The 55,485-nt window shown below is 37.4% G+C and overlaps 2 protein-coding genes and 1 long non-coding RNA gene across 3 annotated transcripts; 1 reads left to right on the forward strand and 2 right to left on the reverse strand.

Moving 5' to 3' along the window:
• Window positions 1-1,845: 1,845 nt before the first annotated feature.
• Window positions 1,846-25,232, reverse strand: LOC143862481 (dynamin-related protein 5A). Its single transcript, XM_077373531.1, has 16 exons — window positions 24,793-25,232; window positions 22,646-22,709; window positions 22,450-22,554; window positions 20,464-20,565; window positions 17,937-17,987; window positions 17,768-17,829; window positions 17,463-17,553; window positions 15,960-16,024; window positions 13,860-14,054; window positions 13,628-13,747; window positions 12,077-12,147; window positions 10,121-10,346; window positions 7,688-7,738; window positions 5,479-5,707; window positions 4,208-4,347; window positions 1,846-2,214 (listed from the first exon to the last, which is right to left on the reverse strand). Exons 1-16 carry the CDS (start codon window positions 24,919-24,921, stop codon window positions 2,086-2,088), a joined length of 1,830 nt encoding a protein of 609 aa, XP_077229646.1. The 5' UTR covers window positions 24,922-25,232; the 3' UTR covers window positions 1,846-2,085.
• A 1,715-nt stretch (window positions 25,233-26,947) lies between these two features.
• On the reverse strand, window positions 26,948-42,513 carry LOC143860724 (UDP-glucose 4-epimerase GEPI48-like). The gene is made up of 9 exons (XM_077371518.1): window positions 42,146-42,513; window positions 34,387-34,436; window positions 31,055-31,190; window positions 30,095-30,196; window positions 29,791-30,018; window positions 29,248-29,326; window positions 27,917-27,999; window positions 27,502-27,593; window positions 26,948-27,262 (listed from the first exon to the last, which is right to left on the reverse strand). The coding sequence occupies exons 1-9, from the start codon at window positions 42,326-42,328 to the stop codon at window positions 27,169-27,171; spliced, it is 1,047 nt and encodes a 348-aa protein (XP_077227633.1). The 5' UTR covers window positions 42,329-42,513; the 3' UTR covers window positions 26,948-27,168.
• Window positions 42,514-44,490: 1,977 nt separating this feature from the next.
• LOC143862304 (uncharacterized) lies at window positions 44,491-53,686 on the forward strand. Its single transcript, XR_013240255.1, has 2 exons — window positions 44,491-44,631; window positions 53,318-53,686. It is a non-coding gene; the product is annotated as an uncharacterized LOC143862304 (long non-coding RNA).
• Window positions 53,687-55,485: the final 1,799 nt, after the last annotated feature.

Consider the following 55,485-nt stretch of genomic DNA (forward strand, 5'->3'; position numbering starts at 1 on the left):
TTTCACCCAAAACTCTTCGAAGTTAATAAATAAATTGCATAAGAAACCAAGTGTTCGCACTCGGGCGAATTGGGGGTGCTCTTCGGATCTTCTCCATTCGTCATCAGGCACGGATCTTCTGTATCTCTGGTTATCTGTTGCAAGCAGAGCATTTGTTTTTTGTTCCATGGCGTATCCATGGATGGCGACTCTGAGTTATTTTTAGGTATATCTTGATTTCGAGCCTTCGCTCCGGATCAAGATGTATCTCATTCGTTATGTATCGCCACCCGCGCTATGCTGTGAGGGTGGCAATCGTTTCGAGAGTTCCTTGGTAGAGCTCTACTTCACGTTGTGGAGATCTTAGAGGATTGCAGGAGGGATCTCGCGTCCCTCGGCACGGGTCCTCTCAAGATCGGGGTCCACAGTGCCATGTGGCCTGGAGGAATTTGTTCGGTTCCACTCTTGTTTTCCATAGCAGCACTCTATATGGCTCTGTTCACTTGTTTTCTAGCTGCAGGAAAAGAATCTGACGTGGAAAATTGGAAAAGAAAGGAAAAGAATCTGTGAGAACATTCCTTTTGTGAGAAAATTTTGTTGTTCACTGGCCGAGAAAGGAAAAGAAAGTATGCAGGCAAAGTGGTTTTCTCAGGAAAGTGATTTTCTCACCCTTTTGGTGAGAAAATTTAGAGGGAAAGTGCAAGAAAGTTGGTTTTCCACGTCATTATTTATATTTTCCACCTGTGTAATTATGCTTTCCCGAGAAAACAAGTGAACATCGGAAAATGTCAAATCATGTCCAATCACGGGAAAATTTGGCTTGCTTTCTTCTCCTTTCCTTTCTCAAGAAGGCAAGTGATCAGAGCCTATGGTATTGAGGAGAATTTATAGGGTGAACAGTCATGCATGCACGTGCAGCCGAAAAATACAATAGGGCCCACATCGTTTGCGAGATCTAAACCATCCATTTGTTGGGCCCTGACATAGATAGGATGTGCCCAAAAAATCTTCTCCATATGATGTTTGTAGAGGTTTTATACTGCGTCGTCCATTTTAAACCACCAAGAACGTGTATTAAATATTCTTTCTTTTATGTGCTTGAAAATTGTGGGATGGAAGCAACTGGTATCAGAGTAATGGCTTATAGTGCATGTTTCAAGATAAGGTATGGAAAGTTCAACAAGATATGACCAACAATTTGCTGGCCAGTTCTTAAAAAATCTAATTTGTCCGAAAAAAAAACCTAATGTTGGATTTCATAGTTCTAATGAAGTTTAGAAGGCCATGGATAGGCACACACTAACGTCCAAAGATCAAACTTAACGATCAAATTCTGGGTCCCACATGGGGAAATGCATGTGAAATCTAAACCTATAGATCAAGCCATAAGGTCCTAACTCCTAAGTCCTAACAGACCCTCCCATTCGTAAGATATAGGACTACAAAATATCAGCACTTAGTTTTTTTCTCAACGTAGCAGGAGTTTTCTAGAAAAGTTAGGAAAGGAAAAATATTTCTAAAATTTCCAACTTGTTTTTACACAAAAAAAAAAAAAAACAAAAACTTGAACAGATCCTATTCAATTTTTAGGGATCTACAATTTAAGATAATATCCCTCTAAATTAACCATTATCATATCCTTTTCCTCTAAAATCATGGAAAGAAAAAAAAATCCACAAAAAAATTCAGTCAGAAATATTTTACTTGCTATCCAAACATGGCCTAAACGAGGACTACCATCCTCTCCACCATCATTTGAGTCGGCCAATATTTCAACAAGGCTATCAACTATTATCACTTCAACACTAAACTAATAACTTTGGCATCCCTTCTGAGGCGTTGATATGAGGAATTATATGGTGTACGTCTGTAAAAATTCGACTGATAGAAAATAAAAGCAATTAATACAAGCCAATATGAAATCTTTTCGTGTTAACGGTGGGCATGAGGAGATGAAAAATGGTGGGAAGTATCACTCTCCACATTTTCTCCTCTTCCCCTCACCTGTGTTCATATACATCCTATATAGTAATCTCCCTCAATGAGTAGACATGAATGAAAGAATCACACTTGAGTTCCCAGTAGAAAAAAGAAAGGCTGCTCACTCTACTTAGCCCATGCAACAGCGTCAATCTCTGCTTGGGCACTTCTGTACAGCTCTAGCCTCTTGGCAAGAGCACCCCTACGCTCCATCACAGCAGGATCCTCGTCCAACATTGAAGACAATTGCTTTGGCTGCAGAGAGACAGAGTTTCACAAAGGGTCAAACAACTTTTCTCAGATAAATCAGCTTTCAAAAACCCAAAACTTTTAAAGATTCCAAAATTGCATTTGCAACACACACGATTCCTTAAATACATATCTGTTCTCACTATCAATGTAAAATTAAGCAATGAGGAGGAAAAAGAAACATTGCCTCGTCGTAATTACACTTAATTGTTTCATTAATTTCCCGTGTCTAGAATAAGATTTAAAGGTGTATAGCGTGGGAAGTAATTCTCCAAATCTAGTATCTAGAATCAACCTTGTCTACCTTGCAAAAGTTCGAACTTTCAAGGCCCTACACCCTTTGAATATAACCATTGCCTACTCTAGTTCAGACACTGAAGATAAAAAAAGGTCAAATCAATGAGGTGACCAAAATTGTCCGTGACGTCCAGTTATTTTCCAAAAGGGATTTTGAACATTTTTAGAAAGATGAATACCGAGTACTCGATCCTTTGTCTTTAAGCCTCAGCCGTTCTAGAATAACAAAATAGCACGTCTTATGAGCTGATGTTGATTCAGAGCTACGATTGTCATTTTAACAAAGACACCAACCTGTTTGCCATTTAGACTCGGCGGCAGTATCCGTGTTTATCTTTCAAGTAAAGCAGGAAATAGATGATAACTTCCCATTATCAAAAGAATGGAATTGGGTATAATTATTGGCATTGAAAGACCAAAGAAGAGGAAATACGAAAAATATACTGTAGCAGCAAAGAGCTGGGCAATCTATGACATCAGAACTCTTAGGTCAAGAAAATACATCTTGGCTGACTCTTATACCATAACAAGAGGACCCTAGTTCCTTTGTACATATAGAAGATATGCGTCACTTTTTATATACAACCAACACATCACCATGCTGCCAAAATTATAATATAACAGACATACACAATATGCATATCACCAAAGCTTAGGAAAAATGTTTGGAAGTAACTTCTCAACACTTACTTCAAAACTCAAACATTGAGTCTCAGATCTATCACCCTAGTTTGCTTGGTTTGGACAAATAAGGTTTCATGTAATGCTACAAAAAAGGAGGTTTCCGATAATTAATCCCTAGGCAGTCCACTGTGTGGAGAGTAGCATATACACCATAGTAGGGTTTGAAGGATTCTAATTTGTGCACATGCCTTAAAAAAAAGATCTCATCCATCAAGCTCTGGAGCTGATTTTGAAATCCTGGGTATGTGTGATTTTAATCCAGACCTGGGAGCCTGGATCTGAATTTCATGTGGTTAACTTTCCACAGTGACCATTCCTAGAGCAGTTCCTCACTCCCTTTGTGAGAGTTGGTTGAGGAAACCCTAATATCATTAGGAAAATCAGCCACCTTTGTGGGCTCCTGATTCCTCACCGTGCAATGTAGGTTAAGGAAATCATAATTTTATTTCCCATATTCAGGTAGTTTTATTGAATTGCTTAGTACAATCAGATCTGATTTTGTGGACTGTTTCATCCTTTCCTTGCGAGATTTGATTAAGAAAACCCAAGGATCTGAAAATCAGCACTTCATGGGGTTTAGAATCTTGTTGGAGTGTTATTTGCCTTGTGCTAAAGTTTGAGTACGTATGGTTAGATTTCGATATGAATTTCTGCATAGTTGAAAGTGATTTATGTGACAGATTTATAAGTGAATTGTGACCCTATGAACAATCTCAGTTCTATGGCAAATGGAATCTTCTGAATGGGGCAAATCAAACACGTGTCGGATTCCGAAAATACATGGATTTAGTTTGACACTTCTAGATCTCTTTAAATAATCTATTTTATTTTATAAATACTACTAACACTAGCATACAAAAAATATGATTTCACGTTTATTATCACAAGGCAGTTTGCTCATTTACGAATTTCATAAGTAAGCATTGAAGCAAATTTGATCGTTAAAGTTCATTGCAATATGGATTATATTCATGTCAGCGGACTTCTTCTACGAAAGAGATAAGAGAGAAAAACTTACATCTCTTTTACCCAACTCCGCAAAGAAATGGTCAAGTAGGGAGCGTTTGGCTTCACGCACTTGACAATAAACAATAGACTTCGGAATGGAGTTCCTCAAGCTTCCACAAACCATATTGACATATGATAAAACAGTAGTTCCTGTTCATTTTTAATTAACAGAAAATAAAGTGTAAATAATGTCATACAGTAACCATTTCAAAAAAAAATGACAAACAGTAGATCAAATAGTGTTCACAAGAATAAATGTCACTTAGTAGATAATATATCATCGAAGATAGCTGGTAAGGCAAACTTCAAAACTGTGTGAGCAAGATACTTACTACAAGTAGAAAGACGTGTAAATGCAATAGCGAATAATTGAAAAACATTCAATAGCAAGTAAAACATCCAGATTCAAAACTGTGAATTGTATGGTCCATAAGTGCATTTGAAAATGTGAAACTGCCGGTTACTCACTCCCCCTCACATGTGGCCCCCTCTTTTTTAGGGCTGACCTACACGTGGCACATGTGGCCCTTCTTTTGGGTTTGGCCATTGGATGTGCATTTTTGCTATTAGGGAGGTTCGAATTCAAGACCTTTGGCTCTGATACCATGTGAAACTACCAGTTACTCCAGAAGCTTTTGGAGGTGTTATTAAATCTTTTATACTCTTAACAGAAAACAATGGGGCATATTCTCTAACTCCAAAAATTATTAACTCAGTTAGCCCCTCACAAGTAGCATCATGCATGCACATGCTTCATAGGTATAAATGGATAAAGAGTTGCCAAGGAGTAATTAGCGGCATGAATCATGTAGATGGATACCTATTACGGCCAGTTTCATGGTGAAGTCATGCAGAAATGGCCAGGTCCTCCAGTAATCATGCAAGTATTGTTTATATAAGATGCCTGACACTAGGGCAACAATTCGGCTTTCTTTAGAGCATATTTTTCAATCAGTGTGTATACACTAATAATAGTTGTAGCAGGGAAACTTAACTTTGACTCACAACCCGATAGAGATACACAGCATACATGTTGTATGATCATGACAATGTAATGCATACTTTCAATATTGCATTTACTATGGTCCACATGTTTTCCATTCCAACAAGATACTCTAATCTTTGAGGTTTTTTTTTAATGATATACTATAATCTTTCAGGTTTAACATCAAGATTTGGGGGATTTTGCCGAAAATATGGATTCAAATTGGTAATGCTCATCAAATGTTGCAGATATTCATTATTATCATACAAAGAAGAAACTCCAAAAACAAAATTTACCTATTCGCCTGAGGTATGAATCATTGTATCTATCAAAAATTGAATGTGTTGGATTTCCTCCCTTTTCAATATCTTGTGGAAGTTTCCTAAAGAAATCAACAGTCAGATAACTGGACTCCATATCTACTAGCTTAAGAGTTGCTTTCTTGCTTTCTTCCCGCATTCTGTCCAACGAGTCAACAGCTGCATTTCCAACCTCCACTCTCAGAGTGGGATATTGCTTTAGCTCCTATACAAAAAGCATACAAAAATATTTATTCTACAATTCACTCAGTCAAGATACATTAAAGAGAAAGGGGGAAATAAATAAAGGTGCATAGATACAGCTAAAGAAAGAATACATCACATTCTTTTAAATTGATCAACCCCTACTATTATGAATTCCCCTACTATTATCCCGCCGGTTAACACCCACGTCTTACAAGTGTAGCTGCCTACTATTAGAAGAAGGGTATGCTAGGTTTTCCGCCCACCCACATTCATGCCGTCCGGGGAACTGCAAACAATACCCGTGATCGGAGCTACGAAGCAGATCGGGGGATATGGGGCGGCAAATGATTAAGCATCCGGGCTTACTAATACATAACTCCTGCTCCCCTTATTGATAAAGCTGATCCAACCACTTCTACTATGTGCTGATCCTTGATTAGCCATTACCATAAACAAAGAAAAATAGAATTCTAGTAAAAGCACTGCTTTTGGACCTCTGAAAGTGACCAAAAAACCTACTGATCTAACCCAATCCCCATAAACAATAAACTTTTCATAAACTATACTTGACTCTGATCAACTATTTATTTCCAATGGGTTTGCGGTTTTACTTCGAGTATTTCCCATTAATGTCAGGAAGCAATTTCCCAGATTTTTTTACTAATGATTTTTTCCTCCGTGAGTTGGGATTGAACCTATGATCTCGAAGTTGGGTCCAGAGCACCATCAAATGAAGCTAGAGGCTCAACCCTTTTAAGCTTGAAACCCTGTAGTCACAAGCAAACCGTAAGCCACCTATACTCAATTTCCCCTATTTCCATGTCAATACTAACCAAATAGAAATAATAACAGTTTCTGCGATTTTACTAGTAAAAAACAGTTTCTGTGATTTTCCTGCTTATAACTGCTCATTTCGGCAATTCTCAAAGCCATCCAAAACCCTCATTTTTATTTTTATTTTGGAAAACCACAATAATTCCTTTTGATTTAAAATTTTAGGTTGGTTAGGTCACGGGTTCAGGCCGCCAAGACCATATATTTAAAGTATTATACAAGAGAAACTGCTTTCAATTAACTTGCAGCTAAAAATTATTTCCAGTTTTTTTAAAAAAAAATTAACTTGTATTTAAATTAATTGTTTTCATTACCATGAGTAGAGGGGTAAAGGTAGTGGGGCACAGGTGGTGAAGTGGACATCCCCCACTCCTCTCCTCCCTCAAATATTGATGCAGTGTGGTATCATGATGGTGTCATCAGTTTCTCCCAGTTTCCTCCTTGGGCCCACTTTTTGCAGCTCACCTTTATTCTTTATTCTGATATAAGTAGGAAAAATCCATTGGGGTCACTGGGCTGTGTTATTTGCATCATTGAATGCCTGGACAATGTTGATGTTGAATGTAAGTCATTCTTTTCTTGTATACGGCAGGTTTTCCATTATTTCAAAAACTAGGTTTAGTCCTTGGATTCTGTGATTGGAATTGGGGCATTTCAATAACATTTCTGTGAATTGTAACCGCCAATGTGAATAATGACATCTAGCGTTCTTTCTCTCCAAAACACTTCGTCCCAAAATGATTATTTACCCCACCTTGCAACAATCAAAATAACCGAATACCTTTCAACAAATGGTAAATGAGTCGCAAAGACATGTTTCCCACTTCATCGCAAAATGATTATTTACCCCATCTTGCAACAATCAAAATCACTGAATACCTTCCAACAATTGGTAAATGAGTTGCAGATACAATGTTTTCCTTAGTAAGTATGTGTTTGTTTTCTGCTTACTATAGTGACTTCAAAAGTTGCAAAATGCAGGTAAAATTTCTGTTTCTAATGGAGACAAAGCAGAGAGGCATTGGGTCAATTCCAACAAACCCAAGCTTTGCATCTCTAAGTAGTGCCACTAACATTGTGAGATAGAAATAGTCAGAAACCAGTCTAACATTCCCACAGTAAGAGTAAATATAAAAGGTAAAATATATCAAGGAAGGAAACCTACTACAGTTTCACTAACAGCCTTGTGAACCAGCTCCTTCAATAAAGAGTGAACCTGGAACCATGAAAGGGAAAGTTAACAACTTGAAAAGGACAACAGGTTTCTAGTGCATAATGAAATTTATGTTCCTAAAAAAATGAGTGCTGATGATAATGGTACATGCACAGACGTAATTTCCACAAGTTAAAAGAAAAGGCAACAATTTATCAAATAAAAAAAATAATCGACTCAAGCAATTGAATTAACAAGCAAAATAGAGTAAACAAAGTAAGTCCTTATTCTCTCTCTCTCTCTCTCTCTCTCTCTCTCTCTCTCTCTCTCTCTCTCTCTCTCTATATATATATATATATATATATATATATATATATATATATATATATATATATGAGGAAATGGTTAGTGTGCAGCTGCACAGATAGCTTATCTGTGCATGGCTGCCACAAACCATGGGGGGCCCAAAAATTTACTTGGCATGCATATATTTTGACTTAGCTTATCTGTGCATGTCTGCGATGAATATTTTGACTTGGCATGCATATATATATATATATATATATATATATATATGCATGCCACCAGGAGAGCAGATTTGTCTAGAGAAACAAAATATTCATCGCAGACACAAAGAATAAGCTTTCATTGAGTGCAAAGAAGTACTAAGAACAAACCACCAATGGGTGAGGCATCATAAAACTCAACTTTATGAAAAGGAAAAAAGAAAATTAGAAAACTGTGTTAAGAGATTTCTAATGGATTAAATCCTTATGAAACAACATCATCTTCGGAAAAAAAAATCAAATTTGATCTTTAGAAGGTATAACATAAAGAGAGAATTTTTACAAACATATCATAGTATCATACTACAAGTCTATAATAGAAAAATGAAATCAAAATTTTCCACTGAGATACTATATGAATTGGGTGATTTTGATGTCGATTATGCTTAGTTCAATATTTTGGAATGACCAAATATAAGAGGAAAAGATTAAGATTTTGTCCTTGATTTTTAAGCCTGACATGCACACCTCCCCTCACTGTGGAGTGAATCCAATTGCAATCAACCTTATCTTCCAAGAGCATATCAAGGGTGCTTTCCATTTCAAAAGAACCGCATAAGGGCCCCTTGTCAACAACAAAAACCATGCCCATGAGGATATGCCCATCCCAAGTGATTGTCTTGAGCAACCTCAAATGGATCATCACTTTCTTTGAGCCCCGAAGACGCTATATTGTTGGCAATTAGAAGTTGTTGTACTGAGTCTGATAGCCTATGATACTCGGATTGATGCAGGACCAATAGTGAAGGTGGAATTACTAACCGGTTCTTGTGGAACTAATATCCAATATTAATCCTTGTTGCTCCAATACCAAATATGAAGTAGCATTAATAGAGAATGTTCAATTCAATCCTTATGGGAAATTGTCCAAGAATATGGTCGAGATTGATTTTTCACGCACATTATAAAAATAACTCAGATATAACCCTTTAATATATCTAAAAAATCTCAGTTAGAGTTAATCTTGATGATCCGAATTGAAATCTAATTGATCAAACTGTTGGATCTTAAGATCAACCCAATTTAAAAATTCAATGATTGAGATTGAATCCATCCAACTGTTACATCTCAGATAATATCGAACTGTATTGATCACCTAAGTGCTTTTAGCAAAACTGTTTAATAAAATTTGAAGTTTGCAACTGAAAAATTAAAAAAATTAAAGAAAATTTCAATTTTTGAGCAAGTAGAGAATTCAGTGGTTTAGACTTTGGAGAAGATAGAGGTGATAGTTTCAAGGGCCATCACACCAACAGGCGATCAAGAAATCACTTCAAGATTGAGGAACAAAGTTCCTAGGAAACAGCTCTTAAGCACGATCCTAGATAACTTATTGCTTAAGCTTCGTAGTTGAGTAAAAGCACTTAAAAGTCTTAAGAATCCTTAATTAAGCTTCCTAATTTTGGTAAACAGTCTCAAACTAAAAGATCTTAAGAAGTTGATCGCTTAAGCTTCCTAGTTTAGTAGAGGCTCTCAGATAATTAAACATAAAGATTTTATGGAGCTAATCACGCTTTAGAAGAATCTTAAGATAATATCTCCCAGCTAGAATTCCTCGACAATTTAGTTTTACAAAATCTTAACTTGCAGCAAGAAATTTTCTTTCCATGTCACTTGCTCGTACGATGTGTGGCCTATTTTTGTTTGTGAATTTTTCCATGCCTAAACTAGTGAACCAACATCCCACCATACATAGGTAAAATATGTAGACACAATAAACTAAGAGAAGACATGGATTGAAAAATCAAGAAATATTAAAAGCCATTAGTCACCAACGCAAATGTCAAACATGTCCTAGAAGAGTAAAAATCCCACTCAAGAAATGTATGAGTCAAACATGTCCTACAAGAGTAAATATGTCTGAAATTTTATTGCATACCGCATCAACAGCAGCCTCAGCAGGGCCCCTAATCGTAACTAAAGAAGATTCAATGAGACGGCGATATCCTTGTTCAGGGGCAATCAAATGAGGCTGGTACCCATCTGCTTCGGTAATTAGCTTTCGTACATTCTCCATGGAAAGATGCTTGTCAAATTGCAACCTTTTCAAAGCTGCAGGAAGCTGATTATCAAAAACATTGTATATCTTATCACCACCAGGACGCCTGCAAAAAGTAAACGAAATGCGTCATAACATCTTACTCAATAACACCAAATAATAATAATAATAATAATAATAATAATAATAATAATAGTAATAATAAATAACAAGGGAACAACTGGCCTGCCAACCATATTACACACACCCAACCGAGTCCAAACATCCAAAAGTTGAGGATATAATCAACACGAGGATATTGTCGTAAAGAATCAAAGTCAAAAGGAAGGAAGATGCATATTAGCGTGCACACAAACACATTAAAAAAAAGAAGGAATAACAACAATTAATAGAAATTTGTAATACCCGGTAAAAATAACAGTTATTATGCATAAAAACTATTCACATGTTACTATTCCCCTCAATTTTTCCTATAAATAGAGCAGCCAGGAAGAGAAAAGGAAGGAAGAGAAAGAAAAGAGAGGAAGAGAGGGAGAAGAAGGAAAAGACTAGGAGAATCACTTCTCCCTGATCGTTGTCATCTTCAAGGTCAAGCATCTTCAAATTCCCACTTCTCAGGTTTGATAAGACGGTGATAGCTAGACTCGACTAGTATCTTTTCTCAATGAAAGTGATAGGGATATGATTATATGTTGTTTTATTCATATATTTCTTATCCGTTTTACTTCAAATATTCATTGTTTACATTTGGAAAATATCAAATCATATTTGTTTCAAAATGATGAAATGTGTTTCATTCTGGAAAATGAAATGAAATGTTGGATTTCATATGCACGAAAAGTTTGAACGGATCGTTACAGGAAACTTCAGAAATATAAACAGTTGGAAACTATTGGAAGAGGTTAATGTACGATAGTCTCTCTCGTGTGACGTGTTTGTACCTCTGAGCCATCGACTTACCCAAAGCGAAAGCAGGCCAAGTCCAAAGCGGACAATACGAGGGTGAGGCGGATCGTTACAGGAAACTTCAGAAATATAAACAGTTGGAAACTATTGGGCTTTAAATGGTTTGTTTTACTATCTAGTTAAATTGTTTCTATAAAAAAGTCCTATTAGTATTAGTTTTAAATTCACATTATGTTCTATACAAAATACTGCATATTTTTATAGTACTATTTATTATTATTGATTTCAGCTACTTGTCGAAGCTTCTATATACTTTGCTCTCCTAACCCACTTTTTCCCACCAAGATTTGAAAATTTGGATGCAGGAGTATTTGTCAATGATAAACCTTAGTTATGAGAAGTGTGAAAGCAACTTGAGAAAATATGAAAATGATGAACCTAGTCAATCTCCTCATATGTAAAAAGGTTTTAAATATGTCATACTTGGGATTTTTGTAAATTCAGGATGTACTTTAACCTACCGCTATATAATGACAGGAATAAATATGTTTTGTTGCCCGTAGCGATCCGTGCAGTAAAAATCTGGGTCGTTACAAAATTAGTGCATTTTAAAGATGAAATAGCATTCAAAGATTATTCACAAAAAATTGAACCTTTTGGAGATTATGATTTTGGAAGAAAAAAAACAGCAATTTACACTCGTAAGTCGTAAATGGAAAGCTATTTTTTTCATGCTAAAGGACCTCATAAAAAATGCTAAAATGTGCATGCAGGTAGCAACTTACATTAATAGAGAAATCTAGATGTAATTAAAGCTTGTCACATAGCCATGCATGGGCAAAGAAGTCTATGATACAAATGAATCTCAGAAGGTTCTGAAAAAAGTCAACACGAATAATTGAAAAAGGAGATTGTTGATATGAAACATACACGCCATCAAGATGCTCTTTGTATATTTGATCGAAAATCCGACAAATCTCCATGATCATGTACAATTTTCCCTGCGCATTAATAGTAGTCCATCATAAACTCTTCCAGCAGTAAACACAAATTTGAAATATAATAGAAGCACTACAATTGGTCAAGAGTTCTGAATCAAAGAATTAAGCAAAAAAGATGAAACTTTGCTGGAACAGGAAGGAATACAAGAGTTCTGAATCTCCAAAAGAATAGAAAAAGAAAACAAAAGACAACTAGTATATGCATGTCAGAGAACTAAGTGCCAAAGTATGTTTCAGGAACAGGGAGAAGAATGAAAATTAACCATTTAGCATTATTGACCCCCCCCCCCCCCCCCCTCCTGAAAGGGCACCAGGCCGAGCCTTGTCAAATATCCAAAATAGGATACATGTTTTGCCTTACATGGTTATAAAAAAAGGTAAAAAATAAGATTTGATGAAATCATATACTCAAAGAATATGTTATTGTTAGAAGTGGAGCTATTTTTAAGGATATTTCCTAGTTCAGATATAGTGACGCCACAACCAAGTGAATCGGGTCACAAGAGATTTTGCTCTTCAACGTAGACAGGGTCAAGGTTTTAAATTTCGGTTTCGGAATGCATTTCGGCCCTCAACGAAACCGAAATTTCAAAATTTCGGACGAAATCTATCGAAATAATAATTAAAAAAAAGTTATATTTTATCCCGTACAAAATTTTGGCAAAATTACCTAAATTTGGGTAATTTCAGCTGAAATTTCGGGATAATATTAAATAATGAATAAAAACCTGATTTTTTGGAGATCTTCCTTAAATTTTGACCCGAAATTTTGATCTTGTAACGTTTCACTTCACCTAATTTCAGTTTTGGTCTCAACCAAAACCCAAAATTTCGAATTTCGGTCGAAATTTAAAACCTTGGCCAGGGTTGATATACATCAAACTCGAATTTCGGTCGAAATTTAAAACCTTGGACAGGGTTGATATACATCAAACTGTGCAGAAGATAACTTAAATTAACCAAGAGAATTCATTTTAACTGATTAGATAAGTATGATGGCCTTCAGCTGGATAGTGTTTATACATTATTACAACAATAATCCAGGTAGATAAAATTGTTGAATCTGCATACATCAAACTAGAGAGAAGATAATTTAAATTAAACGACAGAATTGATTTTCACGCAGTAAATGATTTAGATAAGTACGATATCTTTAAAAAAAATGATTAGATAAGTACATTGTTACAATAACAATCCAGGTAGATAAAATTATTGAATCTGCTTAACTAAACACACAATTGGTTCTTCTTTAATTCTTAAATTCGAGACACCCAAGTTTAGAATATTGAATTATTCGTACAGAATATATTCCAGATGGGTTGAAATACAGAGAGGGAATATCATTTGAAGAGTCAAACTAAGCAATGCTAATTAATTTTTGAGGTATAAAAGATCCTTTTTCGAGCCAAATCCAACTAAACGTCAGTCAACAATCTCTAAATGCACTACAGAACTTGTCAAAACCTTTAAAAAGACTTACTCCAGCATCTGAAGCAATAGGCTTCCCAAGACGGTTCAATTCTGCTTCAATTTCAATAATACTTTTATTGATGAGGGACTGAATGCCGGGGATACGGGATTTAATTACAGTTTCCAAATGCTGCAAAAAATCATAACCGTTACATTTGAGATCGTTCACAAGTTATCTAACTTGATCCTCTGCATGCAAAATATAATATTAAATGTGTAGAGGAAAATATTATGTATTAAACCTTTGACATCATCTTTCCCAGATGTTCAGAACCCATCCTATGAGCAAGATGCTTGTACTCTGGGGTACTTGCAAAATACTCCCGCTCTCTACGCCGAGCAGCAATCATGTCAACACTTTTGTTAATGTCAGCTTGAGAACGATTAACCACACCAATCCATGGATACTGCAGCCGGTATGATTTTCCTTCCAATATCTAAAAGAATCCATATAATGGCAGTTAAATGTAGTGCATTTTTTTTTTTTTTGAATGGGTGTTAAATGTAGTGCATTCATCAAAAGTAAATTGCAAATCCCAAAATTATCTGTATGTTTCTTTGAATTACATGAAGATATAAGTGGTCAGCTATAGGTGCATCAAGCAAACAAAAGAATCGTATTACATAGGGATAGAAGCGCCTCATTGTGGTCAGCCTGCCTATTGATGAGATGATATTCACACAACCATGGTACTAGATATGCATATACCTAGCCTACTAGTGCAAAGATATTCAAAATTTCAAAATCCGGACAAAATTTTTATCTTTCATAACTAATTTTCCCGGCAAAGCATGACATGGTCCCATAGTAAAATTTTAAAAGATGTTGCACTAGAAGGAGCATAGAAGCCTTTTCCTTTTCTCTTTTGCTTCGTTTTCTTTTTCTTTTTAATGGAAAAGAAGCTTTTACTAAGAAAGAGAGAAGCAAAAAGAAAAAGAATGAATGAGCTGGTCACAAACACAAGGAAGAACAAAACAAAACAGCTAGATTACCACAATCCAAAAACGGACTGACAACTCTAGATTGGCCCTAGCAACTCCATCACGAGCCAAAGCATTCCCCGCGACACTGGCCTCACGAAGAAAATGGCAAAAAGTCATCAGGCAGCCCTCAATGCAACCAAGGGCTTCCTCAATAAGGTGCACAAACTTTGCTTCTTTCATGCAATGAGGAAGTTATATGGGAGAATCAAGCAGCGAAGGAAATAAATGGACATGAAGAAAGAATCAGGGATTACTTCTGTGTTTTTTTTTTTTGAATAGTTTCAAAAGGTGATGGTCTAACCAGGATTGGCTCTCAGGGCTGAGTTAGGGCACCAGCAGCACCAACTTGTTATCCTTCCACCGCAAGAGTGGGAGGTGAACGCTGCTCTGTGAAGCCAGCCTGACGTAGTATCCTCCTCTCTATGAGAACACATGGCTCAAGCCTTCACCCGAGTCATGTGACTCGACTCGCGACTTGGAACAGACGAGTCAGTAATGACCTGACTACGTACCCTACCCGTCGAGTCAAACTGGTTGTCCCATTTACCTTAATGCCCCCGCTTGGGTTACAAACTCAAGCTGCCGAGTTCGGCTAGAGTCAGGGATTACTGTCCCTCTTTCCGTAATTTTGCATGAAAGCTTCACCTTTTCCTCTAGATTATTAGACACCAGCTGCAGCATGCCTCTCTAAATCTGCTGGAAGGATGGCCTTGAGTAAGCAAATGTACCACCGCTTGGGAACAGACAAGACACTGATTGATATATTACTATAGCTATATGAGTTACACTTCAAGCTCTTGTATTGAGTTCCTCATATCATATTTGATGTCTGGAAATTATTTTCTACTGAAACGAAGCAAAAGAGGGAAATATAAGGTGTCTGGTAGAAGAAAACCCACCCTCACAATACCCAAAGCACAAATAAAGAACATTTGTGTGGAACTCTTTATGGGAATGAATCTTTCCCAATCTTTGTAATCTCCTTTGCTGTTCTGGGTCACCATGGCCCTAGATTTTTGTCTCGATCAATAATTTGCAATTTCAAAAAAAAAAAATCTCAAATCTCATTTTGATAGTAGAATTGATGAATATATTATTCATTTGTGGTAATAACTGGAGCATTTAAAAAATATGGATCAGTGTTGATAATAGATCTTAAAGGGAAAGTTGTGAGTGGCATACACAAGAATAAGAAGAGCCAAGTATCATATATAGACGAACATGAAAAAGTATAAAGGAAAAAAAAAAAAGAGCTAAACTTTTTTAGCCCAAAGGGCAGACTAATTTTTCCCCTTACCTGAGAATAATGTAACCAATAATATTTCAATACTAATTTAACGAATGCTGTGTCAACTTACGTCAACTGCGTCAGTCCCCTTATCCATAAGATCAATCTTTGTCAACACACCAAATGTTCTCTCTCCTGAAAATAACGAAGAATGACATTAATAAGGGACACTGTTTGAAGAGTGAAAATTACAGAATAATAACCATATTCCAAGCACACTATCGAATCAACAAGAACCTCACAGGAACTACAAAGTTCCAATCTCTATGTTTTTTTATGACAAAAGGGTTCATAACCATATGTTTAGAATATAAAAGCATTTCCTGGGTACCAAAATTGACAAAAGTGGCTACGGCTATGAGGTGGAGAAAGATGTAAGAGCAAGGACCAAAGGCAAGAGGCCATGTTGAGATTTACAACCCTTTCAAGTGATTCCTCAACATTTCAGACCAAACTAAGATCAGCTAAAGAAACGGAAGATTTCAAGTCTAAGGCATGGAAAGAGAGCTCATTGTGGGTGGCACATTTCCATTGTAGTGTTGATGTAACTAAACGGTGTTTGGAGGCGTTTCAAGTCGCAAGGACATTTTGACCTTAGCCATTTCACTGTGTTTTTTATCTTTCTCCAAATTTCACTGAACACAGACCGAATATTAAATCCTGAAAGCAAAGCAAACTATTTGTTCAACCACTGCACAGATAAAAAAGAAACAATGACCAAATGATGATTGTTGGCTTAGAGCTTTCATCACTTTCATTATGTCAAATTAACTTACTATATCTAGCCTCTACCAGAAATTAGGGAAGCTATCCTGAGGGGTTCGGGCTGAAACAAGGTAAGCTCAGGTCATGATCCAATTAGGACTTCCGAATCTGGATCCGAGTCAGATCGACTTCCGAATCTGGATCCGAGTCAGATCCAAATACTACTGATTGGATCCTAACCAATTTAAACTGAAAGTGTAAGCTGGACTTATGGATCCAATTGATACTGATTAGAGAGTGGTGTATTTGCAAAAACCAAGGGGCTATGATAAATTAGAGGAGATCATGCTTTCTTGCTAATACAGATCCCTCCTAGAAAATTACAAAGATCAGGATTTTTAGTTTTAGGAGTTTCTAAGAACATGTCCAGCTCCTCTGAATCAAATCAGACTCTTACTATCAACATGCCTAATTCAGGCCGGACCTATTGACAAACCTACCAAAATATTTTTATTTTAGCAATACCACAAATATTTATTAAATGATTGAAAAATTACAATAGGTGCATACTGCAAAGATTGACCCATTCTTAAAACAAATCTCAGGCTGGAAAGTTTCACTGTGTCTACAAAAACCACCATCCAATATCAATATCAAAGGCATTATTCATACTCAAAAGATAAATCAAAATAGTTGCTAAAACACAGCTACCATTGGCATTGTAGAAAATCCTATCTAATCTGGACCTGGTTTTTTTTTGTTACTTGCTGAAAAAAACACCTTTTGTCCATCACAAAGCTACATCAAGTCATCAAGGAACCTATAGCCATATACTAGAAATCCTTTTTGGCGGTCTATGAAAGCTTACCTTTAGGGTCAACTTCCCGAGAGATCTTAATCGCATCAGAGGTAGCAAGATCTTGATTGGCAGGTGAAATTGCTAGAATTATACAATTGGGCTGCAAGATAAAGAGAAAAAAATCCACCAACAAAACAGCATCCAATTGTTAATATTTTCATTCTCCCATCTAGGCACAAAAGATTTGAAATATGTTTAATTAATTACAGAATTTACAAGAATCATCAAAGTCAAAATTTCAGATTATCTATTTATTCTGTAATAAGATCCATATCATCAGAAATTAACTTGTATGACTTGGGGAAAGGAATCACCTTTTCAATGAATGAGCGAACCATGTTTTCAATGTCTGCCACAATGCTGTCAGGTTGACCCTCTAAAAAGCCCCAGTTAATTAGTCCGCATTGCATAAAATACAAATATGGGAAAATAAAACCAATAAACATATTAGAATATCAAGCCAAGCAAAGGCATATAACTTACCAACAGCAACCTTTGTAAGTCCAGGAAGATCAATCATCGTCAAGTTTACAACTGTCACGGTTCAAAGCATCAGAAAAAAGCCAAAAAAAAAAAGGGAAAAAGAAAACTAACCAGAAAAGAAAAAATTTAAATACCAAAGCAGGCAAGTCCTATTTTAGTTTACTACATACTGGCCTGAGTCTTGACAAACACAAATACACAGAAAGTCAACACACCTTTTATGTATAAAATCAGAACACAATGACCATAAATAGAGCATAAAGGTCATTTTGAGGTCTTAAATGTTAATTTAAATTGAGTTCTTAAATGGCATTATTTTCCATTCAGATAACCCAGTCCTTCATGAAAAAATGTGTCTTCTGAATGGTTTCAATGGACAAGTCTCAAATAGATGGGGATGCAATAGAAGAGTGTGTGACCCTCTACCAACAGAAAGGGCCCGAGAGTCATGTGTCCCATATTTGGTGCACAGCACTGTGACAGTGACACAAACTGCTTGCTTCCAGGAAGTGTCAAACGCTTCTCAATCCAGAAAACTAGAAACCAACATGATCCGTAGTTTCAGATAAAGAATAATAGCAAAAAACGAAATCAATGAGTAAAGCTAGTTCCAGAAAAAATAATAGCAACAAACAAAATCAGTGAGTAAAAGAATCTAAGGCATTTGTTCTCATAACCAAACGGGGATACAAATAATATAGTATCTGAACGCTAAGTTCACAAAAATCCTATTAAATTGGAAGTATATCACAGAAATGGATGTGGTGTGAGACAAATTGGACAAGTATGGAGTCCTATAGACATATATGCACACGTATTGAGAAAACTAGAACAGTAAGCAGCTGCCTCATATTTATCAATCGCTGAAAAAAAATATTTTAAATCTTGAAAATCAACTATGACCTGGTGATGGCTTGAATCCGAGTTGACATGTGACCCAGTTGAGTACTTGCAATCGAGCAAAGTGAGTTTTTCAAAAAAGTGTTTGGTCTGAATAAGTTTCAAGTTATAAGAATAAGCAAAAAGTAACATTCAAAAAAAAATAATAATAAGCCAAAAGTATATTAAGATATCATATTCAGCAGCTGCCTTATATTTATCATACTCACTGTAAAAAAATTCTAAAACTTGAAAATCAACTATGACTCAGTGATGACTTGAATCTGAATAGATATGAGACCCAGTCAAGCACTTGCAATCAAGCAAAGCAAGTTTCTCGAGTTTTTGCTTTGAAAATGTTTCAATGAATAAGAACAAGTGAAAGTATATTAAGATATCATCGTAACTTCAATGAAGTGAAAGCATGTTGGAAGATCAATGAAGTAAAAGAGTGTCGGGTTAAGCTAAAAACCAAAAATGATGCTTAAGATAAATCGGAATGAAAGAGAGACAAATTAGCATAAAACATTCATTCAATATTTGTAAGTTCAAAAAAGCTAACAAACATTCAATAAATGTCACAAAATTCACAAGCCAATTCTATACACCTAAATAATAATTATTAAAAAACAAAGATTCACAACAACAAAAATCACAAGCCAATTCTAATTAACTAAAATAATAATTAAAAAACAAAGATTCATAGGTTATCACAAGCATCGATGGATCGCATGGCAGAGCTGGGGAATAAAAAACAATCAAAATTTATGTAGGAACTAAGAGTCTATAAAACATTAATCATAATACAAAATGCCAAAAAGCATGCAGAACAAGGCACTCCACAAATGAAAAGCACCAGAGGGAAGTAGCCTAAAATGATAAGCATCACTTCAGTATTCCGTGAGTTGGCCCTCAATAAGCATTACAACACTGAAGCAGACTCCAAAAATGGCTCCATTTCACTTTTTAACTAAAAATTGCAAAAAAAACAAAACAAAAAAAAAAAACAATCAAGTTCCTCTTACATTTCCAGCACCTTTCGTTAAAAATACAGCTATAAGACAAATCTCAATTGAGACAAGTCAAGTAACCAAGTTTATAGCTACTCAATCAAATCTTAAAGTTATTGGAAGTGTGCGATATCTTGCATGTTTTGAAGTTTTCAAGCATCTTAGATCAATGTTAAGATACCACCAACTTGAAAACGGTCAAGGAAAACATCAACAAGCTTTAAAAAAGAGTGGCTGAGTGCGCAAGTGGCCGTGTAAGATCAGAGTCAAGTGGTTTTCTCATCCTACAAGATCTCAAAATTAAAACTATATAGGTAAAAAAATAAGTAATTTCAAAGACAAAGAATATTTTGGCCTTCGACTATGCTAATGTTTTTCCTTGTCCAAAAAACCATTAGACTATGCCGATGTTGTTCCTTGTTCAAAAAACCAATCTCAGGGAAGTAAAACAAAATCTTGCAAAAGCAAAACAAATCAAGAGAGTGCACCCCCAGTCCCAGTGTCATGTATAAATAGGAAAACTGCGCCATTTGTGAAAACAGGTGCATTATATAGAATTCACATGATCCATATGAAGTCAACTTTAGATGTAGAGAGAAGAAATAAAGACCCAAAAGAAAGTCACAACCCTATCTCACCATTGGGAGAATAAATGCTGAGGTGAATTGGCACGGTGGAGATTTGTTTGGAACGACCTGTCTCCCGATCAGTCTCATCCGAAATCTCCTTCCTCACCAGAGCTACATGGATAGAACATTTGAGATGGAATCATAAGTGTTAAATGGAGAAAACAATACACAAATAAATGAAAGCATAACTACTTTTATGGCATTTCAAATCGAACAAATACCTTAATAATGGCACAAAGGTTTTAAAAAATGGTATATAATAGTAAATTACCAGTTATATTAATATCATTGATGCATAGGTAAACAAACCGTACCAACCAGCAAGAAAGAGAGTTTTTACCACAATGTCCAGAAATTTTCACAAGAGCAAGCTCACTAAAACAGTAAAACAATGCCTCAAAAAATGTTGAGTCTGTGTTTTATTTCTGAGAGATGCGGGGAAGACACACCTGTGTAAACAATTTTTCTATCTGCCCTTCATTTGCTCTGTGTCTTGAACTATACATTAATAATCACTTTTCATGAAAAAACACCTTTATTTTTTTATAAAATGACAAACATACCCTTATTTGGCACACGTTGTAATATTAATCGGGCTTTTGGGACAACCTTAACACAAGCCTGCATGTCTTGATATTTTTTTCCTTTAATTTGTTACCCAAATTGAAGGACGTATCTTGCAAGAACTTATCAATATGAGAGAGAAGCAATGGATTAACACGGAGATTTAAAATGTGCATAGAAACCTATGATGCCTAGATATGTACAATGACACAGGAACAGACATAAGACTATGCATTTTTCCAAAATATAGGACATGGATATGAGTATCCCATGCGACGAGATAAGACAATAGACATCTATAAATAAGATATCATAAGACTTACCTAGAATTAACTTAGAAGATGGAATTAATAATAATTTTAAAAAAACACTTATAGGATGCATGAGGGCGAGCCTTGGCGCAACGGTAAGGTTGCTCCAATGTGACCTGGTGATCACGGGTTCGAGTTACAGAAACTGACTCTCCGCAAAGCAAGGGTAAGGCTGCGTACATTTAGCCCTCCCCAGACCCCGCAATGGCGAAAGCCTCATGCATTGGGCCGCCCATTTATAGGATGCATACTCAAAGTTATAATTGAAAATATAAGGCATTGATAAGTAAAAAAGCATGATAGTTAATTCGAATAGAGAGTTATATGTTGGAAACAAGATAACTATTTGACCAATAGAAGTATCCGTGAAGTTCTGTGAAGTATCGGGGTATCGCGCTGCGTCAGACACAGTACGTTGGGCTTTCATGAGTACCCGAATATCATAGATAGAATCATAGAAACATGCATGATGAGCGCCAATAATGCATCTAATAATAACATGAAATTCAATTGAACTTCCAAGTTTCATCTATCATAACAAAAACCTCCAAGCAACTTCTTTAAAAGAATAACCCACAAGCATGATCCATAAGAAATCATTAAACACCTAAATTATAACCAAGAAGAAGCTGGGGTGGACTAATTAGACCCACTAGAAACCATTAATAATTAATCAACAAAGAATACCACCTTATTAAGTATTCATAAATAATACATATTAACTCAAATAAAACCTACCATCCCACTCTAACATGTGGCAAACATGTCCCTGTAAAGAAAAGCTTTCATCCAGGCTCACAGGATATCTTACGATTACCGTTAAGATATCTATCAACAATTAAATACATAAACACTTAATTATAAAAAAGCTCAAAAGATATCTTACCGTTAAGATATCTATCAACAATTACATGCATAAACACGTAGTTATAAATAAAATAGAGAGGGAATCACAAAAGAATGTGGCCAATCTGTATGATCTCCACTATAATACAGTGAAATGGGTAGAGGGGAAAGAACTAATCAGAACCACAATTTAGAAAATAAAATTCTCTAGAACAAATGTGTACAGCAATGACAGGTAAGTGACCACATTATCATGCTGACAGTAATTAATTACCAAAGTCTGTGAACCTCTTTCGTGGGAGGTGGAGAAACTCTGCATACTCTCTTCCTTCATCAATCTTATGAAGTTGCAAGACCAGTGGACGTCGAGTAACAATCCCTGTCCATTTTTTGTTCCATGCATCATTAGCTCAATGTCCAAAGGAAACTCATGATAACAGCAACACAAAAATAATGATGTCAGAAATTACCAGATCCTCGTGGTAAGAAGTCCTTTCCAACAATGCTCTCCAACACCGAAGATTTTCCTGAGCTCTACAAAATATTACCAAATTGTGTTAAAAAAAATCAATAAACCAACATATAAGAAACTCCTAATGTTGAAACGAATGCACTAAACACAGAGTCAAGATATCTTGGTGAAATCATTGACTATGTTTCTTGGTGAGAACGTATTAAATACTGAATCGCCTATCATCCCATGTACTTTTCCCAGTTTGCCTTTCTTGGATGTTCATTGATTGTGTTGCCATCAAATGTGAAAAATGGGCAAAGAAAAAGAAGTGTAAATATAGGCATGTCTCTTGTATAACATGGATGAATCAGATCCCTCCTTTTATTCCAAAACAAGACAAATTCTACTGTTAATATTTCCCATGTGTTTCGCATGCAGCATACATACACTTCCACGCATTTCAGTTTCCATTTTGGTAATGCACTTACATGCTCCTAGTGAATGATAGCAACTATGGAGTATATGAATCCAAAATGTCCACTGGAAAGCAAAGTAAAAAACTACCAAATTAAAGATGAAAGGCAATGAAACAAAACATATTTCTAAATAAGTAGTATTCCCTGGATAAAATAAGAGTATTCAGATCATGAGTCACTGAATCATAAATTCATAGAAACTCTATCTAATTTCTTAAAAGGATTAAATTATGATTCTTTAATCAATTTCCACATCACTCAATTTGCATCTTAGGTAATAATAGAGCATCATAAGATTTTAACCACACTGTTTACAACACGGAAACAATCCGAAGTAACATGGCTCCAAACCAAGTAACTTGTAATCCTACAACCCCAAGAAGAAAAGCTAATAATAAAATTACCAAATTCAGTGTTTTTATTTCATCAGTCAATTAATAGTAAGATTCATCATCAAAATGCTGAAAGAGGAATCCTCTGCAAAGTACATAGCACAAGAAGTTCCACATCCCAAATATATGCACCATATTTGGATTTGTATTTAAATTTGCTAATTATGAAGGTAGAGTTGCCTATTGTGAAATATTAACAACAAGAAGTGTCAGATGTGATTTCAAGTTTTTTTAAGGGAACGTTTAGATGTAGGGAAAAGTTACAAAAAAAATATCCAAGGTAAGAAATCAAGGAACAAGTAGGAATGCAAGTTTCCTATAAAACAGGGCAAAAATTTTATTCTCGAGAAACCGATTTAGCCAACAAGGGAGAAATCATTTTCCATGGAAAAATTCGAAGATAAATTTCCACTGCATCAAAACAGCCCCTAGGAAAAATCTGATCAGGCAGGTCCAATCGGAAAGTCATGTTGACAATCATCAAAATTCTTCACAAAAAAAAATTCAAAGTTGTAGTAAATAGTTTAATCATAAAAAATGTAAACCATTAAAAATTTAAAATACCTTCCAGAGAAACACGATATAAACAGAGCATGTGACTACAGTTTGTTACTCCCTCGAATTCTTCAGAATTTCTATAAAAAATAGACTAAAGGAGCATGGAAAAACCACCAAAGCAAAGGAAAAACTGAATTACTTACACCACAAGCACTTAAGGGACAGCAAAAGATGCAGATCAAAGAAAAAATCTTCCGAGATTTATATTCACGGTCCAGAATATCTATCAAACAGAAGAAACAAAAAGTCTACAGAAAAAAAAAAAAAAAAACCTCAAACTTGGCAAAGATCGAATGAATTACAGCTACAGAAATCCAAAGATCGGCAATTTAATCGGAGTACACACGGTAGCTAACAAAGATCAACAAAAGGAGACACAAGAACGAAATATGTAACTGAAATCTACACAAAAAGGACCAAAATTAACAAAAAATCTTCAATAGAGAATTAGAAAAATCCGAATCAGCAAAGATATACGATAATGCTTTGGAAAAAAAAATGAACCTATCGATAATTTAATCAGATTACACGGTAGCTAACAAAGATCGACAAAAGGAAACACAATAACGAAATTCATAGCTGAAATCAGCATAAAAAGGAGGAAATTAACCAAAATTTTCAATAGAAGATCAGAAAAATAGGAATCAGCAAAGATCTACGATAATGATTTAGAAAAAACAAACAGATCGGCATAGATCTGAGAAAAAGTGAAAAGAGGAAAGAGATAAAGAGCAGACCTGTCCTCCGACAACGGCAATTGCCGGCAAAGAATCCCACAGAGTCGGCAATGTACTCTCCTCTCCGTGGTCTCCTAGGGCAGTACAAGCCCTCTGCAATTTATTCACCAACGAGATCAAATTCTCCATTTCGCTCCTCTCTCTCTCTCTCTCTCTCTCTCTCTCTCTCTCTCTCTCTCTCTCTCTCTCTAAAGTCTAAACCACGGGGAGGGAAAAGGAAAAAGAAAACAAAATCGCAAAAAATGAATGGATGAGAGAGATGAGAGAGATCGTCCGGTATTTAAAAGGCGTGAATGGTGTTAGATCCCGATCTGGTTCGGGAAAGATGCGAAGAGATCGAGTTGCCGCCCTTCCTCAACAAGTGGAAAAAACAAGGATCGGAGAGAGAGAGAGAGCGAGAGAGTAAATCAACGGGGAGAGAGTAAATCAACGGGGAACCGCGTCTCCGCTTTTACGTTTTTGAAATGAAAAGGGCATCTTATTCCGATTCCGCGTTGAAAGTGGGAAACGGGCCGGAATAGAAGGGGGAAAATGTCTGAAAATTATTTTTCGTCCTATTTTGATTTGTCTCAGTCGAAATAAAAAAAATTTTAGAAATGATAGAATGAAGGGCGCCCTTGCAAAAATCAGCTCCAAGGGCACCCCATTGGTTGATTTTTGCAAAGTCAACACGTTTTTCACGCCAGTCTCAGCAAAATGCATTTATTACCCATTTAAGTGTAGGGAACTGATAATCCCTCCCCCCTCCTTATCGGTTTCTGTGAGAATGGTTCACTATTCAGGATAAATTCACCCCCTTTAACGTTTTTCTTTGTGCGTTAAAGTGGGGATTTTTAACTTTTTATCCGTCAGAGGGGGATATCATTTCCCTTGAGTTTATTTTTTCTATGTCATTATTGTACTTCTTTGTATTTATAAATGCACTTTATTGAAATGGACCAATGGGAGCGCCCTTGCATCTAGTTTTTGCAAGGCGCCCTTCAGTTTATCATTCCTCAAACTTTTAATAATTTTCCTAAAAAAATTATTCATAATTTTCTCTTATCTTCCACGTTTTGAGGGGAAATCTGATTTATTTCTACATCGAGTTAAGTTAAACTGGTTCTGTGTCTTTGTCTACATCTTTATGAAATAACCAAAGCATCCCCACCATACACTATTAAAATTAAACATGGTAAATGATATACTCGCCCCTTTTTTCTTCCCAAAGCCACCCCTTTTATTGTAAAAAGGAGGGGTCATAATTACACTAAAGCGGGGTGGCCCGTTGAAGAAGAGGGGGTAAATATATTACTTCCCTAATATTTGGAGTGGCATATAGGAAACTATTTTCGTCATCTTCAAAACACATTTTGTTTGCAAATAAACAATCTAGACCATCCATTTAAGTCACAATCATGGATGGGACACCTTACATAGATTGCATCGGCCCAACAATCCTAACCGTTAGATTGGTTGCCGAAAACAAAGAGCTAAAAGAACAAGGTTTCAGTCAATTAGATCATCTGATTGCCGTGATTTTCTGCATTCTAGTCTACTCCGGGTCCATTTGGTACATATGATAAGACAGGTACCGAATTCTGGTAACTGGCTTGAAACTTTTTAAGTAACGATAGGAAAAATCGGCACACAAGACACCTTCACCTACTTCACCACCATCACCGACTACAATGTATCAAATAAAAAAATAAAATAACAAATGATACGAGTATTCCAAGAGTAAAACTTACGCTGAAAGAATAAAACCAAGACCCGGACCCACGTAACAAAATCATGATTCATAAATTCATAACAAATTCAGATCTCGAATTTACATGTACTCCCCACCGAAACTCCCGTTGTAAAAGAGGGCCGAGTCACCGTTCTCTGTATCAACTTTTGTTTTTAAATCGTGGAATGAACTAATCCAGAGTCAAGGTCATCGAAGAAATAGCCCGAGTCACCAGAAAAATCATGCTGAGAAGAACCTCATGGTTCCCTCCAGCGCGTTCTTCTCTAGTAACAAATTCTAAACAGAGGCTGTTATTTTTTAAATGTGATTTTATATGATGTGGGCACGTGAGGTCCGATATTTTTACACTGGGGCCCACTTCTCATGTTGATTTGATGGGGACCACTTCTTATGATGATCCAAACCGTTCATTTGATGGGCCACTTCTTATTATGATCCAAACCATCCTCGCAGCCCACTCTATGGTGGCTAGAGCTCCTTTCTTTCGAATTGGTCAAAATGTAACAAAGACGATTACTAGCCACTGTGGCTGCTCGACTCGTTCTTATAGACAGATTCAATTACATAAATCCCCTCCTTATAGATACAACAAGGTAGAAACGACCGAGTCCATCCCAGGTAGAGCAAGAAAAATGCTAGAAACTTCACTTGCCCGAATCTGGCGATCCATACCCGTAGGGGTTCTTGCTAGCCCAGTTCCATTGATCCCGGCACATTTCGTCAATTCCATACTTGGCTCTGCAAGTACCAATAATATCCATTGTTCAGAAGATGAGAAATTTGTTATGGTCCTAAGTAGGAGCCTGCCTAGGTGTGGGACTAGGCCTGGTATGGGACAAGTTTAAAAGGCCTAGGCTAATGCATTTCATCAGCTCTAGAGCTTTTGGCATATAGGTTAGGGGTAACTAACAAGATTAGAGCTGAATCACACAACTAAACGAATGAAACAAGCAAAACATTAATGTGGTTGGACTTACTTCCAGTTCAGCTCATGCTCCGCTTTGTCAGTTGATGCATAAACAATTTCTGCATCACCAGGTCGCCTTCCAGTCATAACCAGAGGGATTTTCTGAGAGGAACAGAATCATCTTAGGAAGAGAAGCAAAGAAGCAAATTCCAACAACAGGAATGAATTGATCGCCAATGATAAAAAGGTAAGGAGTAAAATTCAGTGATCAGAAAATAGTGGAAGATGCATCTTTAAAATATCCACAACAAAGGAAAAACATGTGCTTCTTGGTAATGAAATCCTTTTACCAATTCTTTTTTGAGTGTTGACTGTTATATATCAGAAAAGAAAATCAAAGAACTCATCTAGAAGTGAAATATACTTTGGGAGGTTAACTGTTTGTATGAAATGAACAGATACTTTTAGTTATATGAGGAAAGTACCTTTCCAGAGGCCTTCTCAAATGCAGAAACCATTTCCAAGACTGACATTCCCTTTCCAGTTCCTAAGTTGTACACTTCACAACCTGTAATACAAAACCCACTTCGTTACAGCAAAATCTGCAAGTTTCTACAGTCACATCACACTAGGCAAACAGATGCAAATCAGCGCATGTATAAAGTAAGAATATCTTGACCAAAATCATATCCAACCAACAAGAAGGAAATCTGTATCAAAGGCTGAAATAGTCAGCAATCATTATCTTTAAAAAATAATTTGGAATTAATTACCAGTGCTACTACCACAGGTCTTCACATTCACTAATAATCAGAATAGATACTATAATTTGCCTTCGGCCCTGTTCGCTTCAGATTGTGACAACAGATGGTGAGGGTGTCACAATCTGAAATGAACAGGGTCATCAAAATATAACAATGTTAGAGTTTTTATATGGTGCCCGACCGACAAGTACCGTCAAAACGGTACCACCCTTGACATTTGATCCAACAGCAGCGCACTTTTTAAGATGCTGCTGTTGGATCAAATATCAAGGGTGGTAAGTTTAACATACCACCTTGACGGGATTTCACTGTCGACCACCATATAATTTCTCACAATGTCAAGCAAGTTCTGTGGGCAACAGAACAGATTCATTTTCCATGAATTTAGTTCACGCATTATCTTTATGTCTTGTCTTTATTAGTCTTGGACTATATGAAATTGGATTAGATTGGTGAGAATCTTACTCAGCAGCAAGAGAAAATGCAGTAGACATGTCGAAATAGACAGTTATGGTAACCAATCAAACCCATGCAATGCCCTTTTTTTTAATGGTAATACATACAATGCCCTTATCTGCAGTGAAGTGGCTATTTCAAAAAAAGAAAATAATAATAATAAAAAATAAATAATAAAAAATTTAAAATGGCCTTGTGTCTGAACTTTAGCGACGGAAAAACTAAAACAGAACATTAAACCCAGTATGAAGCTGGCACTAACAGGACAAGGTTTACAAGTGCAAGTCCACAATCTTTGTCAAAGAACTACAATTCGGCATCCGGTTTTCCCTAATCCAACTTCAACTCAAAAATGTAAATTCATTTAGTACAGGAATAGGATGCACAAGATATGATTGAAAATGATGGAAAGCAATGACTTCCATATTTCCAATAGAAGTGTAACAATATAGACAATTCAGATAGATGATCAGAAAGATGGAAAACTTGAATTTTCCTTTAAATTGACCAAAACACACCTGCAAATTATGTCCCAGCAATTCTTCATTTCCATAAAAAACGGATAACAGAAAGAAGGATTAGTTGTCGTGACCCACCTGTATTAGATTCAAATAGCTTGCAGAGTGCTGCAATATGTCCATCTGCCAAGTCAACAACATGAATGTAATCCCGCACCTGAACATACAAAAGCAACAAAATAACATACATTTTATAGCAAACTAAAAACAGAAAAGACAACTGGCATAAAGCAAAATGCATTTTACAAATAGGTATCATGTTTTTGTCTACTTGTCAATTTTGCAGGTGAAGGTAATGGAGCACATAAATAGCTTGAGTAAGCAGTGAGAAGGGAATATGATTGGGAGTTTCAAAATGAGAAGGCTATGAATCTGAGTAGAATTTCATTCAATTGCAAATAGAAATAACAATGAGTTCACAAAATTAGCACATAAAAGAAGAAAAAAAAAAAAAAAAACCTATACTAGGGTGTAGAACTGATTGATTGAAGCAAAAAACAATAAGATTTCATATAAGTTCAACTATAACAGGTTGAGAATATAAGTGAAAATTGTTCATATAAATCTCAAGCAGATAAGCACGAAGAAACTAGAATCTTAAACAAATTGACATCAACATACCCCAGTGCCATCCTTTGTTGAATAATCATTTCCAAATACTGTCAATGAAGGTCTCCGGCCTACAGCAACTTGTTGTATGTAAGGCATGAGATTATTTGGAATTCCACGGGGATCTTCACCAATATAACCACTGGGATGAGCTCCAACTGGATTGAAATATCTAAGTAATATGATTTTCCATTCAGAGTCTGAACGGTAGATATCATGGCAGATCTCTTCGATAAAAAGCTACAACAACCAGCATAAGATATTTATTAGTTAGAAACACCAAGAGAATGATTGATATGAGAATGCAAGGATGTACCTTGGTGCGTCCATATGGATTTGTTGCACATAGTGGGAAATCTTCTGTACAAGGAACCTCCTTTGGCCATCCATATACAGTAGCAGACGATGAAAATACAAACTGAAACATTTTTAAAAATGATTTCAAAGTACAGTACAAGTATAAAATCATCTATTGCTGACATATGATCCATAAACTGGAAAATGAGAAATTTATCATTAGCAATACAAAGATTAGTTGTCGTGGAACAAGTCAGGAAAACTATTAGAATCTAACAACATTAACACCTAGATAGCTAAGTCCAAGACCCCAAGATGAGACACAAGACCTAGCTCATACTTAATTAAGAAGTATCGGTCTGAAACCAAATCAATTTGGGATTCATCCAAGTCTTGCGAAAGGTAATATTCCATATCTTTTAGGTATTCTTGAGAGGAGTCTGTGGGTAAAAGACACTGAGAAGTCCTTTCAAACAATAAGAACAGAAAACCCATGTGTGAATGATATCTCAATATCAGATCTGGGGTGCCGAACAATCAGAAAAATGAATCAAACACTTTCCCATTGCAGTGTCGAAGTTAAAAATCCAAAACAGATGATCACAGAGATAGTATTAAAGCCCAGGATGTGAAAAGGTGCAGTACATCATTGCCATATGAAATGTTACTTGTTTTGAACATCCATTCATTTATTTGTGCATAGGGAACCCTTTGTCCCACGGTTAACTGAAATGCTAATCTAATGGGGCTCAGATTGGAAAGAAAATGACTATATTTTAGTGATTCTAGTTTCTTGGCGACAGATTCCTTCTCACTAGATAAGAGAAGAGGTTAAGAATTCGATTGAATAACTAACCATATGATGAACCTACAGACAAGAAAATTCCCTCGAGGAAATCTATTTATTTAATAAAATTTCCACGCAATCCCAGAAATATAAGAGTTAGCTCCCTGGATGATGTAAATGTGGCAGGAATACCTTTTTGCACCCATGGGCAGCCATGACTTCCAAGAGATTTATTGTGCCGATAATATTGTTGTTATAGTAAAGCAAAGGTTTTTCCACACTTTCACCCACGGCTTTCAATCCAGCAAAGTGAATAACAGCATCAAATCTGCAAGGGATGAGCACAGAAAGTGTTAAACCAGATATCTATAACTAAAAATGGCATCAATTTAATCGTAGCAATGCAAAAACCATGCTATTAGCAATGATGGGAAAGAAAATTGTTTAAAAAATTAGCAAAAGCAAACAGTAATGACTAATGAACCTTGTCATTTTTTGTGGAAATAAAACTTTTCCATGCGATAAACAGCTTAATGAAAGAAGAGGGAACAACATGAAATAACGTAAAAGCAAAAAATCAAAATACTAACCATTACTTGTACAGTTTCAAAACATACGGCTGATTACTCGGTTGACACGGTCGTAACTTGGGAGAGCCAAAGAAGTTTAGATTGATTTGGTAGGGCGAATTGCAGACTTGGAAAAGAGCTCGGACAATATAAAAGGGAATCGACTCAGGCAAGTTGACGATTGACATGGGGAGTCTTGAAAAAGTGATTGGTTGCAAGCTTTGAACAAAAGAAAAAAATATCATTGAAAGCTATCTCCACATATCAGAGATAAATCATGTTTGTTCCATACTGCTGTGGAACCAGGAAGGAAGTTTCATGCAGCAGTCAAACCTACTATGGTTTCAAATCAAATGTTGACCCTTCTATAGGTGAAGGAAACTACTATAAATGCTCATATTCCTCCTAATGTGATCTTTAGGGTCCCTTTTCTGTTAAAGATCAACGGTAAGCAGTAAGGAGGCATTTTGATGAATTGATTTTCCTTCTGCTAAAAGTTCCAAATTCACTGAAGGCTTAAGAATGTGAAAAGTTTTCTCTGAAATAAGTTCTACATTGTTTAAGTGGCATCTTGTATTTTATAAGAATTTTGTTTAAGAGGCATCTTGTATTTTATAAGAATGTGCTATGAATCTAGGATCCTTCAAAATGGATGGAGTAACGGACTCAACAGGATATGATAGTCAAGGTTGTCGGATATGCGTCCGATCCGGCTGGTCAGTATACTTATTTTTGGCTCTTTTTTGCCGCTATTGATGACATGCTTGGTCTTTCATAGATATACAAAACAAAGATGGCTGGCATAAATCTTCTTTCTTCTTTTTATATTCCTCTTCATAAAAGAAATAAGAACCCTAAGCTACATAGAGAGCACCCTAAGAAAGGATATGTTGATTTGTTGTATGAGAGAGGAGTGTGTGCTTTTCAAACAACAAAACATGAGATTTAAACTTTAAACGAATTTAACAATTTCATAACGGATCCTCGCACATCACAAATTCTCGCATATCACAAACTCACATATCAGGTCTTCCTCATATCCATATCCTAAGATTTTTAAACTTGGAGTATCCTCGTCTCAGATCCCCGTAGTGTCCAATATTTGCACCCTTATCTAGGTAACATAGAGATGTAGTTCTGCGTTGTTTGGATGAAATCCCCTATTTACCCGAAATTTTATTTGTGTTGTTTGGACGGGAAACATAAATTGTTCGGTGAATGAGATAGACAGGGAAAAGATGGTTGAGATTGTGGGTAGGAACGACTACTATCCATCCACCTAATGACATTGAGGGAATCTCTCTCCACAATAAGTCTACTCATATCTCTATTGCTAGTGATCTTGATTACCTGCAACACTGCCCTCACTTTCACGTCTGGAAAAACCCCACTCGATGGATCCAGTCTCATCTATGAGAATTCCCCCTATTCCAGCCAAACCAGGGTTACCAATGCATGATCCATCAAAATTTAACTTCAGCCAAACTGGATCTGGAGGAGTCCACCCAGGGGACTTCGTCTCCACCCTATCCTTGATTGAACAAATCCCCCTCCAAAACCATATGATATTTGTGCTAGAGAGGAATTTCAAGCAAGATAAAGTCCTCACCCAAGAGATAATAATCAAAATAATCTTCCCTGCAACACCGCCCTCCCCAATTCAGTACATCTTATTATTTCTCTTTTTCTCTTGCTAAGAGAGGAGGAGAAGGTTTTCAGGTTGAGAGAGGATAGCCCGGTTGTAATTTTCTTTTCATTACAAGCGAAATCATAGAGGAAAGGTGGATGCCATTTTCATTGATTTTCATGTCAAATTCAGCACCCTTGAATATGGATTCTAAAGAAAATGTGATATCCAAACTGCGTAAAATAAGCATTTTACGAATTTGCTGAAAACTCTTTCACTAAAAGGAAAATACTGTATCCATACGCCCGCTAAAGTTGAGCCCCTTAGAATATTTAACAATACACAATCATTGACTTGCTATAATTAGATACTTCTGCTACCAATAGATGTGTCATTTGGAGATTTTTTCCGTTGAACATTAACCATTTATTACCAACAAATGTTAGTGAAGCATCACTTCTAAAAATTAGGCATTAAAATCTTTCGAGAACGAGTGAGACAATGATGAGGGCTGCAAATAGTTGCCCAAGGAAAGCTCTAGAGTGAAGGGAATCATAAAAAGGTACAAAGTGAGGCATATTGCAAAGGAACATAATCAGATGCAACGGTTAGATTGGAAAAAAAAAAAAAACTTTCGGCCCTCTGTAAAACTAGCAAATATTTGAACTGCTCAATTATTTCCATGATCAAGAACTGAAAGTGATAGAATATAATAAATAAATCACTTAGAAGAGAAAATATGCTTCATTGCATGACAACAGATAAGATAGCCATGGAGAGGCCATTAGGGTGAAGTTGCAAAACCATGCTAACTAATATTTGCAGATTGAAAAGGGCAATATAAGGTTTCAAAGAGAGCCTCAAGTGTAACAGTGAACATTATTTGAGAAAGTGGGTTCAAGAGAAGAAAATTTGATCACTCTATATGAAAGAAGATTCTATCTGCATAGGAGTAATTCATATGGACTTTATACCAAATTTTTGTGAAACTGACCCATAGTCGCATGGTTAACATACGAACAAAAAAATAATAATAATAATAATAAAATTTAGGCTTAGAATCATAAAGGTCTCTCATGTTTAATAAAAGGCTTGAAATCATCTCATTGTTCAAACACATAAACATAATTATTCTCCAAGAAAATGATCGTGAAGAACATACAAAGACCTTCAAGACCAAAGGAAGCAGAATGTGTAATGTTAACAGAGCAGGAACCAAAAATCATTGTGTATAGTCAGGATTCTTTTCTTCCAAAACAAAGGTAACGACGTGAATTCAAAAATGACCATAAAAATAAAAAAAGTGTAAAGAAACATTAGAACCTTACTTTGATGTAGCAAAAAGGTTTTCTAAGGCTTCTCTGTTCCTGAGGTCCAGCTGCAGAAGAAAACAGAAAGCTTAGAAATTAGAGTACATCTAAGAAATGTTCTTAAACAGCATTCACAATTTAAAATGGAAAGAAAAAAGAAAGGAGTTGACTCGATTCTGAATTTATAGAAACACATGGCTGTCTGAAATTCCTAGGAATACAATATTTACAGACTTAAAACTGTCAATTCAGTATTAGTTATTAAATAAATCATTCCCTTTTAAATGGTAATACATAGTTCATCGGAGAAGACACAAGTAAAATTGAAGTAGTTATCAGCCGTTTTATTATTAAAGACAAGAATATATGTAGCTTCCAACCATTGACATATCTTGCAAATAGGAAGGACTTGTCATATGACCACAAACTAAAAGCATGCTTTAATCTGAACTAGAAGTAGCACAACCCATTGCAAACATAGAAGAGTTGGAGAAAATTCAGGTTAAATTTTGTTTAACGCCAAACAACGAAAGAGATGTGAAGGAAACGATGCATGCACAAAGTGGATGTGTAAGTAATCCTTACATTACAAAAAATGACACAGAAGTGACCAACTGATAGGCTAGTGACTTCCTGAAATTGATTCTCTTACAACGAATAGAACCATCAAAAGAAGCATAAAAACAAGTGTCCAGCATGACAAGATTTTCCATAAGCAGAAAATTAGATTACATGATCAGCAACATGAAGCTCGTCAAATTAAGAATGTGGTCCTTTATTAGTATACTGAATTGCAAAAAGTATACCATCTTGTCAAATTTAACGGCATTAACAGGTCTTCTGACTCTGTTCCCAAGAAATATCCAGATGAGAACAAATAACACAAAAGGAAACTTCTCGGTAAGTTCAATAAGAATTTGTGTCTTTGGACAAGCTTCTATTCGGAACAAAAAAGGATCTGTTTCCCTGAAAGATGCTTTTGACAAACTCATGCATATGCATCAAAAAGGTTGTAAGCCCAAACTTATAGATACATCCACTGTCCACATGCATGGATGTGTACAAAGATACACGGGCATATGCATATAATATATCATAGCAAATATGGGTGTCTTTGTCGTTTGTATACATAAAAATACATGCAATAACTGAACTCAATGTGCCTAACTCAAAGATGCAAGACCACAAATAGAGCACATATGCATATAATATATGCATATGAATGTCAGTCAAAATTTTATGGTTCACGAAAGAAACCGAATTTTCAGGCAAACTAATGTGGTACAAAAGCTCATTTTGAAGTTTGTCTCTGTCCAAACAAAAGGTCGCAACTTCCAACAAAAGGTCATGACAGAATTGTGTTATTCTAGAATAAACCATAAGATTCATGACCCATCATGCTTTACAGGAACCCATAGTACGGAAATTCATCGAGTAGATTTTAGACTTTGGCCTAACTAATTCAGATCGCCAGTACACCAAGTCACAAAGAAGCAGACATGGCCTGTGACTCTGTACAAAAAAAAATGCTCGGATTGGGTTTGTAATTCGTAAAAGGGTATTTTGGTCTTTCTGGAAAAAAGGGTTAAAGGCAGTTTGATACACTTCTCTGATATAAATCTCAGGGAGACTGCTAATAGTGAGGAAGTTTCAGAGCTAGAAGAAGAAGAAGAGGAAGAAGACGAATAAGAAGAGAGAATAAAGGAATTTTGTCTATTTTCTTATCCTTTTCCTGATCTCGTACATGATTATAAAAGATCATTCCCTAACGGATTGATTCTCTTCTGTCAGATGACAGTAACAACTTGCTTTCCCCCTTCTTTGTAAAAGACAGATTAAAAAACATATTAGACCACTAATACTGATTTATCCTAATTATCTACTAATTATTTACTAATAAAATCCTTCATCCAAACAGGGGTTTGCTTGGTTCTTCTCCCCTGCTCATGACTTGCCTTTTCTTGTTGAGATTCCACCAGATTATCCATCACAGAGTCTTCCGTTATAATCTGTTGAGCTGCAATTCTATCATTGCCCACTCCTTCGAAACTAACCTTGTCCTCAAGGTTCAAATTTGGATAAGCTGATTGCAGGTCATGTAAGTTCTCCCAAGATCTTTCCTCTGGAAGTAATCCTTTCCACTGCACCAGTACTTGTTGAAGTGGGATGTGATCTTTGAGTATAACTCGCCTGTCCAAAATGGCTAGAGGTGAAATAAGAGGATGGTTATCGAAATTCTGAATTGGTAAAGGGCAGGGAGTGAGAGGGGCTGGACCATAAAAAGGTTTGAGCAATGAAATGTGAAAAACTAGGTGAATTTCACTACTCTCTGGTAGTTTCAGATGATATGCAACCTTCCCAACTCTTGATTCGACTTGGTAGGGTCCATAAAAACGTTTACTAAGTTTTTGAGAAACTCTGTTTTCAACTGTATGTTGCCGATATGGTTGTAATTTCAACAATACCCAATCTCCCACCTCAAATTGTCTGTCAAGACGGTTTTGATCAGCCATACACGTCATTCTTGCTGGAGCCTGAATAAGATTAGCCTTAAGCTGATGTAAAATGATGTCTCGTTGTTTGAGCTCGGTGTCCACTATTTCGATTGAAGAAGACCCCGAAATGTAGCAAGGTAAGGATGGTGGTGGCCTCCCATAAACTGCTTCAAATGGAGTCATTTTTTTGGCTGTGTGAAACGATGTATTGTAAGAATATTCGGCCCATAGTAAATAATGATGCCAGTGCTTTGGGTTTTCTTGAGAGAAAGCCCTCAAATATTGTTCAATACATCGATTCAGAACTTCTGATTGGCTATCTGTCTACGAGTGATAAGAGGATGATAAGTTTAACGAAGTACCACTAAACTTGAAAAGCGCGGACCATAATTTGCTGATGAATATTGGGTTTCTATCAGAATTTAACCAGGGAGGTGGTGAATCTGATGGTCCACGTCTCTACGAGGAGGTACAAATGTAGGTAACTGAAATACTGAAGCAATCTGTAACAAAAGTTTAGAAATTGTTGTGGGTAAATCAGGTGGTAAAGCTGTTGGAGTGATTGCTACATCAGAAGGGTTGGATTGCTCAGAGGCAATGCAAACTAATTGAAAACAAGAGGCAACTAAATCTGTCCTATCCAAACTCTTTAAATGAGTGGCTTTGAGAGGGTAAGGGTTTAAAGCCGCCTTCCCTGTGAGCTTCCTTTTTCGGCCCTTCCAATTGAATTCCATAGTGGAAATTTTGTAATTTGTAACAATGGGACCTAATTCTTGTAACCACTGAATGCCCAAAACTAAATCAGCCCCCTTGATAGGTAGAATGAATAAGTCAAATGAAAATTCATGAGATGGTAATGTCACCTTGACATTGAGGCATTTCTTGTTACAGAGCAAAGATTCGCCATTGCCAATCAACACCTTGACTGGAGCAGTATGTATAATTGGCCAATTTAGAGATGTAGCCACCTTGTCCTTCACAAAATTGTGGGTTGATCCACTGTCAATCAACACATGAAGGGACTGAGTTGCACGTGTACCAGGTATGCGTATGGTGCTGAGATTTTGTTGTCCTACCAGAGCTTGGAAACTAATTTTGACAGAATTTTCCTCCGCTAATTCGTCAGGTAATTTAGTGATCGCAAGTTCTGTAGTGTCTGTGAACATGGGTTCGAAGTCCTCCTCAATGGCAGAAAGGTGGTACAATCGTCGTCGGCAATCATGCCCAGGAATGAATTTCTCATCACAATAGTAACAGAGGCCTTTGTCCCTTTTGGGTTTCATTTCCTCTCTCGTTAATTGGCGAGTTCGCACGGGAATTTGTTGAAGTGGGAGTGGAGGCAGTGCTCTGAGAGGGTTAATTAATGGTGTAGGTAAGCCCGGTCCTCCCATGTTTTGTGCAGGGGGACTTTTCCATGATTTTCTCAGATCCTCGTAGTTTTGTTCAAAAGGGCGGGCTAACGAGAAGGCTTGTAGGGGAGAGGTGGGTGGTGTAACCAATAACTCTCTCGTAAGATCTTTGTGATCTTCATATAACGAAGGGCCGAAGCGTAATTGAAGGGAATCAAGAAAACCCTTCCATGAATGCAACAAATTATTTGATTTTGCCCATTGAAACCAAGAAAGAGCAGGACCTTCCAGGTGAAATGAAGCGATTGTCAGCCGTTGTTCTTCAGGAGTGCTGTAATAATGGAAGAATTGTTCGACTTTGAAAATCCATCCGACTGGATCGGATCCATCAAACTTCGGAACATCCATCTGTATAACCCTACGGAAATTCATCGGAACTAGAAGGAGAGCGTCGTCCACACTACGAGAAGAGTGAGCATCGCTATGCGATTGTTGGTTGGTCGGTGGTGGAGGTCGGACCTGCAACTGCTTAATCATATTGACTAATTTTGCATGTTGTTGAGATTGGAGAATACGCAGATCATGGAGTTGTTGCTGGTGGTGTTGGAGCTGCTCGTCGATCGTCGATTGAGCACGTGTATTTTCCGCCATGGAAGAAGGCTCAATGAAAGCGCCGATGATACACTTCTCTGATATAAATCTCAGGGGGGCTGCTAATAGTGAGGAAGTTTCAGAGCTAGAAGAAGAAGAAGAGGAAGAAGACGAAGAAGAAGAGAGAATAAAGGAATTTTGTCTATTTTCTTATCCTTTCCTTGATCTCGTACATGATTATAAAAGATCATTCCCTAACGGATTGATTCTCTTCTGTCAGATGACAGTAACAACTTGCTTTCCCCCTTCTTTGTAAAAGACAGATTACAAAACATATTAGACCACTAATACTGATTTATCCTAATTATCTACTAATTATTTACTAATAAAATCCTTCATCCAAACAGGGGTTTGCTTGATTCTTCTCCTCTGCTCATGACTTGCCTTTTCTTGTTGAAATTCCACCAGATTATCCATCACAGAGTCTTCCGTTATAATCTGTTGAGCTGCAGTTCTATCACAGTTTCATGGTTATTCACCTATTTTATATAATTATAGGCCTTCAGTGTTAGGAGGTAAAAGATGAGAGACAAAGAGACAACCATAAGAGGGAGGAAAGAACTAGGGATTCATATCAAAAAATCTTCAGGCCACCCACAAGCATGTGAATATTTCCAGCTACAGGTATGTTTCTGGATTTCTTATTGTTTGGACATTTCTTAAGGTTCTTTTTTCTTTCTTTTTTGAAAATGGGAGCCAAATGTATTAATAAAAGACTGAGATGGTCGGAGTACAACGAGAAGGTTCTTTTTTCTTTCTTTACTTTTGTCTTTTAAATTTCTTAGAAGTTTGGTTGCACTTGTTACATATTCAGAATTGTTTATTGCTCAATTGATCTTTTAGCATTACATTCTTAGCTGATGCATTTTAAAATTTTATTTATTATTGTTTAACAAGCCAAACAATTAACTCACCCAAATCAGGAGCAAGTTGAGTCGAAGTCAGAAGTTCTCTGACCATCCTAGAAATGCACAGGCTGATTTTTATAGAACATTGGCCAATAATAGATATTCTTTGAAGCATCTGTTTCCATTTTAACCCATTAGTTTGCATTTTTGGGGGATTCAGAATGGTTGTTGTGTTGCAAACATGGAGCGAACTATTTTACATTGAATGCATTAAGTTTACTCTCAGAGCTGGATAGCTCCTATAACTTCTACAACATAAAAAATAAAAAATAAAATCATATTAAGAGTTATGGTTCAGCTTAGTATTTTTGGTGAAAGGAAAGTTCTTTTTATCAATTGAAAGTAAATAAAGAAGCCATTAGAAGACCTACATTTGGCGAAAGGATAGTTCTTTTATGATACAGGTGGATCATGGTTGGAGCTGGGGGGGGTCTCCAAAAATGGCAACAACCAAGGATACCTAAGTCTTTTGGCCACAAGTACGCTCATCTTCATTGGCTGGCAGCAAGTAGGAGAGTCCCAACAATGTAGATGAAAATATCACCTTGCATCTGGGAGCAAGGAAGCTGCAAGTGGGCAGATGAAATCCCTCCACAAATTAGGTGATTACAGTCCACTAGGATTGTAAAGTTGAGTGATCCAAGGAGATTTCCCACCTTGGGAAACTACTCCAAGAGACATCTAATTGATTTGGTTTACTTAGAGAGGTTTTAGGATTTAGAGATAAGACTAATCATTTTATTTATTTCCTAGAAGATTGATGTAAGATGGACATTAGTCACGTGGCCATTAGGCATTTATGTTTGCTTTTCTATTTTATTTGGATGGGAGAGAATATAAAATGGAAAAATAAAAAATAAAAAAGAGGAAGGGGATCCCCACGACCAGAAGTACAAAAAAAAGAAGTAGTGTTCTTCTTGAAGTTAATGAGAGGAAAAGGGAAAGAACCCTTATTCCCTATTCCTCTTCGCATGGATGAGCTATTTGGGGGTTTGTGGTTTTTGTTAAAAACCATAAGGTGTTACTGGGTTTTTGTTAAAAACCATAAGGTGTTGCTGGCTTGATCATCTAAGACCGAGAGCAGGTAGGCTCCTTGCCAAGAGAGACTAGATCATACAACATCCAAACCCGATTTTGGATCATTTTATCAATTGAAAGCCGTTAGAAGACGACCTTAAAGAGTGTAAAGAACAGTCAAGTTTGATTCTTGGACTGTTTGATCTTGATTCATGAACAGGTGATGAGGGTTATGTATTTCTGTTTTTAATTTCGTGATTTGTGGACATCATTCTTACATCCGCATTATTTTCTTCAGCATTTTGACATGTGAATCCATTGTGCAAAGCTAGAAATGTAATAGAACATCATATAAATATCAACAGAATTACACATGATTATGATAAGCTATTTTCCTAATCTCTGCCTTTTCTAGTATGAGAACAAGGAAGTCCAAGAACTAAAAAGTCACAGTGCAGTTGTATTGTAGGATGTCAATGTATCATATGCATCTGTGAATAAGTATCCAAACTATGTGTACTGAGATATTTATGCACCTAGACGTGCGTAGGCATGCATACCTAAGTTTATATATGCAATCCAACTAATAAAGCTTCAATTCATATTTTTGAGATTAGCTCAGCAAGACACTAAGGGGCCATTTGGATACGCGGATTTTAGAATCCGGGATTTCTTCAAAATTGTAGCTAAGAGACAAGAGAAGAAGCGGACCCGCCGTCGTTTTTGACTCGTTTTTTACTTCTCGCCCTTCTTTCCGTCGGCAAGAGAGTAGCAGATCCTCCCATATTTCCAGCTTTTAGAAATCTCAGGATGCAGGCACGATTTTTAAAATCTGAATTTCTCACTTAAAATCCAAGAAACGCTGTCAGGACAGCATAGAGCAGCTTGATCATGATCCTTCGTTTTCACTGTTTTCAAACTAAATCCAAATGGCCCCTAAATTGCTATTCCAACACATGAAGATGAAATTACTGACACATGCAGAAAGATGAAATTTGACTCTTCTCAGTAAACAAGATATTAAAAAATGCAAGCTTATTAGGAGATATTCTGTTCAGATTGACAGATGGAAACCCAAAATCCAAACACAAAAGTAAGCACTGCACATAAAAGATTAACCTTGACAAGAATATGATACGGAAGATAGAATGACAGATTAAAGACCGAAATTAGCAAACACTTGTTCACGTTCCTCAAATTTATACATAAGAAAATAGAGTGCACAGACCCTAGATTCTGGAAAAGGAGTCATTGAACGGGTACAAGAAAACGAAAATTGAAAATCGAGGTAGCCTTTTCCTAATCAAGCAAAGGATTAAACTCGAGTGGAGTAACCCAGGTTTCTATTTTCTTTTACCTGATGAAAAACGATGTTCTTTCTAGATTCTCCAGCGAGCTCAGTGACTCTTTTAATGGCGATTTCGGATGAGTTGTCGAGCTTATCGATGACTACGGTCTTGAATCCTCCCAGCAGAAGCTGTAGAACCGTGTGGCTCCCAATGTGACCGGCTCCTCCGGTAACCAAGATGTTCTTCGCCATGGCTGACGAAGAGAGAAATTGAGATCAACCAAGGTAGTTGTTGGAGAGAAGGTGGTATTTATAGCCGGATTTTCTAACGCATAGCGAGTGGCGAATGAATACAATAAACAGGGAGCTGCTACAAAGACAGAATCGCGTCAGGAATATGTCCCAAACAGCCGCCTATATCGACCCACGTTCCAGGTAAATCATTAATAATAATATAAAAGGGCGCTGATATTCCCCCCCTCCGCGCCTTGAAGGCTGGCTAACGTTAAACGTTAGGATATGTCACTTTCCCACCATTTGACCGGTCTCTCTCCACTCACTCACTCACACTCTCTCTCTCTCACACTTTCCCACCATTTGACCGGTCTCTCTCTCCACACACAACAGGAACAGTTGGTGGGCCCAACAGAAACCGTTGGTGGAATGGTGGGCCCATCTTTACACAACGTAGGCCCCGCCCATACCACTGTAGGATAATCCAAACCATCCATTTGATGGGCCATAAACGTAAATAGGCCGCGTCCCAAAATATCATTTCCATAGGTAGATCCTAGCCCTCCAATCTAAATAGAAACTACATCTTATACAACCTCTATAGATTGTAGGGTTGTGATCATCCTATGGAAATGATTTTTGAGGCACAACCTATTTACATTGTGGCCCATCAAATGAATGGTTTGGATCATTCTATGGAGTTGGTCGTAAAGTAACATTAAGGCCCGTCCACAACATAGGACGATCCAAGCCGTCCATGGTTTGGATAATCCTAAGGAGTTGGTAACATTAAGGTCCAATCGTAGGCCCCACCAATTTTTTTTCAAATTAAAGCGTGCCGTCCACAACATAGGATGATCCAAGCCGTCCATGGTTTGGATCCTCCTATGGTGTGGTTCGTACAGTAACATTAAGGCCCAATTTAGGCCCCACCCATATTTTTGAAAATGAAGTGTACCGTCCAGACCATAGGATGATCCGAGCCGTCCATTTGATGGGCCATAACGTAAATGGGTTGTGCCCCCCAAAAGGGTTGCCCATCAAATGAATGGTTTGGATCATCCTGTGGTCGTACAGTAACATTAAGGCCCACAACATAGGATGATCCAAGCCATCCATGGTTTGGATAATCCTATGGAGTTGGTCGTACACTAACATTAAGGCCCAATCGTAGGCCCCACCGATATTTTTCAAATTGAAGCGTACCGTCCACAACATAGGATGATCCAAGCCGTCCATGGTTTGGATCATCCTATGGTGTGGTTCGTACCAATTTAGGCCTCACCCATATTTTTGAAAATGAAGTGTGCCGTTCAGACCATAGGATGATCCGAGCCGTCCATTTGATGGGCCACAATGTAAATAGGTTGTGCCCAAAAATAATTTCCGTAGGATGATCACAAACCTACAATCTATAGAGGTTGCATAAGATGTAGTTTCTATTTAGATCGGAGGGCTAGGATCCGCCTATGGAAAAATATTTTGGGACGCAACCTATTTATGTTTATGGCCCATCAAATGGACGGTTTGGATTATCCTATGGTGTGGTATGGGTGGGGCCTAGGTTGTTCAAAGATGGGCCCACCATTCCACCAATGGTTTCTGTTGGCCCCACGAACTGTTCCTGTTGTGTGTACGGAGAGAGAGAGAAAGAGACCGGTCAAATGGTGGGAATACGTTAGCCAGCCGTCAAGGGGTGGGTGGGGGGAATATCAGCATGGTTTCACATTTTTGGAGTTAGAGAATATGCCCCATTGTTTTCTGGTAAGAGTATAAAAGATTTAATAACACCTCCAAAAGCTTCCGGAGTAACTGGTAGTTTCACATGGTATCAGAGCCAAAGGTCTTGAATTCGAACCTCCCTGATAGCAAAAATGCACATGGAATGGCCAAACCCAAAAGAAGGGCCACATGTGCCACGTGTAGGTCAGACCTAAAAAAGAGGGGCCACACGTGAGGGGGAGTGAGTAACCTGCAGTTTCACATTTTCAAATGCACTTATGGACCATACAATTCACAGTTTTGAAGTTTGCCTTACCAGCTATCTTCGATGATATATTATCTACTAAGTGACATTTATTCATGTGAACACTATTTGATCTACTGTTTGTCATTATTTTTTGAAATGGTTACTGTATGACATTATTTACACTGTATTTTCTGTTAATTTAAAATGAACAGGAACTACTGTTTTATCATATGTCAATATGGTTTGTGGAAGCTTGAGGAACTCCATTCCGAAGTCTATTGTTTATTGTCAAGTGCGTGAAGCCAAACGCTCCCTACTTGACCATTTCTTCGCGGAGTTGGGTAAAAGAAATGTAAGTTTTTCTCTCTTATCTCTTTCGTAGAAGAACTTTAACGATCAAATTTGCTTCAATGCTTACTTATGAAATTCGTAAATGAGAAAACTGCCTTGTGATAATAAACGTGAAATCATATTTTTTGTATGCTAGTGTTAGTAGTATTTATAAAATAAAATAGATTATTTAAAGAGATCTAGAAGTGTCAAACTAAATCCATGTATTTTCGGAATCCGACACGTGTTTGATTTGCCCCATTCAGAAGATTCCATTTGCCATAGAACTGAGATTGTTCATAGGGTCACAATTCACTTATAAATCTGTCACATAAATCACTTTCAACTATGCAGAAATTCATATCGAAATCTAACCATACGTACTCAAACTTTAGCACAAGGCAAATAACACTCCAACAAGATTCTAAACCCCATGAAGTGCTGATTTTCAGATCCTTGGGTTTTCTTAATCAAATCTCGCAAGGAAAGGATGAAACAGTCCACAAAATCAGATCTGATTGTACTAAGCAATTCAATAAAACTACCTGAATATGGGAAATAAAATTATGATTTCCTTAACCTACATTGCACGGTGAGGAATCAGGAGCCCACAAAGGTGGCTGATTTTCCTAATGATATTAGGGTTTCCTCAACCAACTCTCACAAAGGGAGTGAGGAACTGCTCTAGGAATGGTCACTGTGGAAAGTTAACCACATGAAATTCAGATCCAGGCTCCCAGGTCTGGATTAAAATCACACATACCCAGGATTTCAAAATCAGCTCCAGAGCTTGATGGATGAGATCTTTTTTTTAAGGCATGTGCTCAAATTAGAATCCTTCAAACCCTACTATGGTGTATATGCTACTCTCCACACAGTGGACTGCCTAGGGATTAATTATCGGAAACCTCCTTTTTTGTAGCATTACATGAAACCTTATTTGTCCAAACCAAGCAAACTAGGGTGATAGATCTGAGACTCAATGTTTGAGTTTTGAAGTAAGTGTTGAGAAGTTACTTCCAAACATTTTTCCTAAGCTTTGGTGATATGCATATTGTGTATGTCTGTTATATTATAATTTTGGCAGCATGGTGATGTGTTGGTTGTATATAAAAAGTGACGCATATCTTCTATATGTACAAAGGAACTAGGGTCCTCTTGTTATGGTATAAGAGTCAGCCAAGATGTATTTTCTTGACCTAAGAGTTCTGATGTCATAGATTGCCCAGCTCTTTGCTGCTACAGTATATTTTTCGTATTTCCTCTTCTTTGGCTTTCAATGCCAATAATTATACCCAATTCCATTCTTTTGATAATGGGAAGTTATCATCTATTTCCTGCTTACTTGAAAGATAAACACGGATACTGCCGCCGAGTCTAAATGGCATGCAGGTTGGTGTCTTTGTTAAAATGACAATCGTAGCTCTGAATCAACATCAGCTCATAAGACGTGCTATCTTGTTATTCTAGAACGGCTGAGGCTTAAAGACAAAGGATCGAGTACTCGGTATTCATCTTTCTAAAAATGTGCAAAATCCCTTTTGGAAAATAACTGGACGTCACGGACAATTTTGGTCACCTCATTGATTTGACCTTTTTTATCTTCAGTGTCTGAACTAGAGTAGGCAATGGTTATATTCAAAGGGTGTAGGGCCTTGAAAGTTCGAACTTTTGCAAGGTAGACAAGGTTGATTCTAGAAACTAGATTTGGAGAATTACTTCCCACGCTGTACACCTTTAAATCTTATTCTAGACACGGGAAATTAATGAAACAATTCAGTTTAATTACGACGAGGCAATGTTGTAAGAGGCAACAGATCTTGGCGATTCAACATTGAGAAAATTACAGAACAATAGGGATTGAATTGAAATGAAAAATAAAACATACCGGAAGCCATGAATTGGGTTTTTCTTTCTGTCTGAGTTTCTCTTCGCTACACAACCGTCTGTGATGGGAACCGGTTTCTTTCTCTTCAAGCGTGGATTCTCAAAGATTAAAAACGAATTTGTTGTGTGCAAATAGGACCCAAGAGTTCCCTTTTATAAGCGTTTATGGGAAGAGATGCGACTCCTCATCACGCCCATCCATCTCCCCAAACGTCTCTTTACGTTCATACATTTTCACATAAAGTCTTTTCATTAATGACTTTTCACAAAACCAATTAACTAACCAAATGATCTTGACCATCGATCTTGCAAAAGCCACATCCACCGTTAGGATTATTTCCTAACATTCTCCCACTTGGCTAGCAAGATCTTTGAGCCAAACATAAGGATCATAACTTTAAATTAGTTAGATAATAAACCAACATTCCGTTTAGCAAAAACTACCAACAATAAACCATGTAACCATTGGGTCACCAACTCTACCCAATAGCCTACCCCATGATTATATTATTAGTAATTCTTACTAATAGGAATGTAAAAGCATACATGCATAAGATGTAAACATGGTCCAAAACAGTCATACAGACACATTCTACCTCTTATTAACAATCCATTTACAAAATATGCACGAAATGGAGCGGTAGAAAATAATCATATATATCAGAATCATAAATTATAATGTGATCACAATAGTGTATCTCAATACCAAATGCGGACTCCCACTATCATAGGCTATCAAAAGTGTCAACCAATCCCATGCGCACTACATGCTCTCTGAAGAGCTTTGGTGACAAGCCTTTAGTGAAGGGATCCGCCAACATAAGTGCGGTGCTTATGTATTCCACAGATACATGCTGATTCTGAACTCTTTCCCTCAGAACAAGATACTTTAGATCTATATGCTTCGAGCCGTCTCCAGACTTGTTGTTCTTGGAAAAGAAAACCGCAGCGGAATTATCACAGAGAAGTTTCAGCGGCCTCTCAATAGAATCAATCAAATTAAGCCCTGAAAGAAAATTTCGCAGCCATAAGGCATGAGCCGAAGCCTCCGAACATGAAATAAACTCTGCCTCCATAGTGGATGAAGCCGTCATTCTCTGCTTGACGCTTCTCCAAGAAATAGGTCCTCCTGAAAGCATAAAAATATAACCAGAAGTGGACCGATGGGTGTCCCGACAACCAGCGAAGTCGGAATCAGAATAGCCAATCACCTCAAGGCTATCCGATCTCCTAAATGTGAGCATGTAATCTGAAGTCCCTCGCAGGTAACGCATAACCTTTTTGGCTGCCTTCCAGTGATCCAGACCTGGGTCACTTTGGTATCTACCAAGCATGCCAACTGCAAATGAAATATCTGGACGGGTACAGACCTGAGCATGCATGAGACTACCAACAGCGGAAGCATAAGGAATATGTCTCATCTCATCCCGTTCCAGTGCGTTCCTGGGACATTGTAACTGACTGAATACATCACCCTTAACTATAGGGGCAAGACTAGGGGAGCACTTCTCCATGCTGAATCTCTTAAGGACTTTTTCTATATAGGTCTTCTGAGACAATCCCAGCAATCCTCGAGTTCTATCTCGATGAATCTCTATTCCTATAACATAGGAAGCTTCACCAAAATCTTTCATATCAAAATTCCTTGAGAGGAATTGTTTTGTTTCTTTCAGCATGCCTAGGTTACTACTGGCAAGTAGTATATCATCAACATATAACACTAGGATGATGAATCGACTCCCACTAACCTTAAGATATATGCATTGATCTACAGCATTTTCCTTGAACCCAAAACTAGACACTACCTCATGAAATTTTAGATACCACTGCCTAGAAGCCTACTTAAGTCCGTAAATGGACTTTTTAAGCCTACAGCTTAGGTGCTCTTCGCTCTCAGCCTTAAAACTTTCAGGCTGAATCATATAGACATCTTCATGAAGATCACCATTTAAAAAAGCAGTCTTCACATCCATCTGGTGTAACTCTAAGTTATAATGAGTTACCAAAGCCATGACTATCCTCAAAGAGTCTTTCCTTGATACTGGAGAGAAAGTCTCTTTGAAGTCTATTCCCTCTTTCTGAGTGAACCCCTTAGCGACTAGTCTGGCCTTATATCTTTCAATATCGCCCTTAGAGTCTCTTTTGGTCTTGAAGACCCATTTACAGCCTACAGGCTTGACCCCTTTAGGTAACTCGGTGAGTTCCCAGACACGGTTCTTTTCCATCGAGAGCAACTCATCATTCATGGCTTCAAGCCACTGAGCTGATCGGTCGCTATTTATGGCCTGACCAAATGAAAGTGGATCATCATCCATTTCACCGTCGTAGTCACACTCGTTTAGATAGACAACATAGTCATCAGAGATGGCTGACCTCCTCTCTCTCTGTGACCTACGCACAGATTGCTCAGCGACAATCGTTGCTGGAGCATCAGGAATGTGGGGCGAAACCTCCAATGTGCCATCTGGTGCATCAATATCCTCAGGTGGAGGAATCGACACTATTCTTTCTTGGATTACCGGTATTGGAACAAATATCCGGTTCTCCTCAAAAGTAAGTGACCTAGGCACATAACTCCCACTGAGATCACCATCCTCTAAGAATACAGCGTATCTAGTCTCTACAATCCGGGTGCTATGAGTAGAACTATAGAACCTATAACCCTTAGACCGTTCAGGGTAACCTATGAAGTAACAAGAGATGGTCCTAGCGTCTAACTTTCTCAACTGTGGGTTATATATTTTGGCTTCAGCCATACAGCCCCAAACATGCAAATATCCTAGCTTAGGCTTTTTACCGGCCCATAACTCATAAGGGGTCTTAGCCACAACTTTACTCGGTACACGGTTTAGGATATGAACGGCTGTTTTCAATGCTTCTCCCCACAAGGACTCAGGCAATGGTGAATTGCAAATCATGCTCCTCACCATATCCATAAGAGTACGGTTTCGTCTCTCAGCAACACCATTTTGCTCAGGTGTACCTGGCATCGTGTACTGAGCGACAATACCGTTCTCCTGTAGGTAAAGTGCGAACGCACCTGGACTGCGGCCCGTATCGGAATATCTGCCATAGTACTCCCCACCTCTATCGGAACTCACAACCTTAATCTTCCGGTCAAGTTGTAACTCAATCTCAGCCTTATAGATCTTAAAGGTATCCAGTGCTTCCGACTTTTCTTTGATGAGATAGACGTAGCTAAAACGAGAAAAGTCATCGATAAAGGTAATGAAATATCTCTCGCCACTTAGGGCAGGAGTAGGAAATGGCCCACAGATATCAGTGTGAATAACTTTTAACAGGCCGGTACTCCTAGTGGCGCCCTTCTTACTAGTTTTGGTTTGTTTACCCTTAAGACACTGCCTACAAATCCCGAAATCAGAAAAGTCAAGAGGAGGAAGAACTCTATCCTTCACCAGTCTTTCCATACGACTAATGGAAATGTGGCCTAAATGCTTATGCCACAAACTGGAAGAGTTTTCATCAACTCGACCCCGTTTATTGCCACGGTAACTGATTTCCTCATTCACATGCATGGACAACAGAGAATGTGCAAACGAGCTATCTAAATTAATCATATATAGATTGCCCACAAGAGGACCAGAACCAACAACATTGGAATCATGGAGTAATGTAAAACCTTTATTCCCAAACTTGAATTCAAATCCTGAGGAATCAAGTCTGGATACAGATATAAGGTTTCTGCTCATGGCAGGTACATAAAATGTGTCTTCCAAATACATAATGAAGCCACTATCTAATACAAGACGAAAAGTGCCAATAGCCTTGACGTCTGCTTCTACTCCATTTCCCATCTTAATGGTTCGCTCCCCTTTCCTGAGTCTCCGTCTCTCTTGAAATCCCTGCAAGGAATTTGAGATGTGAATAGTAGAACATGTATCTATCCACCAGGTATTTCTAGGTGCATCTACAAGGAAAGATTCATGACAAACAAAAACTGAATTATTACCTTTCTTATGCAGCCACTCTTCATACTTGGAGCACTCTTTCTTTATGTGACCAAGTTTCTTACAGAAATGGCACCTAATGTGACTTTTCACCTCACCGGTCAAGCCCTGCTGAGCTGAACCACTTGCTACCTTCTTCTTGCCTTTCCCAAAGCCCTTTCCTTTGGTTTTCTTCTTGAAGTGACCCTTCGATGTTCCCTCTGTGGTGTAATGAGCACTTTCAGGTTGTTCGGTCTTCAACCTCTCTTCTTCTTGAACACACATGGCTATGAGTTCACTCATTTCCCACTTCTCTTTCTGCGTATTGTAATTAATTTTAAATGGAGTAAACTGCGCAGGAAGAGATGTCATCATGAAATGAACAAGGAAACCCTCAGAGATCTCCATGTTCATTTTCTTTAGCTGGGAGGCCATGTCATTCATTCGCATAATGTGCTCTCTCACACCACTACTACCATTGTACTTCATAGTGATCATCTTCATCATCAGGGTACTGGCAAGAGCCTTAGACGATCCCTTAAACTGATCATCTACTGCCTGTAGGTACTCACTAGCAGTAAATTCCTCATTTTCCTCTGAATCGGGAATGCCTCCTCGGATAGAGGTAGAGATCGTGCTTTTCATAATCATAAGGCTCATGCGATTTGACCGTTCCCATTTTTCATAGGTAGCCAAATCCGCAGTAGTACTTTCATTAGAAGGCACTTCAGGTTTGTCATTCCTAAGTGCATAATCTAGGTCCAAACACCCTAAGACTATGTGAATATGATCCTTCCATTTTCCGAAATTAGTCCCACTCAAAACCTCGATCCCGGACAAATAACTAGAGATAGAACTAGGGTTCAATGCTGTAGATGAAAAAGACAGACAGTTACAATTTTGCTCACTATCTAAGACACCATTTAAATCCACCAAAGGAGTTTATTCAGTAAAATCCACGATTTAATGTAATCCAACTTTAAAATAAATGACTAAAGTAAACAGAAACACAAAATACATAAGTGTGTTCTTGATGGAACACCCGGTGTGTCACCGTGGGATGTCCGTTGGGCCATGCCACGATACACATTTGGTTCCATTTTTAAGTCAATTTATCTTTAGGGAAGTCAGTTGGATTGCCTAGAATCACAGAAACACATAAATGTGATTCTAGGGAGACACCGGCGTATCATCATGGGTCGTCCGTTGGGCCGTGCCACGACACACATTTGGCTCTCATCCATGAGACTAACTAGGGCCAAATAACTCTATACTTAAGGTACACATCACCGTTGGGCAGAAGCGTAACCCCAAATCAAGTTATCCAGACCTAGCCCTCACACACCGCCTATTTGTGCAAAACAACAGTCATCCGTTGGGCTGAGTATTGCTCTTGGACAAATAGACGCAACTTAAAGTGGTTTTGTAGTTCATAATGTGTCACTATATGCGACACTGTTCTTTATTTAAACCACTAATCCTAAGCGATTCCGTTTCCCAGTGGGAATCACAATTCTTTGTTCATTCACAACTAAAATAATGAACAAAGTGTACAAACATGTGTACATAAAACCCGTTTTCAAGTTCTATGAAAAACAGACATCAAATTTGGGTTCAGAGGGGTGGAAATCCCCTAAATCCGGATTTACCCGGCCCAAAACTCAAAAAAAAATTTGACTAAAATCAAACAAATAAAACCAAATTTTGTTGAATTTACACTGTAACCATATAATACAGTGCTCAAATGAAAAAACTGACTCAAAAAATGGGTTCAGGAGGGTTTCAAACCCCTAGAACCAACATTAGCCAGACCCAAAAACCCAAAAAATGGCAGAAATGGCCAAAAAATTGTCCCTGGGCCGGTTTGGGTTGGGTCTGCTGGGCCCAGACAGGTTTTATGGGCCTTATCTGTTAACTGGGCCTTTCAGAAATTCGTGGATCCTTGATGGATCCTTAACGGGCCTGCGCGGCCCATCGGCCCATCACTATTCATCATCTTCTCCAACAGCAGTTATAATTTCCAGAAAATCCCAAAAAAAACAACAAATTTCAATTTCAATTTCTGGGTTCGTTTGACATCGGATTCAGGCACCGTTTGTTGCATTGGACTCGTCTCTCGACGAACTTCACATCCATGCCGGAAAATCACTGATCGGAGCAACCGTTTTCCGGCGGCATGCTGTTTTCCGGCGATGTCAAAAAATTCCCAAAAAAATAAAATTTTCTCGTCGTTTTCTCGCTAAAACCGTGGCTCTGATACCACATGTAAGAGGCAACAGATCTTGGCGATTCAACATTGAGAAAATTACAGAACAATAGGGATTGAATTGAAATGAAAAATAAAACATACCGGAAGCCATGAATTGGGTTTTTCTTTCTCTCTGAGTTTCTCTTCGCTACACAACCGTCGGTGATGGGAACCGGTTTCTTTCTCTTCAAGCGTGGATTCTCAAAGATTAAAAACGAATTTGTTGTGTGCAAATAGGACCCAAGAAATCCCTTTTATAAGCGTTTGTGGGAAGAGATGCGACTCCTCATCACGCCCATCCCTCTCCCCAAACGTCTCTTTACGTTCATACCTTTTCACATAAAGTCTTTTCATTAATGACTTTTCACAAAACCAATTAACTAACCAAATGATCTTGACCATCGATCTTGCAAAAGCCACATCCACCGTTAGGATTATTTCCTAACAAATGTTTCTTTTTCCTCCTCATTGCTTAATTTTACATTGATAGTGAGAACAGATATGTATTTAAAGAATCGTGTGTGTTGCAAAAGCAATTTTGGAATCTTTAAAAGTTTTGGGTTTTTGAAAGCTGATTTATCTGAGAAAAGTTGTTTGACCCTTCGTGAAACTCTGTCTCTCTGCAGCCAAAGCAATTGTCTTCAATGTTGGACGAGGATCCTGCTGTGATGGAGCGTAGGGGTGCTCTTGCCAAGAGGCTAGAGCTGTACAGAAGTGCCCAAGCAGAGATTGACGCTGTTGCATGGGCTAAGTAGAGTGAGCAGCCTTTCTTTTTTCTACTGGGAACTCAAGTGTGATTCTTTCATTCATGTCTACTCATTGAGGGAGATTACTATATAGGATGTATATGAACACAGGTGAGGGGAAGAGGAGAAAATGTGGAGAGTGATACTTCCCACCATTTTTCATCTCCTCATGCCCACCGTTAACACGAAAAGATTTCATATTGGCTTGTATTAATTGCTTTTATTTTCTATCAGTCGAATTTTTACAGACGTACACCATATAATTCCTCGTAACAACGCATCAGAAGGGATGCCAAAGTTATTAGTTTAGTGTTGAAGTGATAATAGTTGATAGCCTTGTTGAAATATTGGCTGACTCAAATGATGGTGGAGAGGATGGTAGTCCTCGTTTAGGCCATGTTTGGATAGCAAGTAAAATATTTCTGACTGAATTTTTTTGTGGATTTTTTTTTCTTTCCATGATTTTAGAGGAAAAGGATATGATAATGGTTAATTTAGAGGGATATTATCTTAAATTGTAGATCCCTAAAAATTGAATAGGGTCTGTTCAAGTTTTTGTTTTTGTGTTTTTTTTTTGTGTGTAAAAACAAGTTGGAAATTTTAGAAATATTTTTCCTTTCCTAACTTTTCTAGAAAACTCCTGCTACGTTGAGAAAAAACTAAGTGCTGATCTTTTGTACTCCTATATCTTACGAATGGGAGGGTCTGTTAGGACTTAGGAGTTAGGACCTTATGGCTTGATCTATATGTTTAGATTTCACATGCATTTCCCCATGTGGGACCCAGAATTTGATCGTTAAGTTTGATCTTTGGACGTGTGTGCCTATCCATGGCCTTCTAAACTTCATTAGAACTATGAAATCCAACATTAGGTTTTTTTTTCGGACAAATTAGATTTTTTAAGAACTGGCCAGCAAATTGTTGGTCATATCTTGTTGAACTTTCCATACCTTATCTTGAAACATGCACTATAAGCCATTACTCTGATACCAGTTGCTTCCATCCCACAATTTTCAAGCACATAAAAGAAAGAATATTTAATGCACGTTCTTGGTGGTTTAAAATGGACGACGCAGTATAAAAACCTCTACAAATTGGACGGTCAAGATCATCATATGGAGAAGATTTTTTGGGCACATCCTATCTATGTCAGGGCCCAACAAATGGATGGTTTAGATCTCGCAAACGATGTGGGCCCTATTGTATTTTTCGGCTGCACGTGCATGCATGGCTGTTCACCGTATAAATTCTCCTCAATACCATATAGAGGGCTGCTATGGAAAACAAGAGTGGAACCGAACAAATTCCTCCAGGCCACATGGCAAAGAGGGGTAGTTTTACTATTATAAAGAAGTAGAAAGCCGGAAAAAAAAAAAAAACCAAGGAAAATAATGTTAAAGTCAAAAAAGATTATTTGTTCGGTTCCACTCTCAAGGTTACCATATCCTTATTCTATAGGAATGATAGATGCAAGGGTTCTTGATTGGATCCACGTCATTAAGTACAACCGATTTAAAAAGGTTACCGAAAATGATGCGGATAATGATGCGGATCCATCTTTTCTGTCTCTTTATGCAAGGATGCCCTTGCATGCATCATTCCTCATTCTACCATATATATCATCGGTAATAGTAGTCTTGCAGTTTTGCATAGTGTAGATAGATTTACAAACTGTTAATTTGACTATGGTGATTGTTGGGGGTAATATCTGTCAACCAATAAGGAGCTGAAATGTGGCACTTGAAAACTCAAAACCATTTAAGACAAATCTGGTTGTTTCATTGTGCTTTCGGAAGCTCTGGAAATAATAATGCTCTGCTTGGTTGCCCATTTTGGGGGGGATTGTAGGAGTTTCAAATGCTTGAGATCTTCCAAAGATCTCCCCGAAGCATGTTTGGTTGCCATTTTGACCTTTGACCACTAGACAACTTCTAGACATTATTATTGCATTTTATCCTAGATGGTGCCTACGTGGGGGAGATGTTCCCCCCATAATTTTCTCCCATTTTTTCACCAAAATGGAGAAATTTGTGTGGGGAATTAGGAGA

The sequence above is a fragment of the Tasmannia lanceolata genome, unplaced genomic scaffold (genome assembly GCF_043159265.1).
Source record: "Tasmannia lanceolata isolate RefF3 unplaced genomic scaffold, GAP_Taslan_0.1 ptg000037l, whole genome shotgun sequence".
In the NCBI taxonomy this organism is placed as follows: domain Eukaryota; kingdom Viridiplantae; phylum Streptophyta; class Magnoliopsida; order Canellales; family Winteraceae; genus Tasmannia; species Tasmannia lanceolata.

Coding starts and splice junctions, on each gene's coding strand:
- LOC143860724 (XM_077371518.1), bottom strand. CDS start 42,328: ATGGCGAAGAACATCTTGGTTACCGGAGGAGCCGGTCACATTGGGAGC. Junction 27,594..27,916: donor TTGAGAAGGCCTCTGGAAAG/GTACTTTCCTCA, acceptor TGTTCCTCTCAG/AAAATCCCTCTGGTTATGAC. Junction 27,263..27,501: donor GAGCATGAGCTGAACTGGAA/GTAAGTCCAACC, acceptor TGGTACTTGCAG/AGCCAAGTATGGAATTGACG.
- LOC143862481 (XM_077373531.1), bottom strand. CDS start 24,921: ATGGAGAATTTGATCTCGTTGGTGAATAAATTGCAGAGGGCTTGTACT. Junction 16,025..17,462: donor TCGGGAAGTTGACCCTAAAG/GTAAGCTTTCAT, acceptor CGTTATTTTCAG/GAGAGAGAACATTTGGTGTG. Junction 10,347..12,076: donor AAAGAGCATCTTGATGGCGT/GTATGTTTCATA, acceptor TACTTTTTGCAG/GCGTCCTGGTGGTGATAAGA.